This window comes from Trachemys scripta, chromosome 8, assembly GCF_013100865.1.
Source record: "Trachemys scripta elegans isolate TJP31775 chromosome 8, CAS_Tse_1.0, whole genome shotgun sequence".
Lineage (NCBI taxonomy): Eukaryota > Metazoa > Chordata > Testudines > Emydidae > Trachemys > Trachemys scripta.
In genome coordinates, this window is record NC_048305.1 from 36,636,108 (window position 1) to 36,702,950 (window position 66,843).

General features: G+C 48.1%; 4 protein-coding genes across 8 annotated transcripts; 2 read left to right on the plus strand and 2 right to left on the minus strand.

Moving 5' to 3' along the window:
• Window positions 1-7,986: 7,986 nt before the first annotated feature.
• LOC117881790 (toll-like receptor 2) lies at window positions 7,987-11,991 on the minus strand. The gene is made up of 2 exons (XM_034779488.1): window positions 11,794-11,991; window positions 7,987-10,233 (listed from the first exon to the last, which is right to left on the minus strand). The coding sequence occupies exon 2, from the start codon at window positions 10,221-10,223 to the stop codon at window positions 8,874-8,876; it is 1,350 nt and encodes a 449-aa protein (XP_034635379.1). The 5' UTR covers window positions 10,224-10,233; window positions 11,794-11,991; the 3' UTR covers window positions 7,987-8,873.
• A 7,019-nt stretch (window positions 11,992-19,010) lies between these two features.
• TMCO6 (transmembrane and coiled-coil domains 6) lies at window positions 19,011-32,999 on the plus strand. 5 transcript variants are annotated; one of them, XM_034778239.1, is made up of 12 exons: window positions 19,011-19,182; window positions 20,867-20,991; window positions 21,294-21,403; window positions 22,741-22,924; window positions 24,872-24,976; window positions 25,816-25,901; window positions 26,802-26,918; window positions 28,136-28,247; window positions 28,368-28,548; window positions 30,627-30,721; window positions 32,077-32,244; window positions 32,722-32,999. In XM_034778239.1, the coding sequence occupies exons 1-12, from the start codon at window positions 19,098-19,100 to the stop codon at window positions 32,890-32,892; spliced, it is 1,539 nt and encodes a 512-aa protein (XP_034634130.1). In that variant the 5' UTR covers window positions 19,011-19,097; the 3' UTR covers window positions 32,893-32,999. The 5 variants fall into 5 exon arrangements, with proteins under 5 accessions (XP_034634130.1, XP_034634129.1, XP_034634132.1 ...); XM_034778238.1 differs by having other exon boundaries at window positions 19,015-19,270; XM_034778240.1 differs by lacking the exon at window positions 19,011-19,182 and adding an exon at window positions 19,307-19,717.
• Window positions 33,000-33,374: 375 nt separating this feature from the next.
• On the minus strand, window positions 33,375-39,980 carry NDUFA2 (NADH:ubiquinone oxidoreductase subunit A2). Its single transcript, XM_034778243.1, has 3 exons — window positions 39,823-39,980; window positions 35,928-36,034; window positions 33,375-33,577 (listed from the first exon to the last, which is right to left on the minus strand). The coding sequence occupies exons 1-3, from the start codon at window positions 39,927-39,929 to the stop codon at window positions 33,486-33,488; spliced, it is 306 nt and encodes a 101-aa protein (XP_034634134.1). The 5' UTR covers window positions 39,930-39,980; the 3' UTR covers window positions 33,375-33,485.
• Window positions 39,981-40,078: 98 nt separating this feature from the next.
• IK (IK cytokine) lies at window positions 40,079-56,905 on the plus strand. Its single transcript, XM_034778237.1, has 20 exons — window positions 40,079-40,215; window positions 41,640-41,706; window positions 42,233-42,325; window positions 42,793-42,852; window positions 43,925-44,092; window positions 44,177-44,291; window positions 45,263-45,333; window positions 45,443-45,489; window positions 45,812-45,975; window positions 46,141-46,249; window positions 47,000-47,039; window positions 47,595-47,820; window positions 48,692-48,710; window positions 49,435-49,513; window positions 49,920-50,000; window positions 50,324-50,381; window positions 51,150-51,238; window positions 51,507-51,615; window positions 52,026-52,060; window positions 56,537-56,905. The coding sequence occupies exons 1-20, from the start codon at window positions 40,200-40,202 to the stop codon at window positions 56,562-56,564; spliced, it is 1,674 nt and encodes a 557-aa protein (XP_034634128.1). The 5' UTR covers window positions 40,079-40,199; the 3' UTR covers window positions 56,565-56,905.
• Window positions 56,906-66,843: the final 9,938 nt, after the last annotated feature.

Sequence of the window (66,843 nt, forward strand, 5' to 3'; positions counted from 1 at the left end):
TTACAGGAGGGTTTATTAAAGGGGATACTCTATATCCTAGTCATGAGGAGAGGATAGAAGTAGATAAAGTACAGGAAGAAACTGAAGAGTAACAGTCAAATGAAAAGGAGTCCCATTCAATTACATCACAGGAAGGCAGACAACTAAATACTGATAAATTTTATAAGTGCTTGTTTACAAATGCAAGGCATCTAAATACTAAACTGGGTGAATTTTAGTGCCTGATATTAAATGAGGATATTGATATAATAGGCATGACAGAAACTTGGTGGTATGATGATAACCAATGGGACACCATAAAACTTACTGGAAAAATAGAGTAGTCATGCTGCTGGGGGAATGGCACTGTATGTGGAAGAAAGCATAAAGTCAAATAAAGTAAAAATCTTAAATGAATCAAACTGTACCACAGCATCTCTATGGATAGAAATTCCAAGCTTCAATAATAAGAATATAGTAGTAGGGATATACTACCGATCACCTGACCAGGATGGTGATAGTGACTGTGAAATGCTCAGGGAGATTAGAGAGGCTACAAAAACAGAATACCCAATAATAATGGGGGATTTCAACTATCCCCATATTGACCTGGTAGATGTCACCTCAGGATGGGATGCAGAGATAACATTTCTAGACACCATTAATGACTGCTTCTTGGAGCAGCTAGTCCTGGAACCCACAAAGGGAGAGACAATTCTTAATTTAATCCTACATGGAGCACAGGATCTGGTCCAAGAACTGCTTGGTGTTAGAGACTATAATGTAATTAAATTTAACATCTTTGTAGGGAGGGAAATACCAAAGAAACCCATGACAGTACCTTTTAACTTCAAAAAGGAGAACTACACAAAAATGAGGAAACTAATTAAATGGAAATTAAAAGGAACAGTCACAAGAGTGAAATGCCTTAAAAGCTGCATGGAAATTATTTAAAAACACCATAATAGAGGCTCAGACTAAATATATCCCCTGCCACCTAAATAAACAGTAAGAGGGCCACAAAGATCCATCATGGCTAAAGAGCAGAGTAAAAGAGACAGTTAGACAAAAAGGCATCCTTTAAAAACTGGATGTCAAACCCTACCGAGAAAAATAGAAAGGAACATAAACGCTGGCAAGTCACATGTGAAACTATAATTAGGCAGGCCAAAAAACAAAACAAAAACAAAAAGGATGTGACAAGCAACTAGCAAAAGACACAAAAACTAACAGCAAATTTTTAAAGTACATTAGAAACAGAAAGTCTGCCCAACAATCAGTGGGGCTAATTAAGGTGCTAAAGGATCACTCAAAGAAGACATAGCTATGCAGAGAAGCTAAATGAATTCTCTGCATTGGTCTTCACTGCAGAGGATATGAGGGAGAGTTCCCATACCTAAGCCATTCTTTTTAGATGACAAATCTGAGGAACTGTCCCAGATTGAGGTATCTATAGAGGAGGTTTTGGAATAAATTGATAAATTAAACAATAAGAAGTACTAGGAGTAGATGGTCCCAAGAAGGAATTGAAATATATAATTGGAGAACTATTACAAGTAGTATATAGCCTATTGCTTAAATCAGCCTCTGTACCAGATGATTGAAGGATAGCTAACACTCATAACACCCATTTTTAAAAAAGGCTACAGAGGCAATCCTGGCAATTACAGGCCGGTAAGCCTAACTTCAGTACCAGGCAAACTGATTGAATGAATAATTCAATTATTGATATGGATTTATATCAATTAATTACTGATTAATAATGAACAGAATCATACGACACATAGATGAACACAATATGTTGGGGAAGAGTCAATACAGCTTTTGTAAAGGGAAATCATGCCTCACCAATCTATTAGATTTATTTAAGGGGGTCAACAAACATAGACATGGGTGATCCAGCTGATATTGTGTATTTGGATTTTCAGAAAGCCTTGTCAAGGTCCCACACCAAAGTAAGGAGTCATGGGATAAGAGGGAAGGTCGTCTCATGGATCAGTAACTGGTTAAAAGACAGGAAACAAAGGATAGGAATAAATTGTCAGTTTTCACAATGGAGAGTGATAAGTAGTGGGGTTCCCACAAGGATTTGTACGGGGACCAATTCTGTTCAACATATTCATAAATGATCTGGAAACAGGGGTAAACTGTGAGGTGGCAAAGTTTGAAAATGATACAAAATTACTCAACACAGCTGAGTCCAAAACTGACTGTGAAGAGTTACAAAGGGATCTCACAAAACAAAGTGACTGGGTAAAAAAATGGCAGATGAAATTCAATGTTACTAAGTGCAAAGTAATGCACACTAGAAAAAATAATCCCAACTATACATACAAAACAATGGGGTCTAAACTAGCTGTCATCACTCAAGAAACGAGGAGGGATAGCTCAGTGGTTTGAGCATTGGCCTACTAAAACCAGGGTTGTGAGCTCAAACCTTGAGGGGGCCATTTAGGGATCTGGGGCAAAAATCTGTCTGGGGATTGATCCTGCTTTGAGAAGGGGATTAGACTAGATGACTTCCTTCGGTCCCTTCCAACCCTGGCATTCTATGAATCTTGGAGTCATTGTAGCTAGTTCTTGAAAACATCTGCTTAATGTGCAGTGGTAGTCAAAAAAGCTAACAGGAACCATTAGGAAAGTGATAGATAATAAGACAGAAAATATCATAATGTCACTATATAAATCCATGGTATGCCCACACTTTGAATACTGTGTGCAGTTCTAGTCACCCCATCTCAAAAAAGATATATTAAATTGGAAAAAGTACAGAGAAGGGCAACAAAAATGCTTAGGGGTATAGAGCAGCTTCCATATGAGGAGAGATTAAAAAGAATGGGACTGTTCATCTTAGAAAAGAGATAACTGGGGGGGAAGATATAGTAGAGGTCTATAAAATCATGATTGGTGGAGAATGTGAATGAGGAAATGTTATTTACTCCTTCTCATAACACAAGAACCAGGAGTCACCCAATGAAATTAATAGGCAGCAAGTTTAAAACAAACATAAGGAAATACGTCTTCGCACAGTTAACCGGTGGAACTGGTTGACAGGGGAAGTTGTAACAATCAAAGTATAACTGAGTTAAAAAAACAAGTAGATAAGTTCCTGGAGGATAGGCCAATCAATGGCTATTAGCCAGGATGGTCAGGGATGCAACCCCAATGTTCTGGGTGTCCTTAAACCTCTGACTGCCAGAAGTTGGCACTCAGTGACATAGGATGGATCACTCAATAAATTGCCCTGTTCTGTTGATTCCCCCTGAAGCATGTGGCACCGGCCACTGTTGGAAGCAGGGCCAGCTCTAGGCACCAGCAAAGCAAGCAGGTGCTTGGGACGGCAAATTTGCAGGGGCGCAAGAATCCAGCATGGGAGCTGAGAACCAACAGGGAGCCCTGGGAGCTGTAGTTCCTTGGTTAGCTCCCTGCCTATAGAGCCAGCCCTGGAGCAGGGAAAGAACTACATTTCCCACCATTCCCTTGGCCACTAGCAACAGGAAAGCGAGGGGGAAGCAGTGTAGAAAACTGAAACCTCATGCTGCAGCTTGCTGTAAATGGTAGGAACAGAGCCAGCTCTGGTTTTTTTGCTGCCCCCCCACCTCAGCGCTGGGCTCCCCCCGCACCCCTGTGTTGCCCCAGCCCTGGACTCTCCCCTGCTGCCCCAGCTCTGGCCCCCACCTGCACCACCCCTGCTGCCCCAGCCCTGGATTCTCCCCCCACCCGCATCTCCTGCCACCCCAGCCCTGGGCTCTTCTCCCCCCCCCCCGCACCCACACCTCCTGCCGCCCCAGCCCTGGGCTCTCCCCCAAAGAAAGAATTGGGTGGACTAAATGGACATTGCACCTCTCTATCTGAAGCCTAGCAAGGCAGGTACGTGGATCCCACTAGAATTTAAAATGAAAAGTAAGGGAGGGGAGGCTCTACTAGACTGGGCAGCTTTAGATACAGTACCAGGCACATAGGAGGATTTACACTTCTGAGCCATGGAAGCAGAAATTGACTTTTCTTTTCCAGATATAGCGAATATTCAGAAAGGGAATCCAGCACCTGCCTTCCAGATTTGAACACCCTCAAAATCAGGAGTGCTCAAGCTCAATTTGGGCAGCTGTTACTTCATTTCTCCCAAATCAAATATACTGATCCACTGTAACTTGCTATAGGAAAAAGTAGAATAAATTGAGCAAAAAATGCTTCCCAGTGGTTATTAGGACTGGAATTGCTATTTTCAGCAGCCATTGCTTTTTTATTATTATTATTATTTTTAAGTTTTAGTTTTATTTGTTTAAAAGGAAGACAGTGATATTGCATTGGCAAATTCCGCATAGAAACAAAGAATGGAACAAAAGAATAATAAAGGCACCTCAACTTTTCCTCATTTATGTAGGACAGTCTTATAATATGCATCCAGATAGCCTTCAGTCACACAAGCTGAAAATTGTTCCACTTTACTGCAGTTCTGTAACCATATGGGAACCAATCCTGTCTGTGTTCTGTGCACATCCAAAATTCCTGCTGAATGACCCGCCCTGGGAGTGAGTTACCAGTGATCCAGGGCTGGGGCGGCAGGAGGGTGCAGTGGGCGGGGGGGAGAGGGGGGCAGCCAAAATTTTTTTTTGTTTGGGGCAGCAAAAAACCTAGAGCCGGCCCTGGTCGGAAGACAGGCTACTGGGCTGTCTGACGCAGTACTGCCATTCTTATGTTGCTGAAATGTATCCCAATGATTGTGAGGCTTTTAGCAGAGAATGCTGCAGCAACTCAGACACTGGAGCCTGTCAAGCCAGTTAAAGCAGTCACTAGTGATGTTATTACAATCCGTTTTCTATGGCAGCAGTAAGAGGCAAACAACCTCAATCCAGCACTCATTTATTATTAATGCTAGGTTTGGCATGTGACCTTCATGTACAATGGGGCTATGGGAAAAAGGGACTATGTAAAACTGGCACCTTCCCACTCCACGGATCTGCTCCCTGGGCATCTCAGGCCCAGCCACTCAAGTCTCACTGTTATTTACCCTCTAAGAGCCACAGCAGCTTTGGGAGAGAGAGCAGAAGTCTATCCGTCTCGTGCATTATCAGTGACACTGCTAGCTCCATTTCAGCTGCAAACTCTTCCCTCCCAGGGGCACTGTAAGAAGCAGAGGAACAGGGGGGCTTTTGGAGTCAGTGCAGCTGGATTCCATTCTTCCACATGCAGAGAGCAGCCATCCACTTTCAGTCTGGACTGCTTTTATTTTAGGTTAATCAATAACAAGGAAGTACAAAGTAAAGTCCCACGAGAGAGCCCTCCACCCCCCGGGTGTGTCCCTGTCCCCCTCTAGGACACACTGCCCTGAGCTGTATGTGCCAGCCCAGATCCTCCACGGTACCAGATGCCTAGCTTCATCAATTTCTATGGGAGTTAGTCACCTAAACACTAATGGCTGCCTGTCTCTGTAGACAGCAGAGGCCTTGGAGGCAGTACACGAAAAGAAAGGCATAATAGTCAATGAAATAACCCGTGCACTGAGAGTTGGAAAAATAATTGCTTGACTTTTAAAGCGAGTCCATTGAGCCAAATTCTGCTCTCATTACTTGGGTGTAAAATGAGGAGTAAGTCAGTGTACCTGAGAGCAGAATCTACATTCTTTATTATAGCTAACACTAAGGCCTTGTCCCCACACAAGTTGTACCACTTTAACTATACTAACATAGTGAATGTGTATAACTCCTGCGACGGGTTGGATCACAGAAATCCCCTTGGGAACTGCCAACTGATGTGCCAAGACTACTTCTGCCCCTGCTTTCCCTGCCAGCTCGGGACCCCAGCACCCTGTCTTGCTGAGCCAGACATGCCTGTCTGCTCCAACACAGACCCAAGGTCTGAATTACTTGCCCCAAAGCTGCAGACTTAACTGAAAGCAGCTTACAGAAGTGTTCTTGTCTTTAACACTCAGATGCCCAACTCCCAATGGGGTCTAAACCCAAATAAATCCGTTTTATCCTGTATAAAGCTTACACAGGGTAAACTCATAAATTGTTCGCCCTCTATAACACTGATAGAGAGATATGCACAGCTGTTTAGCCCTCCCAGGTATTAATACATACTCTGGGTTAATTAATAAGTAAAAAGTGATTTTATTAAATACAGAAAGTAATATTTAAGTGGTTCCAAGTAGTAACAGATGGAACAAAGTGAATTACCAAGCAAAATAATATAAAACACGCAAGTCTATGTCTAATACAGTAAAAAACTGAATACAGATAAGATCTCACCCTCAAGATGTTTCAATACGTTTCTTTCACAGACTGGATGCCTTCCTAGTCTGGGCACAATCCTTTCCCCTGCTACAGCCCTTGTTCCAGCTCAGGTTGTAGCTAGGGGATTCCTCATGATGGCTGCTCCATTTTCTCTGTTCCACTCACTTATATATCTTTTGCATAAGGTGGGAATCCTTTGTCCCCCCCCCCCCCCCCCCCCCAATGGAAAAGCACCAGTCTAAAGATGGATTCCAGTTCAGGTGACATGATCACATGTCACTGTAAGATTTCATTACCCACTTGCCAGCACACATGTGTACAGGAAGACTTACAGGTAAAACAGAGCCATCTGCAGTCAATTGTCCTGGTTAATGGGAGTCATCAAGATTCCAATCCACCATTAATGGGCCACACTTTGCATAATTACAATAGGCTCTCAGAGTTATATTTCATATTTTTGTTTCAGATACAAGAGTGGTACATTTATACAAATAGGATGATCACACTCAGTAGATTATAAGCTTTGTAATCAGGGCTGGCTCTAGGTTTTTTGCTGCCCCAAGCAAAAAAAAATTTGGCTGCCACCCCACCCCACCCCACCCCTGGGCTCTCACCCCCACCCCACCCGCACCCCCCTGCCACCCTAGCCCTGGGCTCCCCCCCACCAGTGCTGACTCCGCCCACTCCCCCCTCGCCTCCAGCCGGTTCAGCACTGGCAGGGTCGGGATAAGCAGTGGGGCTCCCAGGCTGCGCCTCAGCCCAGGGTCCCTCCAGCCAGGGCTCCCGCCTCCAGGACCGGCCGGGACCCGGGAGGGCAGAGCTGGGAAACCACCCTGGCAGGGGGCTGAGGAGCCAGGGCAGGGTAGCCCCAGAGAGAGCGGAGCCCCGGAGAGTGGGACGCGAGCCCGCACAGCAGTGCACCGGCCTCTTTGGCCCCGCTGCTGCTTCTGGCCGCCCTGCCGCAGTCCCTGGGCGGCTCGGGCCACTTCGCCCAGCCCCAGCTGCGGTGCTGGGGGAGTGGCCACCCTGCGGCATCTGCAGGCAGCTCCGTGTGCCCCGAGGGGTGGCATGTGACGAAGTGGGAATGTTCTTGATGTGTTATTTGAATGCTAAGTGGGGAGTGTTGACCTGGGAAGGTTGCAGGGGAGTTTTGCTTGGGCTGCCTGCATTGGGGAAGGGAGCATACCTGAGCATGTAACCTGAGAACCCAGGAGGGGGGTTGGAGGCCAGGTGACACCTCTGCCTGGGAAACTGGACAAAGGACACAAAGGCTGGGGGAGGAGCCAGGAAAAGGCCAGAAAGGAGGGGGCCGAAGGGTGTGTTGAGATGGACCTAACTAAAGGGGGAGGGAGCTGTTGTCGGTACCGGCAAGACCTGTTTTGGACTGTGTTTCTGTTGTCTAAATAAACCCTCTGTTCAACTGGTTAGCTGAGTGTCATGGTGAATCTCAGGAAGCCGGGGGTGCAGGGCCTGTTCTCCCCCACACTCAGTGACACGGCCCCCAGCCTAAGTGTCCCCAGCTAGGAGCCTGCCCGGCCCAGCCACAAGGTGCGGGCACTGCTCCCCCGCGGCGCAAACCGCAGCAGCCCCAGGGCGACGCGCTGCTGCTGCCAGGGCCAGCTTTAGGCTTTTGCCGCCCGAAGCAAAAAAAGGAAAAAAAAAAAAAGACGGCCAGAATGCCGCCCTTGAAAATGTGCCGCCCCAAGCACGTGCTTGGTTTGCTGGTGCCTAGAGCCGGCCCTGTTTGTAATGATACCTTACAAGAGACCTTTTGCATGAAGCACATTCCAGTTACATTAGCATATTTTCATAAAATCATATAGAGTGCAACGTCACAACCCCCACAGTGGATGCAGTGATACTGGTATAAAGGTACTTATGCTGGTCCAGTTTGGGTTGGGGAATAAGCTACATCAGTATAAGCACATTTATACCCACTACAACTGTGTCCACACTAGAAGCAGTACCAGTATGACTATATTGGTAAAAAAACAAACAAACAAACCCCCCCCCCTCCAAGTAATCTAGTAACTTCTATCTGGACACAGTCTATGTGTAGAGCTGGCCCAAGTGAATAGGGCAGAAGGGAGTACATTCTCCTCCTGAGAACACTGGAGGCAGCTGGGAGACAGAGGAATTCAACTAACTTGTGGACGTTACAAGCTAGAGAGTCTGCTTGAATAAAGAATTCGGTCTCCTCTTTCTGGCTTGTTCACTCTGCTCCAGGATATGCGAGACAGCATGAATGGGGAGCCCCATAACATCAGTGGGGAACAGTTACTTTTCTGATCACACCTGTGCTTTAAAGCGATGCCAAAAACCTGTTTGGTACCTCAGATGTCTGCAACCATCCAGCATACGATCCCCACAGAGCAGGGGGAGGGCAGGGGCAGGGGCAGTGCTCAGGGGTTCCCTCCTGAAGGAACGGCCTGCACTTGATGTCTCTGTCAATTTATTCCTGGGGAGCTGGCTAGATGTCTGCTCTTCCTAGCCCATTAGGCTGGGTGGCAGCCCCAGGATAGGCTGCCCCCTCAGGCAGCGGTGCTTTAGTGCAACTTGGTCATCAAGATCATATGCATTTGCAGGCAGTGATGTTCTACAGCCCCTGTCCTGCCTTGTGAAGGACAGAGCCTTTGTGGTCAAAGCCTAGCTGCTGGCTTAGCCAGACCGTGTTTTATGTCTGGCAAAGCAAATGATCCCAGCCAAACAGCTCAGTACAAGAAGTACAGTGACAGGAATTATCACAATGGCTTTGTTGCACTGCAGCACTGAAGCAGGCACATTCTTCACCAGGGTGCCCTGGTAATGAGATGGGGATTCACATGTGTAGTCCTGAGGCCAGTCGGGCATCAAAGACTCCATGCTCGCCAAGGCCTGGATCTCACTGGCACCCGCACATGAACAGTTGTAGAGATTCCGACCTGCCCTTAGGCTCTGCAGGTGTCTCAGAGACTGCAGCTCATCCCTTGGGAGGTATGAGATCAGGTTTCCATCTAGACTGAGGACTTCTAAAGCAGGATAGTTTTTGGCTGAGGGGACAGCATGCAGCCTGTTATTGGACAGGTGGAGTTTCTTCAGGAAGGGGAGTGCAAGGTCTAGAGCATGAAGCTTATTGGAACTCACATCTAATACTTCAACATTGGGGGGCAGAGGCAGGGCGATGTGATCTAAGCCTGTGGTGGACAAGTTGAGGATGCGGAGGGATGGCTGCCACTGACATGAGGAGGAGGGGATAGCCAGGAGGTCATTCTGACTCAGGTCTAAGTGGACGAGCTTCTCCAGCTGGTGCAGCATTTCACACATGGTGTAGAAGGAGCTCAGATTGTTGCGATGGAGTTTTAATACTTGGAGTTGTGGGAAAGCCCCCTGGCAAAACGAAGGCCTCATGCTCTGGTCCTGGAGGTGGTTTTCTGACACATCCAGATAGCGTAAGGTTCTGAAAACCTTGCCAATGCTGCATGGAATGTAGGTGACCTGAGACTGTGTCACAGTCAGATTCTGCAAGGTCTCCAGCCACCTACTCAGGTGGGCAAAGTCTTTGTCTCTCTCAGCCAGGGAGGCAGAGGTCACATTATGAAAGCGTAATGAGGAGACAGGTAGATTCAACCTGTCCATCTGGAACCAGCTGGCATTTCCAAGGAAAGTGCAGCTTTCAAACTCGATATCTGTAATATGCATGTTGTAAGTGAACTTCATGACGGCTGCCAAGAGAACTTCCGGCACTAGGAGATCTCCAAAGACAATCTTGGTCACCTGCAGCGTCTGCAGAATGTCGAGCACCTGTTGATTTACTGTTCTTGATGCAAAACCTACATATTTCTCCAAGTTTCCTCCTCGAAGCTCAAAGACAAAGGCAGGTAAGCACTGAAAGAGGTTTCCCCCATTTTCCAGATCCAAAAGAGAGCAGGTGCAGTGACTTTGGGACTTATTGAAGGAGCAGTCACCTACTACCTCAGAGAGTTTCAATCCTATGAGCAGGATTACCACAAACAGCTGAGTGATGTGCATGATGAATAGCCTAGAAAACAGAAGAGCAAGAGTAAAGCCCAGGCCTTTGCTGTTACAGAGCTGGGGCTGCAAGCAGCAACATTCAGTGAAGCCAATGGGAGGCAAGGGGTGGTCCCCAGAGCCTTTGCTCCATGCAATACAAGCACCAGAACAAGGCTAGGATTATTCACAGCACATTGTTCCTGAGTCCAGTACGGGATACCAATAGAAGGGCACGTGGGCATTCCCCCTGCACAGCAACCTCTGGGGAGAATGAGGGTGGAAGAGAGCTAGATGAGAGCGAGTCCAGACTTCGGTGAGAGCTACTGCCTTGGACTCAGGGATTGAGCTGCTGCTTGCTGGCACTGCTGGAAAGCCTCAGTGCTGGGTATGTTTTAGCCAGTTCCTTCTACCAGTAATGGAGTGCTTGTTTAGTGAGTGCTGTTAGCTCAGGCTCATCTCCAAGGCACTGGGAGGAAGGTGGGTGGCCTCTATTACTAGTCACACAACCTGTCAGTGATGTGACACCACGTGAAACCCTGGTCCCATTCAAATCCAGGGCAAAACATCCATTGGCTACAATGGAGCTTCCAGCATCAGTCTCATCTGGAAGCCAACAGAGCTAAATTGAGGATCTGGCCCCCAAAGTTTTAGGAGATGTCACAGCCAAGTCCAGAGATGGGTCTGAACCACAAAGTTCAGGCCTGAACTCAGCTTCAGATTTGCCCAAAGGCCAGAGGAGATACTCAGCTCCATGGTGTCTCTAGTTACATTGTATCTTCACAAGGATTCTTACCAAGATCTGGTTTAAGGGCCAGCAGTGATTCCTCATTCTCCTCGCCCCAGTGAACGTGTAGCAGCCAGTGGAGGAGAGTCGGTATTTCACCCCAGACAAAGCCTGTTTCTCTTCACAGGCAGAGCTGTTCCTCACCCTGCCAGCAGCCCCATTTGGATGGGAATCTGCCCATCTCCCACCCCTCAACAGTCCCCTCCAGCAAAGAGAGCTGCTTCGTCCCACCCAGTCATGAAGGACTTCTCAACACTCGAGTGCCAATTTGAATCCTGTGCACCGGAGGAGGCTGCGACATCCTAGGCTGGGGAAACTCCTCCTATAAGTGCCCTGGCAAACCCATGGGCACAGCAGGAGGAGATGTTAGAAATGGCAAATCACACAAGAGAAAGTATGGTCTAGTGGTCAGAGCCCAGGACTGGGGATCAGTGACTCCCTTCTTTTATTCAAAGCTCTGACAGTGGCTCACTGTGCACCCATGGGAAGGTTAGTTCACCTCTCAATACCTCAGTTTCCCTATCTCAAACTGGAGTTCTAACAATTACCAACCTCACGGGGAATGGTAAGGGATCATTCGGTAATATCCATACAACACTGGGAATGTGTAAACTGTAGGGTCTGGTTATTCTATGTGACTGAGTGACCCTGATCAGGACTGTCTATGGGCAGTCTGAAAAGTGCCAGCAGTTAAAGAGTTAAAAGCTGGTAAAAAATGCTTTGTTTGTTTTGCAGAGGTGTATTTCTCAGGTGTCCCTGCATGACTGGGGGAGTGATCACATTTCATCAGCATTACAGACTCACCTGCAATATTTTCCTGCCAAGGAAGCAGCTCGATTCCTTTAGCTTTTGGGGCGTCCTTGATTAAGATGTCAGTGGTTTTCTCTTGTCAGCAGCTTTACTCTCCTGCATGGGATCCTCCTTCACTCAAAACTCTTCACTCACTGTACTCACTGTCAGACAGAGTTTCCCAGTTGCTACTTCCTTTTGCACAAATCTATTCTGTTTGTTTCCCGAAACAGAAATGCTGTTGGGAAATACTAATGGGTGTAAGGCATTTCATAATCCTACCCAAATCCTCCACACCCAGAATGCTGTCTTGACCAGAAAGGGGGAGAACTGGGTTTCCTGTGCTCCGCTGCCCAGAAAGCTAAGGAAATCTTGCTTTGATTTCCTTATAGCATGCTTCTGCTCTGAAAAGTACCTCTGTCCAAACGGCATTGCAGGGTTCTAGGTTTGTCTGACTCCAGATCCAGTCTGCTCCAGTTGCATGTAAATAGGTAGGTTTTCTAAGTGCTAGCCCTGCAAACTCTACCAAGGGGAACAGGGAGACAAGTGGGGCTCATATATGCATCGACAACTAACCATGAGCCATCCGCGGTGAATTATAGGGGCCACCAAAACTGCAGCTTGACCTAAATTACCTCGACTGGGTAAGGGTTTCCTGGTGATGATGTACTCAAGAGCATAGGCGCCGACTCCATGGGTGCACCAGGGCTGGAGCACCCACGGGGAAAAATTAGTGGATGCTCCGCACCCACCGGCAGCCAAGCTCCCCCCCCCCCCCCCCCTTCCCCCCCCCCCCCCCCGAGTGCGCTGAGTCCCTGCTCCTCCCCTTCCCTCCGAGCGCTTCCAGCCCCCCCGCCACCTAAGCAATTAATCGCCATTAATCGCACTGTTAGCAGAGTTTAAACTAGGGCTATCAAGCGATTAAAATTTTTTATCGCGATTAATTGCACAATTAAAAAAATTAATCATCATTAATCGCACTCTTAAACAATAATAGAATACCATTCATTTAAATATTTGTGGATGTTTTCTACATTTTCAAATATATTGATTTCAATTACAAAACAGAATACGAAGTGTACAGTGCTCACTTTATATTTATTTTTGATTACAAGTATTTGCACTGTAAAAAAAACAAAGGAAATAGTATTTTCCAATTCACCTAATACAAGTACTGTAATGCAATCTCTTTATCATGAAAGTTGAACTTACAATGTAGAATTATGTAAAAAAAAACCTGCATTCAAAAATAAAACCATGTAAAATTTTAGAGCCTGCAAGTCCACTCAGTCCTACTTCTTGTTCAGCCAATCACTCAGACAAACAAGTTTGTTTACATTTGCAGGAGATAATGTTGCCCGCTTCTTGTTTACAATGTCACCTGAAACTGAGAACAGGTGTTCTCATGGCACTGTTGTAGCCAGCGTCAAAAGATATTTACATGCCAGATGCGCTAAAGATTCAGATGTCCCTTGATGCTTCAACCACCATTCCAGAGGACATTCATCCATGCTGATGATAGGTTCTGCTCGATAACAATCCAAACTAGTGTGGAATGATGCATTTTTATTTTCATTATCTGAGTCAGATGCCACCAGCAGAAGGTTGATTTTCTTTTTTGGTGGTTTGGGTTCTATAGCTTCCACATCGGAGTGTTGCTCTTTTAAGACTTTTGAAAGCATGCTCCACACGTCATCCCTCTCAGATTTTGGAAGGCACTTCAGATTCTTAAACCTTGGGTCCAGTGCTGTATCTATCCTTAGAAATCTCACATTGATACCTTCTTGGACTCAGCAGCAGTACAGCATATTCAGCAGGGGTAGCCTCTCTCTGCCATAAGTGGAGGTACAAATCCCAGACTGATGTAATTGAATGACTCTCATAAGTGTATACTACAATCATGATGGGAACATTTACTGGCAAATGCTAGAAATAACATGAAATAGCCATAGCACCATAAACGTAGAGCAAACAGCTAGAGCCCTTCCCTCATGATCACCAGCGGTGTTGGTGAATTTACTTGAGAAAAGAGTTTCAAGGCATGAATCAAATCCCTCAGTAATACAGCCCCATAGTCACTATCTGGACTAGAAACTCTTGGAAGGAGTGGCACAAATAACACCTGGCTAACAGGCAGTGCCACATACTGTGCAGTTCACCAAAGGAGCCCAGGGAAAAAAGCAGAAAGAGGAGTGCAGCACAATTCCCTAATGTGTTCTCTGGTGAAGCCTCCTGATCTACATTCCCAGGGCTCCCCTGACCAACACAGTCAGGACCCACCATGTCCAGGGGTCCTGTCCCCTGACAACCCCTTCTGTGTTTCAAGGGAAACAAGGACAATTATATCGAAATACAGAGCAAAGGATAGTTTAAAGGGCCTCTCCATCTGTTGTCTCTTGATTCCCCTTAATACCTATAAAGCAACTACATTCATAACTTTTTGCTTAAACAACCCTTTCAGCTGACAGGGGGCTGCAGACGGGAGTTTGACAGAGGGAGGCTTACGATGGTTAGGAAGACCCGCAACACCTGTGCCAGCACTGCTACTGTCTCCTCCGCCTGTGCCTGTAGCCAGACAGAGGGCCTAAGCATGGATGCCTCTACCCAGATCCTGGTGTGGTTTTGCAAAGACTGTAACTTGCAATTTCCACTTACTGATATCCAGGCTGGGGGGACCATCCAATGTGAGAGGTGCCTGCTGGTGGAATCTCTCAGGCAGCAGGTGGGAGAGCTACAGGAGGAGGTGGCTAGGTTGAGGAGCATCCGTATCCATGAGCAATTCCTCGACAGTGTCCATGTGGAGACAACTGAGGTAGCTGTCCCAGTACACAGGACTGCTGATACACCACTGGTGGAGGAGGAGATGGCTCAGGGTGGACACTGGCAGCTGGTTACTTCCGGCAGCAGGCAGTGCTCCACCCTTGCTCCGAACCCTCCTGCCGTGGTTATAGGTAACTGTTATGCTCTTCTTGACACAGGAAAGAAGGAATCACTCCCTACAGTAAAGGAGGAGAAGCCTCGTACCCCTAAGGCTGGAAAGTCTGCTGCCACCACTGCGAATAGGAAACGTAGGGTAGTGGTGGTCGGAGACTCTCTGCTGAGGGGGACGGAGGCGCCCATCTGTCGCCCTGACATTTCATCTCGGGAGGTATGCTGCCTGCCGGGGGCCCGTATCCGAGACGTTACGGAGGCATTGTCGAGGATTATCCGGCCCTCTGACTACTACCCCATGCTACTCATCCATGTGGGCACAAATGATACTGCGCGGTGTGACACTGAGCGGATCAAGAGTGACTACAGGGCTCTGGGAGTACGGGTGAAGGAGTTTGGAGCGCAGGTGGTATTCTCTTCAATTCTTCCTGTCAAAGGTAGGGGCCCGGGCAGAGACAGATGCATCATGGAGGTGAATGCCTGGCTGCGAAGATGGTGTCGCCAGGAGGGCTTTGGCTTCCTAGACCATGGGATGCTATTCGAGGAAGGACTGCTAGGCAGAGATGGCGTTCACCTTTCGAGGAGAGGAAAGACCCTATTCGGACACAGACTGGCTAACCTAGTGAGGAGGGCTTTAAACTAGGTTCGACGGGGACAGGTGAGCAAAGCCCACAGGTAAGTGGGGAACATGGAGACCGGGGAGATGGGTCGGAAACGAGAGGGAGTGTGGGCTATATTGGCAGAGAGAAAGGAGAGTCAGGACTAAACTGGGAGGAAAGATCAAACCAGTATCTTAGATGCCTATATACAAATGCGAGAAGTATGGGGAATAAACAGGAAGAACTGGAAGTGCTAATAAATAAATACAACTATGACATTGTTGGCATCACTGAAACTTGGTGGGATAATACACATGATTGGAATGTTGGTGTGGATGGGTACAGCTTGCTCAGGAAGGATAGACAGGGGAAAAAGGGAGGAGGTGTTGCCTTATATATTAAAAATGTACACACTTGGACTGAGGTAGAGATGGACATAGGAGACGGAAGTGTTGAGAGTCTCTGGGTTAGGCTTAAAGGGGCAAAAAACAAGGGAGATGTCATGCTAGGAGTCTACTACAGGCCACCTAACCAGGTGGAAGAGGTGGATGAGGCTTTTTTCAAGCAACTAACAAAATCATCCAAAGCCCAAGATTTGGTGGTAATGGGGGACTTCAACTATCCGGATATATGTTGGGAAAATAACACAGCGGGGCACAGACTATCCAACAAATTCTTGGACTGCATTGGAGACCACTTTTTATTTCAGAAGGTTGAAAAAGCTACTAGGGGGGAAGCTGTTCTAGACTTGATTTTAACAAATAGGGAGGAACTCGTTGAGAATGTGAAAGTAGAAGGCAGCCTGGGTGAAAGTGATCATGAAATCATAGAGTTTGCAATTCTAAGGAAGGGTAGAAGGGAGAACAGCAAAATAGAGACAATGGATTTCAGGAAGGCAGATTTTGGGAAGCTCAGAGAGCTGATAGGTAAGGTCCCATGGGAATCAAGACTGAGGGGAAAAACAACTGAGGAGAGTTGGCAGTTTTTCAAAGGGACACTATTAAGGGCCCAAAAGCAAGCAATTCCGCTGGTTAGGAAAGATAGAAAATGTGGCAAAAGACCACCTTGGCTTAACCACGAGATCTTGCACGATCTAAAAAATAAAAAGGAGTCATATAAAAAATGGAAACTAGGACAGATTACAAAGGATGAATATAGGCAAACAACACAGGAATGCAGGGGCAAGATTAGAAAGGCAAAAGCACAAAATGAGCTCAAACTAGCTACGGGAATAAAAGGAAACAAGAAGACTTTTTATCAATACATTAGAAGCAAGAGGAAGACCAAAGACAGGGTAGGCCCACTGCTTAGTGAAGAGGGAGAAACAGTAACAGGAAACTTGGAAATGGCAGAGATGCTTAATGACTTCTTTGTTTCGGTCTTCACCGAGAAGTCTGAAGGAATGCCTAACATAGTGAATGCTAATGGGAAGGGGGTAGGTTTAGCGGATAAAATAAAAAAAGAACAAGTTAAAAATCACTTAGAAAAGTTAGATGCCTGCAAGTCACCCGGGCCTGATGAAATGCATCCTAGAATACTCAAGGAGCTAATAGAGGAGGTATCTGAGCCTCTAGTTATTATCTTTGGAAAGTCATGGGAGACGGGAGAGATTCCAGAAGACTGGAAAAGGGCAAATATAGTGCCCATCTATAAAAAGGGAAATAAAAACGACCCAGGTAACTACAGACCAGTTAGTTTAACTTCTGTGCCAGGGAAGATAATGGAGCAAGTAATTAAGGAAATCATCTGCAAACACTTGGAAGGTGGTAAGGTGATAGGGAACAGCCAGCATGGATTTGTGAAGAACAAATCATGTCAAACCAATCTGATAGCTTTCTTTGATAGGATAACGAGCCTTGTGGATAAGGGTGAAGCGGTGGATGTGGTATACCTAGACTTTAGTAAGGCATTTGATACGGTCTCGCATGATATTCTTATCGATAAACTAGGCAAATACAAATTAGATGGGGCTACTATAAGGTGGGTGCATAACTGGCTGGATAACCGTACTCAGAGAGTTGTTATTAATGGTTCCCAATCCTGCTGGAAAGGCGTAACGAGTGGGGTTCCGCAGGGGTCTGTTTTGGGACCGGCTCTGTTCAATATCTTCATCAACGACTTAGATATTGGCATAGAAAGTACGCTTATTAAGTTTGCGGATGATACCAAACTGGGAGGGATTGCAACTACTTTGGAGGACAGGGTCATAATTCAAAATGATCTGGACAAATTGGAGAAATGGGCTGAGGTAAACAGGATGAAGTTTAACAAAGACAAATGCAAAGTGCTCCACTTAGGAAGGAAAAATCAATTTCACACATACAGAATGGGAAGAGACTGTCTAGGAAGGAGTACGGCAGAAAGGGATCTAGGGGTTATAGTGGACCACAAGCTAAATATGAGTCAACAGTGTGATGCTGTTGCAAAAAAAGCAAACATGATTCTGGGATGCATTAACAGGTGTGTTGTGAGCAAGACACGAGAAGTCATTCTTCCGCTCTACTCTGCTCTGGTTAGGCCTCAGCTGGAGTATTGTGTCCAGTTCTGGGCGCCGCATTTTAAAAAAGATGTGGAGAAATTGGAAAGGGTCCAGAGAAGAGCAACAAGAATGATTAAAGGTCTTGAGAACATGACCTATGAAGGAAGGCTGAAAGAACTGGGTTTGTTTAGTTTGGAAAAGAGAAGACTGAGAGGGGACATGATAGCAGTTTTCAGGTATCTAAAAGGGTGTCATAAGGAGGAGGGAGAGAACTTGTTCACCTTAGCCTCTAAGGATAGAACCAGAAACAATGGGTTTAAACTGCAGCAAGGGAGGTCTAGGTTGGACATTAGGAAAAAGTTCCTAACTGTCAGGGTGGTTAAACACTGGAACAAATTGCCTAGGGAGGTTGTGGAATCTCCGTCTCTGGAGATATTTAAGAGTAGGTTAGATAAATGTCTATCAGGGATGGTCTAGACAGTATTTGGTCCTGCCATGCGGGCAGGGGACTGGACTCGATGACCTCTCGAGGTCCCTTCCAGCCCTATAATCTATGAATCTATGAATCTATGAATCCTGCTCATCCAGGTAGTTTATCCACAGTAAAAATCCTCCGTCTAGCTCACAGGTCAGATCTTTAGCATGATTATTGCTAGAGAGAATGTATCTGACCAGTTGCTTCTTAGTGGCTCTTTGTTGCACAGGAGACGTGGGGATGTTTGGATCCAGGTACAGGACGTCTCTTGAAATACCGTTGTTCCCAACTGATACACCCCAGGGACAAACCCAAGGCCCCCAACCCCTCAGGATCCCCCCTTACTGTTACCCAACCCCAACACTAACACACCTGGGACCCCCAACTCCCTGGAGACTCGTCACTGACACACAGGACCCCAAAACATCCCGGGGAACCCCCATACTGACATTTGGGGTCCCCCAATTTCTGGGGACTACCCTCACTGATACCTGGGACCTCCAGGGAACCCCCTCACTGAAACATGCAAGCCTCCCCCAGGCCCCTGGGACCCCCTCACAGTCTCCTCGGAACCCCCCTCACTGACACGCCAGGAACCCCCAGTTACCCCCTCACTGACTCCTTCCCGACTCTTCCGGGCCCCCCCAGCACCCGCGCCCCAATCTCCACAGAACCCGGGACCCTAGGCCTGCTGCGGACGCTCAGACCGGGGCCTCCCGTAGACGCAGCGCCGTGGCGGCTCGGGCCCGGCTCCCGGAAGTGCGCGGTTCCCTGCCGCCATCTTCCCCGCTGGAGCCGGCGGCGGCTCCTACCCGCCGCCTCGGCCGCGATCGGGATGTGGAGCCGGAGGAGCTGCCGGTACCGGCCCGATGCCAGCGGCCTGGAGGAGCTGCGGGCCCGCCGGCGGGAGCAGGAGTCAGGTCCGGGCCCGACAGAGCCGCCGGGCCGAGGCCTTGGGAACCGGCCTGGGCCCTGCAGGAGCCAGTCTTGGGGGGAGCGGTTCTGGAGGTCCGGGCAGCTGGCTCGGTTTGGGGCAGTTGGCTCTGGATCCTTGTGTCTGGGGGGTCTTGGGAGGGGGATCTGGGCTGAGAGGAGTTGCTCCAGTTCTGGGAAGGGGGTTCAGATCCCTGGACTGAGCTCACTGCCAAGGACTGAGACACAGAGACACTCTTGGATCTAAGAACGAGGAGTACTTGTGGCACCTTAGAGACTAACAAATTTATTTGAGCAAGTCTCTAAGGTGCCACAAGTACTCCTCCTTCTTTTTGCTGATACAGACTAACACGGCTACCACTCTGAAACCTGTCACTCTTGGGTCTACTGCTCTGATCCGCAAGCTTGGGTCTGGAACAAAGCTCTTGAGCCCTGCAAAGGGGCCAAATCTGGTGTGATCTGAGCCATGCTCCTGGGAAGTGGGGATGGGATGGGCCTTTGGGGAAGAGGTGTCCGTTCAGGGTAAGATCTAGTCTATTTGTTTCAATAATTGAGTCTGGAGTGGGGTCTTGTCCTCTTACTCTTCTCCCTTATTTCCCCCCCCTGCCCCCTTAGGAATCATAGGTGGTTTGTTACTGGATTCTAGACCGTCTTGATATTGCAGCTGGTGGAGTCATTGATTCTCATTGGCTTGTTCGGGGAATAGGGTGACCAGACAGCAAGTGTGAAAAATCAGGACAGGGGCTGGGGGGTAATAGGCGCCTATATAAGACAAAGCCCCAAATATCAGGACTGTCCCTATAAAATCGGGACATCTGGTCACCCTATCGGGGAATAGTGCAACAAAGCCCGCTTTTATGCTAGGTTTTGATTTGTCCATAGAATGGAAGCTGTCATGGCTCCACTTCCTACATTATCACACTACTCCCTCTCTCCCTGTCTCTGGTGGGGGCAGCAACTCCTTCTCTTCGCAGTCCCAAAAGATTCAGTTCTTGTGCCTCTCCTGCTTCCTTGTCTACCTTCTCTATCTCAACTTTGACACTGATGATACTCAGCTATATTTCCTCATAGAGCTTTATTGAATTCTCTCATGACTTGATCAGGTAAACTGGTGGCTTCATCTCAGCATCTTTCACCTGGATGTCTCAAAGTCAGAAGATGCCTCTGCTGCATCTTCAAACACACCTCCATCTCCTCTGTTTTCCTTTTTGGTTCAGATCTTCCCCAAACTTTTTTTTCCCCACTTATGCCTAGTGGCCTTTTACTACCCCATAACACTCTCCATGTATTTCACTGCCTCAGCTCCACCTCTGCTTCAACTCGTCATCCAGGCCATCGTCACCTCTTGCTTTGACTTGCAGCTCCCAAATCTATGGCCAACGTAAGACCTACCTCTCCAAACTCCATTGTGCGCAGATTATTTATTTATTTATTTGTAATAAATCTGTGTAAAATCACCTATGCCATTGTCTAGATGTTTTTCCCATAAATTCCCATCATTTATGGGAAAAACATCTAGACACAGCATAGGTGATTTTACAGTCACAGAAAGAGACAAACAGCAGTTTCTCCTCACCCCAAAAAAGAGCAGTGTTTTGGGTGGGATGAAAACTTGTCTTGAGCTGGAAAGCTGTTGTTGTTGTCAGTAATCAGAGGTTGGTTTGTTTGCAGCTCTGAGGAAGGCCCGGAGGCAGCAGCAGTTGGTCAGTAAGAGACTTCTGCGGGAAGACAGCCTGGTGAATGGAGATGGGCAGGCTGGAGTGGAGATAGCAGTAGAACCTCTGTCTGAGCAGGAGGTGAAGGGTTTATACCATTTGTCCCTGGTTCTAGGTATTCACTGCAATGTCTTTCACTGGCCCTAGCCTTTGTTAATAATACTAATAATGATATTACGTTTATACAGCTGGTTGGATTCCAAAGTGTTTTACAAACTGCTAGATAAGCTTTAGTTGTAGCACCTAGGTGCCAGGGTTAGTATCAATCCCTTTGGAAAAGTGCCATGGCATCTTGAATGACCATAAGTGATCATGCCTTTAGGCTTGTGATTTTTACCCTGGAGCTGTGCTTGACATCCACTCAGCTGTTTGTTTTTCACCAGATTTTGCAGCTGCTGAGGAATGTCCAGAGGGGAACAGAGGAGAGGAAGAAATTGTTGAGTCGCCTTCGACAGGGACTGCAGCACAAAGAGACGCAGCAGAAATTTGTCAGGTTAGCCAGTCTGTGCTTCCATGCTATGCCCAGCCCCAGGCATGGCTAGTCTGTGTTCATAAAGGCTCCAGCTAGCAGTGGGCCTCTCCGGTAGTGGCCATTGCAAGGACATGGCTGTGGATCCACTTAGGGCTTGTCTTCACTTACATTTTATAGCACTCTAACTTGCTGGCTCAGGGGGGTGAAAAATCACCCCCCTGAGCGCAGCAAGTCTGAGCGCTTTAAAGTGCTAGTGTAGACAGGCTCCGAGTGCTGGGAGCTAATCCTCTCGTGGAGGTGGATTACCAGGAGTGGTGGGAGAGCTCTCTCCCAGCGCTCGCACGCGACCACACTCGCACTTCAAAGCGCTGCCCAGGGAGCGTTCCCACGGCAGCGCTTTGAAGTTTCCAGTGTAGACATACCCTTAGATGGGGATGGGCCCACATATCCTCTGTAGCAGGGATCGGTGTGGCTATTTCTGTGATGTGGGTAATTTTGCTATGGTTGGGAGTGTGGCTCAGGTATCTGCATTAGAAAATGTCTCCATCCCTTTCTTTTCTGTGACCACTTCCTTTTCCCACTGAGAGAAGAGCTCATGTTATGTGGGCCAGTGCCCTTGACAGCCTGGCCTGAATGCCTTTGTGCTCTGCTGGGTTGCGGATGAGGCTGAGCTGGGAAAGTCCCATTGGAACAGAGAGGGTTTTGGGGGAAAGCTGGATGTAGCTGCTCTAGACTGACAAAAGGAGGCTTGAGAGCTTGCAGGACTTGACTCTACCTGATTTTGATCAGGGAAATATATTGCAAAGGATTCCTACAAGGCTCTTCACTGTGCTCGAGAGAGCTGTGTGCTGTACTCTCCTGTCTGCGTGGTTTGCTTGAGACTTCATTCTGCTCATGTTCTTATAGGGAGAGCTGTCCGGCTTTGCAGTTCCCTTGTGGCTGGTCAGGGACAGCTTTGTTAGGCTCTCTGCCATGCCACATAGTGGTGGCAAAGTGACTTCAGAAGGCAGCAAATTTGGCTGCTCAAAGACAGGAAAGGTGTGGGGGGGGGGAGGAAAAAGAGGAAATATTGTAAAAGAAGTGGGACAAAGTCAATATCCAAACACTGGGCCAAATCCAGCCCTGTGTAACTGCAGCGAAGTCAGAGCTGTGAGAGCAGGAATTAACCTGGCCCTTTCAAGTCAAGTGGTCTGAGGAATGGCTGGGCCAGCCCATGAACTGGGCAGGTTTTTTAGTGCCTGGTTCCTGAGAGACAACTTGCCCTCCCAACCCTGGGACGTCAGGGTGGGAGGAGTGTGTGTGTGTTTTGGGGAAGGGGGGGCAGCAGAAAGAAACAATGTCCCATTTTGCTTTTACAGGTTGGAGGGCAGCATGCGGGTCCTAATCGGGCTCTTCACCAGCAGCTTGGCCAACGTACAGATGGAGGCAGCTCGCTGTCTGCACGAACTCTCACACTCCTGTGACCCTGCTGTGGCTGAGGCGTGTTTGCCAGCAACCTCCTATCTCCTGACCTATCTCTCAGGACACAGTGTAGAATTCACAGTAAGATGCAGGCCTGTGTTTCTTCATTGTTCTTGCATCTGCTGGGCTTTCATTAGTGGTTGGACTTCTGAGATTGAGTGGCCAAAATATAGCCCATTGGCCAGATGCCGCCCACAAAGGTCTCCAATAGAGCCCTGCAGTTGCCCTCCTCTTCAGACAGAGCTACATCTTGTGGAGACTACAGGTGCCCCTTAATGCTCCCGTCAATGGCCTGGCTTCCTGGCTGAAGGTAGAACAGTGACCCTGTAGGCTTTGTGGGATGCATCTCTACAAAGGATAAAAGAGAACTGCTTGACACAATGTATTCAGACTTTCAAAAGGCTTTTGACAAAGCCCTTCATAAGAGGCTACTAAAGAAGCTAAATAATCAGGGGTAAAAGGCAAAGCATTGTCGTGGATCAAAAATGGGCTAAATGACAGGAAATGAAGAGTAGGAATAAATGATCAGTTTTCATGATGGCAAAGATTGACAGCCGAGTGCCTCATGGTTCCATGTTAGGTCTGATGTGGTTTAATATATTTATTAATGCACTGGAAAGGGGGGTGAACAGTGATGTTGCAAAATTTGCAGGTGACACAAAGCTATTGAGGTTAGTCAAGTCCCGATAAAACTGTGTGGGACTTAACCAAGCTAGGTGATTGGCAACACAAGGCAGGTGAAGAGCAGTGCGGATAAAGGCAAAGTAATGCATTTTGGAGGGGAAAATGTATACTACTCACACATCTCACAGGGGTCTAAATTAACCAGCAGCTCAGGAAAGGGACAGACAGTGCAATGAAGACAGCTAGTGAATGTGTAGCTGCAGTGCAAAAAGCAAGCAGGATGTTACAATGTAGAAGGAGTGGGATAGAGAATAATCCAGAAAATAATCTGTCGTTATAGAAATGAATGGTACAGCCTTAGCTGGAGACTGTATGCAGAACTGACCCCTCATTTCAAAAAGTATGTAGCAGAATAAGAGGAGCTCAGAGAAGGGCGATGAGAATGCTTATGTGCTGGAAAAACTCGCCTGTGAAGAGAGATTGGAATGACTGTGATTGTTACTTTAGACAGGAGACAAATAAGAGGGAACAAGATAAAAATCTATAAAAGAATGAATGGTTTAAAGAAGGGAGATTGGGGACTTTGTTCTCCCTGTCTCATAACACAAGAACAAGGGGACACTTAGTGAAACTGAATTAAAGGTGGCAAATTCCAAACTGAGAAAGGAAATACTTCTTCATTCAGTGTGTAATCAGACTGTGCAACTCACTGCCACAGGATGTCATTGTGACCAGAAAACCAATAAGATTCAAAGAGGGTTTGGACAGTCATATGGCTAACAAGAATGTCCAAAGTTAATGCAAACAAAGTCTTGGAAGGGATAAAAAACCCACTAACTCTTCAGTCTCTAACTATTGTGGGTTGAAGTGAGACCTTCATATGGGACAGATTGTCCCACATCTACCTCCCTATTTGCCCCTTCCTCTGAATCATCAAGTCTGAAGCATCTGGCACTGGGTACTGTCAGTGATAGGAGGTTGGATTAAATGGACCTTGAGTCTGACCCATCTGGCAATCCCTGTGTTCCTATATTGCAGAGGAGGTTAGCTACACCTTGCTCCAGCAAGTATGTCCTTTGGGTTCTTGTTGTTGCTAGTATGACCCTCAGATGGACTAAATATGTGTGCCTATGTCTAGCTAGCCAAGAGCCTCCTGCACAAGCAGGGAAAGCTGTGCTAGGTAAAGCGACTCAGTTAGCATTAGATTCTCTGGCTCTGCTAGTCCTGGAAATCACATCTCTCTTGCCATTAGTGCAGCATCCATGCATCTCAAGGTGCTGTTTGTTGCTCTCTAGTGGCAATAGCTCCCTAATGCCAGTAGGGGGCACTCTCATCTGGTTGGACTGGCAGGGCACTTATGGCACATAGGGAGCGTAACTGTGGTCCCCTACATCTGTGTTTTAGGAGCTGTGTTTGTACACGCTGGGGAACTTGGCAGTGGAGAGTGACGCAGTGAGGAAGCAGCTTTTACCTCAAGGCATTATTCCAGCCCTAGCATCCTGTATCCAGGTGAGTGACCCAGCTAGCCTATCTCTGGCTCTTCCTACGAGCCTTGCCAAGCAGGAGGGGGTATTTCCTTGCATTCTTGAACTAGTGGCTTAGTGTAGTCACTAAGAGCTTGTATGAATGGCACAGCATCGCTTCCTGTCACAGGGCAGGCCGTGTGCAGAGGGCACTCTGCAGAGAGCTGAGCCCAGTTGCGGGTGCAGCTGGGCATACACCGTGTGCACTGCCCTATACAATTTTAATTTCCTGAGGTAACATTCTGATGGTGGCTGACATGGTTTTTGTGCTCTTCCTGGCTAGATCGCTCTGTCTCTTAATCACAAGCAATCACAGGCATGTCTGCCTTGTGAGCTTTCTGGGGGTCCTGGAGACTCAGAGGAATGGCTTGGCCATCACATGTACATATTTCAAACTAGCTCCCTCTGCATGGAGCTGCCGCGAGACCAAGTTCAGCCTCTCTGCTTTACATTGAGTTATTTTGTAGGCACCATCCTTCCCCCTTTCACTGCTGACTCCTGCTGGGTTTGTTCTAAAAAAACAACGAGGACTCCTCCTTGTTTTTGTGGATACAGACTAACATGGCTACCCCTCTGATACTTGGAAAAAGAAGAACAGGAGTACTTGTGGCACCTTAGAGACTAACAAATTTATTAGAGCATAAGCTTTCCGAAGAAGTGGGCTGTAGTCCACGAAAGCTTATGCTCTAATAAATTTGTTAGTCTCTAAGGTGCCACAAGTACTCCTGTTCTTCTTTTTGTGGATACAGACTAACACGGCTGCTACTCTGAAATCTGATTCTTGGGTTTGTTCTAGTGGCTCAGCCTTGTGCTCTTTGATTTCAGTCCCCTCATGTGGCAGTGCTGGAAGGCCTGGGCTACGTCCTGTCGCAGCTCCTGCAGGCCAGGGAAGCTCCCACCAAGATTATACCGTAAGCATCACTTCCTCACCTTCCATCTGGACAGGCCACGTGGCTGAGCACGGCATTTGCATGCCAGGGTCAGTTAGCATCCTCCTGGCACATGTTATCTCTGTGACGTTAATATGTCGGAGCAGAACCCTGGCAAGGACACTGAGGTTTTGTACAGATTAGGACACTTTTCCCTGACCCCTCAGCTAATCAGCTTTCAGTAACCGTAAGGGGCTGCATGAAACCAAGGGGGCCAACAGAGAAATACGCTGGACGCTTCTTCCTATTGATCTTAGGGCTGCTGAAAGGAATTGGCTTGACAGCCCTGGAGACTGAGGCCATCTACCCATGTATTCTAGCATGGGCAGCATCAGTGCAAGCCACCCCCACAACAACCTGCTGAGGTTCCTCTGCATTGGCCGGGAAGGACTGTGTCTAGGGATGAGGCGAGTTGAGGCTCCAAGGCCTCTCTGCAGAGCCTGCTAATGAGGGGGTTGATTAGTACCAGCTGTGAGGTTGTGGATTCTAGATGCTTGACCCCCGCCCCCCACAGGAACTGGACTGACACCCCCGACTCCTTTCATGTTATTAGAGTTCTGGCCTCGTTGACAAACAGGAATATCCTGGTACATATTTACCAACAGATCTCACATCTCCCCTCACCTGATGGAACCTGCCCAGTTCTCTGAGCATTGCCTTGGTGGGCACGTTTTCTGGGTCTGTCCTCCGTTGGTGGAGTCTCTCCCCTTTGGGGCTTTGGAAGCGCACTGAGGGTGTTAAACCCGAACAGCTCTGGGGAGAGCGGTACAGATACCCTCAGACAGCCCAGGCTTTTGCCCCACATATGGCAGTGTTGCTTGTACTCCTGCTTAATCCCTCTTTAAAATCCATGTTTCTCTTAACTCTCCTTTCTGGCCCCAGCTTGGTTCTGGACTCGGTTCTCCCCCAGCACATGCTTCAATTGGTTAGCTCCAACCTGGAGCTGGGAATGGGAGTCGCCGTGGAGTTTGCTTGGTGTCTTCATTACATTGTGTGTAGGTAAATGCATTTAGTACTTACTGTATAGCTCCCCAAAGCTGCCTGGGGCTTTCCAGACCCATGGAAGAAGGCAGGATCCCGACCCCCGGTGTTTGGGAACAGAAAGAGCTGCTCCTAGTATCCTTAGCCAGTTGCTTTAGGTCAGAGGCTACCTCACTCTGTGTAACCCTCTCTCAGTCCTTTGGGGAGACCTCGGAGGGAGAGCTGAGTGTCATGGGGGGTTGTCCCTTGTGTGTGCATGGCTCTATCCACTGTGGTTGGGACCCATCAGTTCTCATCCCCATTATTGGCCTCAGTTTGTGAGATTGCTGAGGACAGGTTGGCAGTGACCCTGGGAGGGTTTCACCCAGTGTGGGGTGTGGGTCACCTGCCAGCATTCTCTGGGTATATCTCACTTAATCATTTCCCTGCCATTGTGGAGGCCTTGGGCACTGGTGCACCTTAGTCCCTCCTGTTCTCTGCCTGTGGCACATAATAGTCGAGTCTCATGGGGACTAATTTCGGCTGCTGGGTTCAGTGTGGGGATGGCCTGTGGTATTCAGGGTTAGACTAGATGGTCTGGTGGTCCCTGCTGGCCTTGTACTCTATGGCACACCCAGTCTCATGTTATTGTCATTGAACTAGAGACTGTTCCTATCCCAGTGATTCTGCAGCTCTATGAAGCGGTCCTCTCCTTTGAGCTTCCTATCCTCCACCTGTCTGCCCTCATAGCCCAGGCCCACCAGGTGCATGTAATCTTGGAGCTGTTGCTTTTGTAATCTATTGCCTGGGGTTGGTCTGAGATGAGGCTCTTGCCCCGTCCTCCTCCTGGCTTTCCTCGCTGCAATCCGTGATCTTGGGTTGCACTGTCACATGACAGCTTGCCACACTTGGCGAATTCTGTCTTGCAAAGGGAAGCGCAGTGTGAAGCGTGGATACCCCCAGACAGCTATAACCCTCTGTTTCCACATGCTTTTCCCTTTCTGAAACATTCCCCTTTTAGGCTGAAATGTTCCACAGTTAGCTGCTGCCCTCAGGGGACCTGCTCTATAGAATCAGAGCAAAACCCCTTCTGTCAATTTCAACTTGAGAGAGGGTGAAACAACGCGACCCCCAGTCTTTTAGCTGAGGCTCCAGCCAAACCAGCTGGTGCATGGACATGAGCAGGCTGAGTGGTGGCTGGTTTTGGGTTCGCACCTTAAATTCACTGTTCCTGTAATGTTCCTTTCCCTTCATAGCCATGTGAACAACACGCTGTTAATCTCCCAGGGGATCGTGTCAACCCTGGTGCTGCTCTTGCTAGAACTGGCTTCCGTGATGTCAAAAGCAGCTACTGAGGGCCTGGAGTTGGTAAGTAGAGGCTGTAGAGAGCCTTGGCTAGTCAGCAGTGCCATGCTCCAGACCCCTGCTGTCTGAAGCATTACTGTGCATGAGGGGGAATGCCCCATGCTGCTGTTCTTACCGTTTCAGCTTATCTGTCCCGTGCTGCGGTGTCTCAGCAACCTGCTTGCGGAGGATGAGACAGAGGGCTGCAAAGTGCAGATCCAGGATGAGCGCCTCTTGGTGGCTTTGTTTCTCTTCATGCAGTACTTCCTCCAGCAGCACCCGTTCCTAGTGCAGGAGTGTCTCTGGCTTCTCAACAACCTCACAGGTGATTTTCCCATGCACCCTGGCTGGGCATAGCACCTAATGGGAATTCTCCTAGAACTTGCTACAGGAATAGAGTGACTAACATAGCTAATGGCTGGGGTTTCTGGGACTTGCCTCAAATCAAAGTCAGGGAGACTCACATTTTTAGTAGATCACCTCTGAGAAGGGACAGAGCTCCAAAGAGACCTTGAAACAGAACCTGTGGTGCTGCTACAGCTCATCATTGGGCTAGGACTAGACTCATGCAGGAAGGGCATGCCAGAGTTTTAATTTGGGAGACACAAGATAACACACCCATAGGCAGAACAGAAAACACAGGTGTTAATCTTAGTACCCACTTCATCATCCCAGTGCTCCCATGTTCTCGAGTTCCTCTTCTTGGCCACTCAGAAGTTCATCCATCTCCGACATGTTCTGGGTGGTATGCTTGATATGAGACAGCATGGTGCTCCCTTTCAGTGTAGAGTGAGGATTCCATTGCAGCTGCTAAAATTTCTTACTGTCTCTAATCTTCCATGCCCAGCTGTGCTGATATTGATACTTTCACATCATCCCCCATCCTAGTGTAATGAGCACACACACAGACACACACATCAGACACATAGATGAACATGATAATAACATGGTTTTTGTAAAGGAAAATCATGCCTCACCACTCTATGAGAATTCTTTGAGGAAGTCAACAAGCATGTGAAAAAGGGTGATCCAGGTGGACTTTGAGAAAGCTTTGACAAGGTCCCACACCATGGACTCTTGGGTGAAGTAAGCAGTCATGGGATAAAAGGGAAGATCCTCTCACGGATCAGTAACTGGTTAAAAGATAGGAAACAAAGAGTAGGAAGAAATGGTCAGTTTTCACAGTGGAAAGAGAGAAACTGCAGGCTCCACCAAGGATTTGTACTGGGACCAGTTCTATTCAACATATTCATAAATGATCTAGAAATGGGGGTAAACAGTGAGGTGGCAAAGTTTGAAAATGATACAAAATTACTCAAGATAGCTAAGTCCAAATCTGACTGTGAGGAGTTACAAAGGGATCTTACAAAATGAGGTGACTGGGGGGAAAAATGGCAGATGAAATTCAGTATTGATATGTGCAAAGTAATGCACACTGGAAAAAATAATCCCAACTACACATACAAAATGAGGGGTCTAAATTAGCTGGTTAACCACTCAAGAAAGATCTTGGAGTCATCATGGATAGTTCTCTGAAAACATCAGCTCAGTGTGCAGCAGCAGTCAAAAATTCTAACAATAGGGAATCATTAGGAAGGGGATAGATAAGACGACAGAAAATACCATGCCATTATATAAATTCATGTACACACACCCCTTGAATATTGTGTGCAGTTCTGGTTGCCCCAGAATTGGAAACTGTACAGAGAATGGCAACAGAAATGATTAGGGGTATAGAACAGTTTCCACATGAGGAGCTTAGAAAAGAGATGAGTAAGGAGACTACGATAGAAGTCTATAAAATCATGACTGATGTGGAGAAAGTTAATAGGGCAATTTATTTATGCCTTTATAACACACAAGAATTGGGGATCACCCAATTAAATGAATAGGCAGCAGGTTTAAAACAAACATAAGGAAGCACTTCTTCACACAACACACAGGCAGTCTGTGGAACTCATTGCTAGGGGATGTTGTGAAGGCCAAAAGTATAACGGGGCTCAAAAAGGAATTAGATAGATTCATGAAGGATAGGTCCATCAATGGCTATTAGCCAGGATTGTCAGGGATGCAACCCCATGCTCTGGGTGTCCCTAAACCTCTGACTGCCAGAAGCTGGGACCAGATGACAGGGGATGGAGCACTCAATAATTTCCTGTTCTGTTCATTCGTTCTGAAACACCGGGCATTGGCCACTGTTGGAAGACAGGATACTGGGCTAACTGGATCATTGGTCTGACCCCAGATGGCCATTCTTATGTAGAGTCTCTCCTTATATATAGCAGCAAACCCTCCACTTCTCTACCTCAGTCAGTGCGTGCTCCTGCGTGCCTCGTCTGGAAGGCCCTTTCTCAGTAATCTTGTTTGGGTTTCCTTAATACCTTTGTCTCCTGATCTTCCAAGCTGATGAGCCCATCTTCTGCTCTGCTGTGCTCACAATGGACCTGCTCCCAGCCCTCCTGCAGCTCTTGTCCTGTTCCCGGATGGTGACCCTGCTGGTAGGGAATCTCTCACTATATGGGTTATTGTGTTATTTAGAGCAGTCAGTTTTCTGGGCCTCTGGTGACAGGTAAAAGCCACTGGAAGGGATTGTGCTCCTGTGGTTGGCCCCTGTATGTGGGAGGTACATATGTATATCAGAGGTTTTATCACCCCATGATGAAGGTGAGATAAGTACCCACGCCTCACCTGGTTAATTTACCTTGGTCCTATTTGTTTCTTTTTAAAGACAGTCCCCTCCCCCATTCCTTATTAGACTCTGTATTCATGCCTGCTTATGGAGGCTCTGACTGCATCCTGCCCTGAGAGGGTTTGGAGCCCATTGAAATGCTCATCCCCATCCCAACTTGTGTGTCATCATGGGAGGAGTTGGCAGAATATGAGGGGAGCTGCCTGCCCAGGTTCTAGTCTCCTAATATGCCAGTGGACAACAAGCCATGCCAGTAGACAGTCTAGTGCCTTCTTGCTCTGAAGGGGACTGGTGTAGCTGAGAGCAGCCACTGAACTTCCTCCAGTAGGAAAGCTAGTGTAAACCAACTGAAAGATGCTTCAAAATCCAAGCAGTGAAAGAGGAATGCACCCTAATGCAGTGCAGATAAAAGGAGCAGCCAGGATCTAGTGCTGCCAGTACTCGGGCTTGGAGGCAGCCAGTTCAAAAGTAGTACATGTGAAGGGATTTTTAAGAAAGCACTTTCAAAGCATCTTGAATGCCAACAGGAGCTGCTGCATACTCTGCCTTTCCAGCAGTCTCAGTGAGGGAAAGGCCTGGATCAACCTGTGCTTAAACAGAGAAAACCTGAACTAGTAGCTAGCTATTGCCCTGCGCTAGTGTGTTCTGCTGGCAGGAGACTGCCATGGCTCCCCACCAAGCCTGCAGGGAGCTAACCCTCAGGCCTTTGTGCAACCCAGCCTGGCAGGCAGCTCCAGCACAGAGGGATTGTGGGCACAGGAATGCCTGCAGGTGTACCAAGCCCCATGCTAAGCACAAGTAGACTCCACATGGCCTCAGCAGGGTTGTCACCTGCTCAGAAAGCTCATCTCGCCCTGCCCTAGAGCCATGCAGACAACAGCAGGGGAGTGGGGTTCTAGCATGCCAATCTCCACCTTTGAAGGTTTGCTGTACTGCAGGGCCGTCTCCTTCGAGGGGTGACAGCATTTCCTGCTTCTTTCCATGTCCTCCCAGGAGGTGGTTACCCAGACTGCACCATCCTGTGGCAGGGAGACATACAGGACTGTGACAGCTGGTTGGTTCTAGTCAATATAAAACTTGTGACCAACCTCAGTAACGTCATTTCCGTGGGTGTCAGTTACTGAGCCATGCAGGTTGGGATACTCATGCCAGCTCCCTCTCTAGGCTCTGACTGTGCTGTGTAACATTGCCGAGAAAGGCCCTGCCTACTGCTACCAGCTGCACCAGAAGGCTGTGCTGCCCTCGCTGCTCAGCACCCTTGCTCTTTCCGATGCCCAGGTGGTGGGCCAGAGTCTAGAGCTGCTACATCTCCTCTTCCTGCACCTGCCAGAGGTAGGGCTCAGCTAAGGCCTCCAGTTTCCCTGCATTGTGCAATGGCTGGGGAACTACGGTGGTAAACTAACAGCTACCACCTAACCTGAGCAGGGGAATTAAGAGGCTATGCTGTGGAAAGGTGCCAGGGGGAACCCTGCTCCCTCAAGGTCTCTCTGTATCTAAAGAGCAGAGAGAGCACAGTCCATGGGAACTTTGCTGTGCCTCAACCCACAGCTGCAGGGACTGATCACCTCAGGGTTCTAAAATGGGGATAAGCTGAAACCGTTAAGTCAACTATTAGTCTGAGCATTTCACGTAGGTCCTGGGGCAGGAGGTGCATTAGAAATTAATCCTTCAGCCCCTTTCCCAAGAATCAGGCATGATGGGTTCTATGATAGAGACCATGGAGAACTAGATCCACTCATCCCATGTGGACTGCTCAGCTGCCTTCATTAGGCTGGGCCTAGCTCTAATCTGCTGTCTGTCCTGGAACAGGCTGCTGACGACTTTCTCAGCCAAGCAGGACTGCAGGCCCTAGAACAGCACCAGGACAACCCCCAACTCCAGGAGCGAGTGAGGGCACTCAGTGAGACATACCTCCAGCCAGCTGCAGCCTCTCTGATCTCCTGTGCCGGTGCCTCAGCTGCTGTACTGCCCTCCTCCTAGACCACGCTGCATCCACTCCTACTTCCCTTCCCATTTGCACTAATTCTATCCCATGGACTTTGTACATTGAGAAGTTATTTTGGAATTTAATAAACTTTTACATTGTGCCCTCTGCTGTCATAGTGTGAAGCCAAGCCCTAATAGGACAGTGCCAGCTGATTTTACTGCCCCCCAGCTGTCTGGAAAGTCTATGGGATGGTTCCCTAGAGAATGGCAGCCATAACAAGCCCATAGACTGCCAGAGGTTAGCTCACCCTTCTCCATAAAGGTACCCTCCCTCCAGCATAGCAAGCTGCTCACATGACTGCTCAGATAGGGAACAGAGATAGGTCTCAACTGAGTAGAAGGGAAGTGGCTAAATCCTGGACAAGAGGTGAATGTACCTCAGTGGATTTGCTCCCTCTTCAGTGCCCCCCACCCTATGTGGGAGGATGAGGAGCTACCTCCCAGCTTAGCATCTCTTTTAGAACAGACTCTCAAAGCACTTTGTCAGACATGCTTTTATATGCGATTAATAAGTTACAATTACAGCTTCTCCATTAAACCCATTCAGGCAAGGCCTCCAGCACATGCAGGTTCAGTTCTCTTTGTCTTCATGTTTTGCTGTGAACAATGTTCTCCAGGGCCTTGGCCACTTGATCCACATTGAGATTATTCAGTGGCACGCAACTCTCTCTGCCGAACTCTGGGTGGGGGGGAGAGAGAGAAAATTAGATGAAGAGGACACCTTGTTCCCTTCCCCCAGGAGAGGCAGTGCTGAATTTATTCCCTAGTGCCTTGGCCAATCTCATAAGTGTAGGTTTTGACAAGCTGATCAACTGACCCCTTATTATTTGACCATGGTCAAATATTCTAACAGGAATACCTGATGTAGGTGAAGGCTGACTTTTGTGACTGCATGATGGAGCCATTCCTTCATTTTTTAAACTTAATTTCATTGTGTTTTGCATTTATCTGAGTTAAAATAACTCAGTTAAGTACATTGTTTTTTGTAGTTAGGCATAAGTGGCTAAGGCAAAGCCTATTGCAGACCATAGTCTTACTCTTTTGTTACTGTTTAACAAATCAGGGCTCTAAAATATTTGACCAGTTATTTTTAGACCGGTCAGATACCCAACTCGAGTGTTCTATAGCACGGGGCTTCCTCTCTTTCCTTTAGATTATCCCATAACCTCTCTGTAAAGAGCCTTCCCCAGACTCGGCTTAAGTGTTCCCCTTTCTGTTTCTTAGTTATAACCCTCCTCTTCCTCCTTGGTGTTCATACTCAAACATTTGCAGATTTTTTCCCCCTCTCTTCTAGTTTTTGCTCATCTGAACTCTGCATGTTTAGCCCACTTTCCTTGTAAGTCAGCCCCACCCCCACAAATGGCTATACACATTGTCTCACTGACTAGCCCCCAGAAGCAAGGAAGAGACAGCCTACTATCCCAAGGTGTGAGGGACACTTGTATTGAAGGCAGAGCAGACTTGTGTTTTCATTTTTAGCTGCAGCCTGTTCATCTCAGAGTCCTGACTAAGGCTTGGGGAAAAGCTGTTTGAAAAGATTGGTAACTGCACTGACTGCCATTTGGCACTGCAGCTCTTCTTCTCGGTTCTCAAGGAGCCTCCATCATAACAGAGTTCTGCACACTAACTAAATGTTGCAAATCAGAAAAGCAACATTTCCTGTGGTAGTCTTCAGAATCCCCCCATTCTCATGGTTTAGTAAGAGAATAAGTCTGCTTCTGATTCCACCACTAATTATTTTTTTTAAAATTCCAACCAGAGTTCATGGCTAATCCTCAGTGGGTCAGTTTTAGCTTGAAAGTAGTTGTGAGCCTCACTAGCTTTTTACAAATATAGCTACAAAGGGGACAGCTACACAGCAAAATCCAAAACCCTGTGGCAGCTAGTCTCAAAGCCTGGCTCATCTGATTCAAGTTTGCACCACAGGGCTAAAAATAGCAGCAAGGAAGTTCTTACTCAGGCTGGAGACTGGGCTTGGAGACTCTCCCCGCTTTGCTGGGTTTTGGAGTTCAGGTTCCTGCCCATAGCGTGAGCCCAAGGCAAGAATTTTCTGTTGCAAGCATTCAGCCTGCAGTCAAGCATGTTTGTGTCTGCGTAACAACTCTGTGCATTTAAAGCGATAGACCACTCTTCCAGTTTAGCTACACGGGGAGAAGTCTGTCTATTGTGAGTGTGCAGCACATTTTACTCATTTAAACACTTTTTTTTTTTAAAAGGAAAAATCTGTTCATTTCACAGGCTACCATTACATTTAAGGCTTCACAGAGACTTCTGCATCAGACAAAGCATTCTAGTGTTAAGAGGGTCACACAATTTTTTATTTACTCATTTTTTTAAAACTTACTTTCTGATAGAGCCCTGTTTAGACAGTATGTCCTGAATGCTTTTTAGAACATTCCTTTAAGAAGTGGAAAGTTTTTCCTGTTTGCTTGGTGTTTATAAGGGTCTGTCTAGCTAGGGATAATTACTATAGACTAGAGAAACAATGAAACAGATTATACAAACAAGTAAAACTGGGGGAAAAAATAGAAACCTAGCAAAAAATATCCAGCTTTGTTACAGGAATTTTAGATGGGGTAACAGTAGGTACAAAGTTTTAAGCGGACTTCTAATTTTCAAATTGACTATCCCTTTAAAGAATCACACCACAAAGTTCACTTAGCCCCACTGTGCAGATGCATAGACACACACACACCATTCAGAATCACTGTTTAAGCAGCTGAACTGGTAGGGCAGAGCACCACTGCAAGTACCCCGATTTCTGAATTTCCTAACGAGTTCAGACTCAGACATTAGGCAGTTTTTAGCCTTTATTTTGTACAGTGCCTTTTTTTTTTTTGCCCTTTCCCAAACCAAGCAGGCCCTAGCCTCATCTCTCCACATATGGAAACTCCTCCTTGATGTGTAATTTGCACTTCTCTTTCCTGGATTGTGAGCAGTTTATTGCTGAATTTCTAGTTTGATACAGACCCTAGTGTTCTTGTCAAACTCGGAGCTAATGACATTGACTAGGGCTCCTCCCCACTCACCGTATCGAGCCCAGAGCTTAGGCTGCACATCAGAGCACTCCCGAATCAGGATGGGGAAATCCGGGTTTGCCTTCTTCAGAGTCACATAGTGCTGTTCAATGAAGTCTCTGTCAAAAACAGAGCTAATTAAAGTACAATTACGTCAAACTAAAGAGAAATAAGTAGTTCTCTACTGGGGTCTCAGAAGTGTTATATGCACCTGGCCCTTCCAAAGTATCCACAACCTCTGGAAGCAGGCAGTAGAGAGGACCACAGTCTACGGAAGGGTACAGTAATGAACATCTTGTCTATACACCAATTTCACCCCAGCTCTGCTCCCTCTTGCACAGCTCAGCAGTCCTGTGGATCTCACCAGGGCTACGTGAAGCGTAGGACAAGCGTTACAGAGAAACAGGACATGTCAAAAAACAACAGTAATACTAGTAGTGTTCTTACACAGGATCCCCATTCTACTTTATGCTTGAATCAAGCCACAAACAGTATTGCCCTTTGAGCTCAGCCTGAGTGAACAGTCCCCTATCATAACAGTGCCTGGAGAATTCTCTCTGGCATATACAGTGGGACTCAAGCAGGAAGGTGTGGAAATTGCTCAGAGAAGCAATTTGTACCTACCTCCCTCTTGCAGCGTGGAAGCTGTGAAAGGGGAGACTCAAAACAACACAGCCTTTCGCTGAGATTTAAACATTTACCAACACATCAGTCCATGCGGTCCAGGAGCATCTTTTAACCACTGACCCATATTACTATCAGAGCACCTACAGGACACTGTGTCCACCCAGGGTACCTAGACAGGCCTCTCACCTACATTCACACCAAGACCCATCTCCATAACATCACCCTCCCTGTCCTAAGTGAGCATGCCATTATTATTGCAGTTATTAGGAGTCTTGGAGGTTTATAGGCTTTAGGCACATTAATAACAGAAAAAAAAAATCTAGTTACTCTCACTTAGCTGAGCTAGTGAGAGTCAATAAACAGCTCCCTAGATATAATCCCTACCCCAAGGACAAGCCTAGAAAAATAGGCCTTACAATACACACAGGAGTCAATAAGTCTAGGGAGTGAGAGCTCAACCCCCGGCCCCTGATCTATGCATGCATCACCCCCACAATTCATAGGGGTGCTGTCCAAATTGCACACAGCCCAGAACCATCTCTCCAGTAAAATCCAATCAAGTGATGCTTTGCAGTAGCAAGTAATCACTATTAGTTTATTTGAGATAGGACATCCACTCTGGCTCACTCAGCCAGCCTTTGGGAAAGCTGAACAACTGTACTATTACAAGTCAAATGTAAAATCTCAACTTGTGTCATCCCCACAGTGACTATACTGCAACTCACCAGCAATGCCCTCGGAGGTTGTTCCATAACTGCCTGCTTTGGGGTACCTGCGTCTCACTCTGCAATCTCCAGTACTAACCACTCCAGAAGAGAGATTGTGGAGTGGCCAGAACACTCACTTGGTCTGATATAGTCATATTTAGGGTCCTGTCTTTGATTATTGGCAGGGAGAAGTGATTTACCACCATGGGGAGTTTCTGTGCAATGCCGAGACTGAGGCAGACTGAAGGTCAAGAGGAAACCTGTAGATTACAAATACTGCCCAATCAGTCTTTGCCGCCCTCACCATCTCAATTACCTTCCCTGTCAGGGTATCGGTGTGGGGTGACCATACGTCCAGTTTTGGATGGGACAGTCCCTTTTTTAAGCCCTGTTCCGGCCGTCCCAACTTTTCTGGCAAAAGTGGACATTTGTCCCATTTGCTCTTGCCAGCTGATCAAGTTGGAAAGAGCAGAAGGGACAAATGCAAATTTTGTCAAAGCGGAGAGCCGAGGAGGGTGAGCAGGGATGCCAGGCCCGCAGAGTGGGAGAGGCAGGGCTCAGGTGAGAGGCAGACAGGGCTCGAGCAAGCATTTCAGGCCAGCCTCATGCGGGGAAGAGGGGCAGGGCTTGGGCCAACCCCATGCAAGAAGGCAGAAGCCCTCGGGCTAGCCCCATGCAGCGTCCCGTTTTCCCTTTGGGAAATATGGTCATGTAGGCAGAACCCAACTGCAGCTGATCAGGGACGATCAGGTCCCGGTTTTCAGGGTGGCTCCAGACATCTCACTGGACGTGTGGCTGCCCATTGTCTCCCTGCTGCCATGTGCTCCCCTGTCTGTCTCGATCCGCCTGGTGTCTCCTGGTTTATGACTATAAGATCCGTGGGGCAGGGACCCATCTCTTTGAGGGGGCAGTGCAGCACCAGGCACACTGGGGTCCTGCTCCCTGCCAGTGTAGTGTGAAAAACTGCTATCAGTCTTAATTTGCTACCAGTAGCAGTTACTGATATTAAATTGCTGTCTGACAATCTGCTACTGGAACAGGGATAGCAAATTCTAACCAGTAGCAGTTACTGATAAGTAAGGTTGTCCTTACTTTCTGACTTGTCCCAATTTGCTAAAACTTGACAGTGATGTTGGATGGAAGGATAAAGTCTTCGGCTTCCAAACGACCCTGCCTGGTGTACATATGTATTAATTACCCCTTGATTAAAGGAGGTCATTTAAACATCATTTGTTTTGCAGCTTCATTTACTGTGCTAGCAAAACATAGCAAGTGCAATACTAGAAACACAGGTTCAGAGGAGTAGCCGTGTTGTTGTTTTTGCTGATACAGACAGAGGAGTCCTTGTGGCTCCTTAGAGACTAACAAATTTATTTGAGCATAAGCTTTCATGGGCTATAACCGACTTCATCAGATGCATGGATTGAAAAATACAGTAGGCAGATATAAATATACAGCACATGAAAAGATGGGAGTTGCCTTACCAAGTAGGGGGTCTGTACTAACGAGGCCAATTCAATCAGGGTGGATGTGGCCTATTCCCAACAGTTGACAAGAAGGTGCGAGTATCAACAGAGGGAAAATTACTTTTTGTAGTAACCCAGCCACCCCAGTCTTTATTGAGGCCTAATTTGATGGTGGCAAGTTTGCAAATTAATTCCAACTCTACAGTTTCTCATTTAAGTCTATTTTTGAAGGGTTTTTTTTGTTGTTGTTGGGGAATAGCCACTTTTAAGTCTGTTATTGAGCGTCCAGGGAGACTGAAACACAGATGTCGTTGCTAAAACTACTAGCAATTACTTACTTATACATATTTTCAATGAGTATTATTAAAATATAAATTAAATAGCTCAATGACCTGCATCTACACAATAACAAAGGTAAATGATGAAGCACTAAGAGTAATTCAGGGAATCCCAGCAGCAGATAAGACAAATTTGTGAATTGCTATGAGATTTTATGAAATCAGATACACTGATAAGGGATTCTTGTTTCTGGGGGATATATGTAAAATATTTCGCTAAATCAAATCTCCTGCAGCACCTCAATAGGTTAGGAGCTGCTGTGGCTGGACATTGGGATGCCTGTGCCTTTAAGAACCTAGCCCTGGGAAGCCTATGCTGAGATGTACTGTCCTGTGGGAGGGGAAATGAAAAAGGCTCTCTGCCCCCCTCCCCATTTTTGTAAACACTATTGTCTCAGTCCAGTAACTGTTACCCCCTCTGCCCTGCTCCCCCCGCATTTTGCCCTTCAGCCCTTATCTTACCCCTGCGTCTAACTGCTTGAACCTCCCGACCAGTCAATTTTCACCCTCTGCTCACCCGTCCTCCAATTTGCCCCTGTAAAAAGCACTCCGCAGAATCTGAGGCCAAGTAAGGGCAGGGTGAAGGGCAATGGCTTCAGCAGACGTTACTAAGCATACTCAGCAAATTAAGACAAAGAGCCGTTTTTCACACTATACCGACGCGAGGACGATGGTGACGGTAACTAGGAGATCCCCAGTGTCCCATCGGGAGGGAGGCGCTGCTGCCCGTCCAAGGATCTCGGCCCCCACCCCCCCGAGGTGCCCGCACCTGGTGCCCTGGCTGCCCGGCGAGCGCTGACACAGGTGGATCCGAAGCTCCTTGAGGCTCCGGCCCAGACCGCTCCCGATACTCCGCACAGCCGCTGCCGCCGCCATCTTCCCAGTGTACTACCCCCTTCCTAGCCAATCCCATAGCCGGCAGGAAGGGGAGGCCCGAAGCATAATACGGGACTCAGCCAATCAAAACACGCTTCGAACCTCATCAGTCAATCCGTAGGCGGCTGTCCGGGCAGACTGAGGGGCGGGGCTTCAGTTCCGTTCCGCTCTGCTCCCTGCGCGGGGCATTGTGGATAGATCGCGCGCAGGGCATTGTGGGAAGTAGAGGGTCTCGGTTGGTTCTGTGGTGGCGTCGGTTGTGCGGGGAAGATGCCGGAGCGAGACAGTGAGTGTTGGGCCCGAGAGCCGGGGGAGGGGTACTGTCAGGCTCCGCCCTCCCCTCTTGGGGCTGCCCCCGCCGGTCTGTGGAGTGCAGGGTCCCCTCCCTGCCCCAGCGCGGCCCCGGAGCTCTTGCCCCGGCAGGGAAGTCACTCAGAGGTTGTTCAAAACTAGCTACTCGTGGTGCTGCCGGGCCGGCGGTGGAGCCGCCTGTGAGCGCCCACCTGGGGCGAGCGTGTGTGTGTTGAGGGGTCAATGTCCGGATGCTACAGGGTGTTTGCATTGGGCAGGCACTAAAACAGCTCTTCCCCACTTCCCGTAGTGCTCGCAGGGCCCAGCGATGAGGTATTCCCCAGGATTAAACATTATTCTTAAAAATGGGATCGACCTATCTACAGTGCTTAGGGCTGTGAAAAATTTTGCATCCTGAGCACAACCATTAGGTGGATCTAACCCCTAGTGTAGCCACAATGTCAATGGAGATACCCCTTCCATCCATGTAGGAAGCGTCTACCCTACAGCGGCACAGCTGCAGCGTCGTACAGTGCTGCTGTAGCGGCTTTATTATAGACATACTCTCACAGTTAAGGAGAGGATAGACAATGGCAAATGCTTCTCCTGCGTTTATTTCCTGTTGAGGCTAGCTGGAGGATCACAGACTCTTCACTCCAAAATAGGGCTGGCTTTCCTTTGGTGTTTTTTTAGGTGCTGGGTAAAAGTCAATATCCTGGGTATTTTCCCCATAACCCAAGAATTTTACTCCTTCAGTGGGCCTTTGGGACTTTGTTGTTTAACATAACTTCTCTCCATTGCCTTGTGAGAGATGATGCTATTTATCAATGAGGGATGCTCCTTTTGTAGTTCTGAATTCTCTAATGTAACCATCTGTGAGACCGCTAACGACAAATAACATTCCTGTATAAAAAGTGCCTTCCCACCTCAAAGTGACTGAGAGTGATTCCAGAGCATTAGTATTCCGACTCCTCTTAAACTGATGCCACGTTATAAGGATCAAAGGGTCATAACGGAGCACTGTTCAGTAACTGACTAGGCTAAGGTTTCAGAGGGGTAGCTGTTAGTCTGTATCAGCAAAAACAACAAGGAGTCCTTATGGCACCCTAGAGATTAACATATTTATTTGGGCATAAGCTTTCCTGGGCTGTAACCCACTTCATCAGATGACTAGGCTAAAAATGTCAGTTGTGTATTGATGTGCTCTGTGAAGGGAGCAGCTGTCACACAGGTATGTGGCATAAGCTTATTTTATTGGGAGGGGTGCGTGTGTGAAATCTAATTTTCTGTTCGCTGCTCACTGAAATCTGATTTTGAGTCGTCTGTCGTCTAAGATGCAGGGGCTGGTATAGGTTTGGGCTTGGCAGCACAGTGTACAGATTGATAGGCTCTAACCAGCTCTCTCTTTCCTTCTCCAAGGTGAACCGTTCTCCAACCCTCTGGCCCCAGATGGCCATGAGGTGGATGATTCCCACTCCTTCAATCAGTGAGTATAAAAGCTTTTGCTCTCTGTTTCCTTCAAATGGAAAGGTAGTGGACACAATATGGTGTACTGTGGGGAGGAAGGATTTGGATACTGTTTCTGTGCTGCAGTCAATCTCTTGGCACCAGTTAATAGATCTCAAGGCCAGAAAGGGACCATTATGCTCATCTAGTGTGATGTGCTGCATAGTGCAGATAATAGATTTCTCCAGTTTGCCCAAGCCCAATCACTTGTAGCTGAACTAGGGCATATCTTTTAGAAAGACATCTAATCTTGATTTAAAACTCCAAGTGATGGAGAACATACCATATCACTGGGTAAGTTATCCTCACTGTTTAAAAATGTGCATCTTATTTCCAGTTTGAACATTGTGAAATTCAGGTGAATAGGGGCAATCCAGTGCAGGCTGCAATGTCACAATGTGGCCAAGCACATGCAGGGAAAAATAAAGACAAAACTGCTCTCAGCAGGAGTGTGTGATGGTCTCATTATTATTGTTACAACGAAACATGATTCTTCCGCCTCCTAGGTCCAAGCTGACCAATGAAGACTTCCGAAAGCTTCTTATGACCCCGCGGGCTGCGCCAACATCCGCGCCCCCCTCCAAATCTCGCCATCATGAGTAAGTAGATTTCATTAATCTTTCACTGCTCTTTGACCGAATGTGAACTCATCTGTCTCAATCAGTTATTATACATCTTACTCTCTCTTCCCTGCACTCCAGTACTGACTGACAAACTTGCTCTGTATGTTGTATATGCATTGGGGGGAACTAGTAAAATCAAGAACATCATGAATGAGAGCATGGATGCAATAGACTTGTTAAAACATGCATGGGAACCCCAACGTTTGTCTTTGGTTCTCATGTTGAGCCCTTTCACTTTCTCCCTGCCTGTTGGTACAACTGAGTTAGGTGTCCTGTCGGGCAGAAATCTAACTACCCTGCTGCACATATACCTAGCTTTGGACATCTAAGTGTTAGACCTCTCAAGCCCAGGTCCCTGTGTGACTGTCGCCTCTAGTCCCTCCAGTTCCTGTTTTGTGGGTGTCTGCTGTTTGTGATGACTGTGGTTTTTCCGTTCTCTCCAGGATGCCCCGGGAGTACAATGAAGACGAAGATCCAGCTGCTCGCAGGAGGAAGAAGAAGAGGTAAATGGGGAATGTGCTGTAGCAGAAGCCATCTTCACCTGTCAGCCAGCTGCTGCCCTTTGTTTAGAATGCAGAAAGGGACCCTAAGTGACCTGGAATATCAGTGGGCTCTGGACTAATGGCAAAGGAACCAAATGATGTTAGAAGCACTCTGATAGGGAGGTTGTCACTTTTCACAACCAACAAAGTGATTGCACCAGGGGAGCAGTAGGATGGTGCCACAGATTGCTTAGCTTGCCCCTAGGAGGATGTTAGGGGAGAGCACCTGACATGGCTGCCCTCTGTGGGTGTGAGTTAGGACAATATGGGGGTATTCGCCCCATTCAGCATTTTCTTTCAAGTATTGAACTCATTATGGTGCATTTACACCATTTGACTGTGCAGAGTGGGTTCTTCACTGTTAAAGCTACTCTGTTCCTCAGCAATATCTTGATATTATAATGTTATTTTGTTTACCATTTTCCATACAAACTGTGCCCCCAAATGCTGTAGAGGTAAAAATATGAAGAGTGGTAAGTAAGGAAGAAAAGTTGTTTTGTCTTCCACTGAGATGTGAGGACATAGGACTGTTGGAGGTGAGAATTACAGGAAGACTGTCCTGGACAAGTGTTGCTGCTGAGGAGAAAACTATTGCACCTACAGTGAAGAGATTCTGGAAAGGGACAGATGAGGCTAGTGCCAGATGAGCAGAAGGAGTGAGAAGGGCAGTAGAGAGAGACAAGGTCTAAGAGAGTCTGCAGCAAGTCCATTAAGGGTTTTTTAAATCAAACATCTTCAAATGTATGGGGAGCCCCTGGAGGTGTCTGAGGATGGGGCTAATGGCTGAAGGAAGGCAGCAGTATTTTCTACATGCTGGAGTCTGGAGAGTTGAGACTTTAGGGGACCATGGAGAAGGGAGCTGTGCCAGCTGAGGCAGAGCAGCTAAAAGCATGGCTGAGAATTGAAGCGGAGGTGGAGTGGAGGCAGTGGCCTACGCAGGGCAGTGCTGTGGGAATGGGAACAGACTGGTGGTGTTGCCTGGTCAGTATTTTAATCCAGTAGCTCAAACGTTTCTCCCTTTCTCTGCCCCCAGCTATTATGCAAAGCTGCGGCAGCAGGAGATTGAACGAGAGAGGGAGCTGGCTGAGAAATACAGGGATCGAGCCAAGGAGAGAAGAGACGGAGTCAACAAAGACTACGAGGAAACGGAGCTTATTAGCACGACTGCCAACTACAGGGCAGTGGGACCCACTGCAGAAGCGTAAGTTAGCCTGTGTCCAGGCATTGTCAGGGAGCTCCAGCCCACAGCAGAGCTTGTGTAACATGCTCCCTTCTCATTGCACAGGGATAAGTCAGCGGCTGAGAAGAGGCGACAGCTGATCCAGGAATCCAAGTTCTTGGGTGGTGACATGGAGCACACTCACTTGGTGAAGGGTCTGGATTTTGCACTGCTGCAGAAGGTGAGTGCAGATAATACATCAATAGGGTTTTCCTTCTGAGTAGCAGTGTACTTTTCTGTGAGCTAAGCCATTGACTTCCACCCAGAGCCATCCCTTGGGTACGGCGAATTGGGGCAAACGCCCTGTGCCCCTTGCTTTGGGGGGCCCCACGGGAGGGGAGGCAGGCAAGTGGGATGAGGAGGCGAATGGGGGTGAGGGGCAGGAGGGCGTGGGGGGGGAGAGAGGAGGAGCCCCCCTATCAGAACCCCAGCATCTCTTGCCTGCTGGTGGGCTCTGCCAATCAGCACCTCCCTCGCCCTCCCAGGGCCTACCACCTGCCGCGGATCAACTGTTTCGCGGCATCAGGAGGTGCTGCGGGAGAGGAGTGAGGGGACAGCGTGCTTGGGGGAGGAGGCAGAACTGGGCGAGGAAGAAGTTGGGCAGGAAGGGGTGAGAACAGGAAGAGGCGGGGTGGGGGTGGAGCCTTGGGGGAAGGGGTGGAGTGGGGGCAGGGCCTGGTCGGAGCCGGGGGTGAGCACCCCCCCGGGAGATAGGCGCTGAGTTTCTAATGTCCTGGACCCCACCCCTCCCTAGGGATGGCCCTGCCTCCACCCCTCAGTGCAGTAAACAAATATTATCCCCAGTTTACATGGAGAAACCAAGTCACAAATTACTCAAGTCTACATAATGATGCAGTGGCTGAACCAGGACTAGAACCCAGGAATTCTCTCTTGCGATCCCTTGCTCCAGTCTAGCTAGTGGAGCACACAGGGAAATAGCATGGTCAAGTTCTACTCTGCACCCGTTGAGCCAGTTTCTTGGTTGGAGTTGTCCTGCGCGAGGCTGAGACAGAGCACTGGCGGTTCCACTGAAGGTGTTGGAGCCCAGGGAAAAGGGCTGGATGCCTCTCTTCTGGTTACAGTGAGCAGCTGTAGCAGGGGTAGCATTTTGACAGCGTTTTCCCTTTCCGTCTATCTTGTCGTTCTGATCAGGTGCGTGCTGAGATTGCCAGCAAAGAGAAGGAAGAGGAGGAGCTGATGGAGAAACCCCAGAAGGAAACCAAGTGAGTGCGAGAAGGCTGAGCCCTCCTTTGAGCACAGTGCAGCCAGCTCCGCAGGGGCTGGAGCAGGAATGGAAATGGCCATTCTTCTAATACTTTGTTTTCTTTTCAGAAAAGATGAAGATCCTGAAAATAAAATAGAATTCAAGACTCGTTTGGGTATGAATGTGTCCATGTGGCCACTTGGGTGTGTTACGCTGGTTGTGCATAGAATAGGAAGGGGCTTTGTGCATGGCTGAGGATCATGCCCTGGGTTTGGTGGAGAGGAAACCTAGCAAATTGGTTGGGGAGTTGTGGAGGACTCCGTGGATTGGTGAGGAGCTGGCAGATCGGTTGGGGCTCTCAGGAGAGAGGCTGTGAGTCAGATTCTGGAGCCTCTGAGCGCAGGGATAGTTTAGCTCTGGCAGTCAATAGATGTTTGGGTATTTTGGTTTCCTCTTCTCCTGAGCCACTTTGTTTTACGCTTCCCTCTCTTCCCCAGGTCGGAACATCTACCGCATACTGTTCAAGACAAAGGCATATGAGCGGAATGAGCTGTACCTGCCGGGGCGGATGGCCTACGTAGTCGATCTGGATGACGAGTATGCAGACACAGATATCCCAACCACCCTGATCCGGAGCAAAGCTGACTGCCCCACCATGGAGGTAACTGCCTAGGCCGTCCTGGTCTTCTTACTGCACTGTCGGATAGCACTGGTTCTAGCTCAGCAGAAGCATAGCTGCTCAGAGTCCTGCCTCACGGAGGGGCTGCAATTCTCAGGGGTTCTTTTTCTGGAGAATCATTCCTTCTCTCGGCGCTTTCTCTTCTAGGCACAGACCACACTGACCACAAACGACATTGTCATCAGCAAGCTGACTCAGATCCTCTCCTACCTGAGGCAGGGGACCCGTAACAAGAAGCTCAAGAAGAAGGACAAAGGTAGCCCTGAGGGGAGGAAACATCAAGGAGACAGTGTCTGACAGAAGCAGGAAGGGGCCATAGGAACTGGCTGCACAGATAGAGCCAGTGTGGGGAATATGCAGGGCACAGACCGGGTGGGTAATGGAGGGGGCTGAGATGGTCAGCAGAGCCCCTTCTCTGGTGGGATGCAATGTCGTAGCTAGAAAAGTTATTGGCTGGGCTTTGGTCAGCCACAAACTGGGGCTTGATCTTAGTGAAATTACAAAGGAGTGAAGGGAGCTGTGTGTATCTGAGCAGGGCTGGATTTCCATCGCCTTATGGGATGGAATCAGGAGGTGGGGCTCCTGTGGCCCATGATGGGATGGATTTGGGGGGACAGGGTTTTTAGGAATGAAGTGATGGATCCTGGTAGATCTTGGCTAATCTAAAAGTGCAGGCTCTAAATGGGGGTTGCACTGTGCCTTTCTTGGTTTCATCTCCTTTCAGGCTGAAGAGAAACTGGTTATTTCCCATCCCCAGCCATGCAGGAGGGGGAGGGAAAGCTGTCTGGAGGCAGCTCTGCCTGCAAAGGACAGTATATATAGCCAGGGGCCTGCTGGAGGCTAGTATGGGAAGCTCTGGGAGCATCTTGGAGCCCTGCTCAGAAGCTCTGTGGTGATTGCACAGGCCCCTCTTGTGTGCATTTCAGTTGGTTGGGCAGGGCACGGGACACAGAGAAAGCAGGACAAAAGTGTGCTGACTTAACTGACTGCTGCCTTCTGCCTGCAGGAAAGCTGGATGAGAAGAAACCCCCTGAGGCTGATATGAAGTAAGTAACCTCCTCTGGGATGAGGGACTGACCTCTGGGCTTTCTCTTGATTGCTCACACTAGGGGATTTGGGAATCAGGAAGTTGCCTGGTGCTTCTGGAGGTAGCTGTTGGGTTCGTTTGGGGAATTAGGGGGAGCCTAGGGGCTCTGTTTGGCCCATTACTTCTTTACACTGGGCTTTAGAATGGAGATTCCCTCCCCTCTCTCCCCCCCCCCCCCCAATTTCCTTTAGGGAGAGAGATGAAGAGGCCCAGACAAGGAAGAGGAGATGTTTTTGGTTGAAACTTGAAATGGCCGGAGCGTCTGCACCTCCCTGGGGCACAAAGGGAGGCCAGTGCAGATAGCAGGAACTGCAGAGCAGAAAGCTCTTGTTTTCAGTGGAGAAAAATGTGTGCTAGATGAGCATAGGGATGCAGCTGCCTGGGACTTCTCCAATGCTGTAGTCTTCTCTGGATTCATGCTGCTTGTTACTGATTAGCCTCCAGCTCTGAGGGGCTGATCTGTTGGCCTTTTCCGCAACACCAGTGGTAATTGTAATGTCCATTTCACCTGCAGTATCTTTGAAGATATTGGTGACTATGTGCCATCCGCGGCGAAGGTGCCACGGGAGAAGGAGCGAGAGAGGTACCGGGAGAGGGAGCGAGACCGGGAGAGAGAGCGAGACCGGGAGAGGGAGCGAGAGAGAGAGAGAGAGCGGGAACGGGAGCGAGAGAGAGAGCGGGAACGGGAAGAGGAGAAGAAGAGACACAGCTATTTTGAGAAACCCAAAGCTGATGACGAGGTGAGTTAAAGAAGGTCCCCTCAAATGGGCTGGGGTTATCACGAAGCACAGGGGATTTTATACTGCGCCTCTCTGTTCCAAAATGGGGATATGGCATAGGAGAATCATAGCAACACCTGCATCTTCTGCTGGCTCCTCATGCTGCAATGAGAATACACCCTCCCAGGAGAAGAGGGAGCCCTGGGTATCCTGCTCTCCATCTCCCCATGCCGCGCGCGAACAGATCCAGCATCTTGTCCAGAATCTGTTCTGTGATGGAGACTTCCTGAGGGAGGGGTGGGGGATGCTAGCTCCAGGTCAGTAGTAAGGCTCTTTCAGAGTTATAGTAGTGTGTGGGTTGTATTCTGACCTGTGATGCACTGTGGGAAATCCATACTGACTGCACTCTGGTCAGCCCCGGTGGATCTGAGTTCAGAATCAGACCCTGCAGTTTTGAATTGCCCCAGCACCTAGGAGGAGGTTGCCTGCTCTTCGGGGCAGGAATGTGGCTGGGTCATCTACTGCCCTACAAGCTCACAGTGGGATCGGAGTGCTAATTGGAGAGGGATGTTACTACTGCTGCACCTGTAGCTTTTTGCCCTTCGGTGTGTGACCATCCTCCGATGTCTCCAGAGTGATCTCTGAGGTGGGCAGAGTCTTGCTGATCAGCTGATTGGTGGGAAGGCTGGGCACCTCTATCCTCCTGCAATTGCCTTGGAAAACCGGACCGGAAGGAGCTTTTTACTCTCACACACTGAAGGCTCAAACCAGCATTCCTTGTGCTGCTTGGAGGCAGGATTGGGCGCTCAGACCCGGGGTTCAGGAGCACTGTCATTTTCAGTTGTTTTCTGGCCCACCATAGTAACATTCTCTTCTTTTCTTCCCTTTTCAGCCCCTGGATATTGACAAAGGTGAGTTGCTGTGTTTGTGTGGCATGAGGCAGATGGGACTGAATCCAGCCTGCAGCAGAGACCTCCTAATCCTACTGGCTGCATGGCAAGCAGAGCTCCTGGCACTGCCAGTCCAGGCCAATAGGGTTCTGCTTTAGCTCCTGAAGCCTCTAATGTTGCTGTAAAATAGTGGGGCCCATCTGGCTCCGGGGGATTGGAAATGGGATAAAGCGCCATTCACCCTAGGGCACTGGTGTGCATTCATTTGGGGCTGCCAGTGTCTGAAATTCATTCCCACTGGGTCATGGCTGGCCAGGTGGGTCTCAGTTTAGCCCCTGGTTGAACAGGGGCCCCATCCCGCTGGCACTAGTTGGCAGGTCTCAACAGGAAGGCCAGGGACTCGATAGGCCCTTCCTGGACTGACCTTTACCCTACAGGCTGTTTACTCTGGGTCAGGTTTCTTTCCTCCTTTGTGGGTCTCCTCATCCCCATTAGTCCCCAGGCCCTGTCCCTGGTGGATGATCTTTGGGTCATGCACTTTATTCCATTAGCTACCAGAAGGGGGCAGTGCCTCTCCCAGATGCTGTTGAGAAGCGGCTTTGATCATGGTGGCTATGTGGGGGTTATGTCTTGCTCTCATATGAGAGGTCTCCTGCCAGCCCTGTGTATGTTGCAGACGGGGAGCTGTACCCCAGCTTGGTGTCCTGGTTAGAGTGGAGTCTAACAGCTTTTCTCTTGCCCCCAGGGCCAGGCTCAGCCAAGGAGCTGATTAAATCCATCAATGAGAAGTTCGCTGGAGCAGCTGGCTGGGAGGGAGCAGAATCATATCCTTTATGCTCAGACATCAACTTCTCTTGCTGGCAGCCTGCTGGTGTGTCTGGGCATCTGTGCTGCAGGAGGGCTCCTCTCCCCCCGGCATGTCCCTCCTTCCGCAGGGGGTCTCTCTCACACACACACTTTGCTGTTGGGAGAGGAGAGCTGGGTGGGAAAAGCCACCTGAATACTGTGTCCCTTGTGGTATGTTGGGTCCAAATCCTGAGCCATCGCCTGGTGCATCCCACCAGAGAAGGGGCTCCGCTGACCATCTCAACCTCCTCCATTGCCCACCCGGTCTGTGCCTTGCCCTGCATAGTCCCCACGCTAGCTCCACCTGTGCAGCCAGTTCCTATGCCCTTTCCCTGCTTCTGTCAGACACTGTCTCCTTGCTGGATTTTCTTTAACACGTGACACATTAAAGAAGCCTGAAGATAAGAAGCAGTTGGGCGATTTCTTTGGGATGTCGAACAGCTACGCTGAGTGCTACCCCGCCACGTAAGGGCTCTCCGCTCACTGGGGGCAGGGGGTCACTGTGCAGCTGCTTCCCAGGCAGCTGGGGGGTTTGGTCAGAGCTGAGGAGCCCAGAGAGGCACTTGCCTGGCCCTGCTTGGAGAGCGCCCTGCAGGCTGGCTGTGAGCGCTCAGCTTGCTGGAGGGAGCAGATGCTGTCATCTGGCCCAGGGAGCTGCCCAGCTAAAGTCAGATGAACATAGAGTTCTGCATTGCCAGAACAGAGAGTACTTGAGTACCTTTGGTTGAACTGTGTGTGCTGCAGGGTCTCAGCCAGTGCCCCAGCTGACTCTCCCCCTCCCCTTTCAGCATGGACGACATGGCTGTAGACAGTGATGAAGAGGTGGACTACAGCAAAATGGATCAGGTATTCCCAGCACGCTTTTAAAGCCAGCTCATGAGGCTGGTGTAAAAGAGAGGCTCAAAGGAGCCTTGGGACAGAATCTGTGCAGGGTGGGTCTGGACACGGACTTCTGGCTCCACAAAATAACTGTGTTTCTCAGATAGATGAAAGTGCTTGTTCTCTTTGCCCTGCAGCTGGATCTTTCTGGCCTGTTTCCTATGGGGGAGAGGAGGGTGAAAATTACCTGCCATCTGGTGCTCAATGAATGACTGGGGGAGGGATTCTAGTTGGATTGTGGCTGCTTGGTTCCCTGGCTTTTCACTCCTCTTAGCTTTGCTCACTGGCCAAGACTGGAGCCAGGTCCTTGCATCCTGTCTGCCTTCAGGACTTCCTGTTTCAAAGTAGGTGGGTGAGCAGGGACTAGCCAGCAAGCAAAGATAAATTAGAGAATCCATCTAAAGACTTGCCTTTCTGCTGCCTCTGAGAGCTGGGGAGAGGAAAACCCCATGGATGCAGTGACTGGCATCTCGTACCAGCTCTCTCTAGTTCTGGGCACGCTCATGGAAGCATCTCCCATGTGGAGCTATGACCTTCTCAGAGATGGTATCCAGGAGCTCCCAGAACTATATGTCCCCGCCAAGGGGGGGGAGATCAGACTGCTCTCTGCTTGAGCCTGGCTTGGTTTGGAATAAGATCCCCAAGCCTGTTCGTCTGCCCTGGGCCTGCGATCTGCATGGGGAGGATCAGCCAGCTTCCTTTGATGAGCACCTAAGCCCCTTTCTCCTGCTGCAGGGTAACAAGAAGGGGCCTCTGGGCCGTTGGGACTTTGACACGCAGGAGGAGTACAGCGAGTACATGAACAACAAAGAGGCTCTGCCCAAGTAAGTCTGGTGCTCCCCCAGAAGTTGGGTGAGGAGGAAGGGACCCCACCAGGGTGGAGAGAGCAGAGTGGGTGATGGGGCACAGCTGCTGCCTAGGTCCCTTGGGGAGGATGGTCCCTTGGCAGTACCCCTCAGGAGATTCCTACCTGGCCCAGTGGAGATGAAACCCTAATCTGGCCCAGTAATACAGGCAGCCTGGCTGGTCTGCAGCCACCTGCTGAGTTGTCCTCCACACCTGAGCCCCCCTCTGTTCACCTCTTCACCCCAGAGCGGCTTTCCAGTATGGAATCAAGATGTCAGAGGGCCGTAAAACACGCCGTTTCAAGGAGACCAATGACAAGGCCGAGCTGGACCGGCAGTGGAAGAAGATCAGTGCGGTGAGAGTGTGGGGCAGGACAGAGCTGTTTCTCTGCTGGGGGTGCTGTTTGTCTAGGACTTGAACAGTTAGCACCCAGAGGAAGGATCCCTTGGGTTCTGGGGTTGGTTGAGCTGTCTCCGGTGTTGTCCAGGAGTGGGGACCTGACTTCATTCCTCTAGCCTCACCCACTCCCTCTTCCCACCAGTACAAATTGGTTTGGTTGAACAGAATTGTCCCTGAGCGGATCTTGTAGCTCGGAAGCCCTAGCTCTTGCTCCACCCTTACCAGGCCAAAGAAACTGCAAACCAGCTCCCTCCCCTATGGAGCCTTCACCTTTTACTGTGGGTAGGGAGAGCCCCCTGCCATAGGTCTCTGGGCAGCTTGTGTTGCTCTCATGTTGCAACATGGGTCTTTGTGCTTTCTCTGCAGATCATTGAGAAAAGGAAGAAGTTGGAGGCTGACGGGTGAGTGGAATCTCCTCTTCATTAATGTGACTTCGCTGCTGGAGAGTGCTGCAGCGCCCGCACTGGGGCCTTGCCAGCCTTTGTCCCCAGCACAGGGGACAGCAGGACTGGATGGAGGAGGGGCTGAGGCTCTGCGATCCCCACAGTCTTCATCTCTGAGAGACTAACAACCAGGGAGCCAGCTATTTTATTACGGTGTCCCACAGGCCTCTCCCCAGTGCTAGGCTCTGTGTACTGAAGAAACCCATTCCAATTGATAGCATTAAACTCTCCAACCCTTCCCAGCCCAATTCTCCCTTGCAGCTCACTCCCCCTCCACGAGGACTTTCCCAGACGGCTTACCCCCCACAGCCCACAGGAGAAAGCTGCCATCATGGACACGTCCTCTGGGACGTGGGTCAAGACCCCATCTTTCAATTGTTACTCTCCTGGGCTGGGCTGTCTCCTCCACCCCCAGAGGTATGTTCTTCTTAAATGCCCTGAGCACAAGCATGCTGAGCTGGCCTAGGAATCTGAGAGGCTCTGAGCTAGCAGGATCAGAAATGGAGGAGAGGTTATCTCCCCAGATCCTTCTATGGCATCATCGTATCTCTAATGCCTGACCCAGCCTGGCGTGAAGGGCTCTCTTAGGGGCTGTACTGCTAAGTCCCTCCACTCTTCATATAGCCTTGGGGAGCTCCAAAGAGAAACTGTGTTTGGGCTCAAGTTTGCCCCAGGGTTAAACTGAAGGACAGCTTGGGCTCACAGTTCTGATGTGGGCTTATGAAAGCCAGAGCACCCTTCAGTACACTGCTATTCCCTGCATTGCAAGCTCCGGTCCTCCAGCTTGTATTTGCCTTTGAGAACCAAGCAAGACACACACTGTCTCTTCAGTAGTGCTGCCTTGCTTTGGAAGGCAGGATGCCTGCCAAATTAAAAAACACAGTAAAAGAGCTAAAAAAAGAGCCACCGTGGCTTAACAACCATGTAAAAGCAGTGAGAGATAAAAAGGCATCTTTTAAACAGTGGAAGTCGGATCCTAGTGAGGTAAATAGAAAGGAGCATAAACACTGCCAAATTAAGTATAAAAATTTAATAAGAAATGCCAAAAAGGAGTTTGAAGAACAGCTAATCAAAAACTCAAAAGGTAATAACAAAATGTTTTTTAAGTAATCAGAAGCAGGAAGCCTGCTAAACAACCAGTGGGGCCCCTGGACGATCGAGATACAAAAGGAGCACTTAAAGACGATAAAGTCATTGCGGAAAAACTAAATGAATTCTTTGCTTCAGTCTTCACGGCTGAGGATGTTGGGGAGATTGCCAAACCCGAGCTGTCCTTTGTAGGTGACAAATCTGAGGAATTGTCACAGATTGAAGTGTCACTAGGGGAGGTTTTGGAATTAATTGATAAATTTAACAGTAACAAGTCACCAGGACCAGATGGCATTTACCCAGAGCCGGTGCAAGGATATTTTGCGCCCTAAGCAAAACTTCCACCTTGCACCCCCCACCCCGATGTCCAGCCCCCACCTTCCTACGGCCAAGTTCCCCACAGGGGCCCAAATGTTCAGAAAGTGCAGGGGGCATGGGGGAGGGGGGGCTGCAAAGAGGGGGGGTCATATGGGGGCTCTTCCAGGGGGTGAAGGTGGCAGAGAGGGGGGTGCATGGAATTGTTGCAGGGGGTGGAGGTGGCCAAGAGGTGGTGGGGGTGCAGTGGCAGGGAAGAGATTGCACAGAGGCAAAAGGGACTCATTGCAGGGGGTGCAGTGGCAGGGAAGGAGTGGCACAAGGGAGAAGTGGGCAGGAGGGGGTTGTTGCAAGGGGCTGGCAGGCGGGAGTGTGTCTGTGCCCAGGGTGGTTGCAGGGGGTGAAGGTGGCACGGAGGGGTTTGCACAGGGGAGGAGTAGCAGATGGGAGGTGGGGAGGCGGGGGGTCCCGAGGTTGATGCAGGGGTGAAGGTGACCATGGCTGGCTAGCGGGGGGACGGGGGCGGGTGTTGCTGAGTGGAGGTTGCCCAGAGGCAAAAGTGGCAGGACAGGGTGGGTTGTTGGGGCGGGGGGTGCACAGGGGAGAAGGTAGCTGGTCGGTGGGTGTTGGAGGGGGTGGCGCTGGCTGGGAGAGGGGTGCCCAGGTTGCTCCCACATACACCATTCCCCAGGCCAGGGACTGGACCTGCCCACCCCCCAGCACTCCACGGGCCCATGCGGCTCCCTGCAGCCAGGCTAGGTACCTTGCAGGCGGAGTAGACACCCAGTTTCTCCGCCCAAAGAACAGAGCGCAGCTGCGCCTTCTTCCCCACGCCGCGGGACCTCCCCCACTCACAGAGCTCTCATTGGCGGCACAGGCAGCCAGCCCCCCCGTGCCCGAGCCTGCTGCCGCTGCCACTGAGAGCCCCGGGGGGGTGCGGGGAGCCCAGTTCGGCCCACAGTGTGGGGAAGAAGGCGCAGCTGCTAGCTCTAGACCCTCCCCTTCCCTGCTTAGCCGCCGGCTGCTCCCCCGGGGGGAGGGACTGGCCGTGCCGCAGGCAGCCCTTCTGGTGCCGGGAGGCTGAGAGCAGCGGCAGCCTTGTGCTCCGCTGTTTAAAAAAAATGTTTGGGGCACAACTTTTTGGCGCCCCCAACCACTTGGTGCCTTAGGCGGCCGCCTAGTCCACCTAGTGGTTGCACCGGCCCTGCATTTACCCAAGAGTTCTGAAAGAACTCAAATGTGAAATTGCGGAACTATTAACTATGGTTTGTAACCTGTCCTTTAAATCAACTTCTGTATCCAGTGACTGAAAGATAGCTAATGTAACGTCAATATTTAAAAAGGGCTGTAAAGATGATCCCGGCAATTACAGACCAGTAAGTCTAACGTCAGTACCACGCAAATTAGTTGAAACAAAAGAATAAAATTGTCAGACGCATAGAAGAACATAACTTGTTGGGCAAAAGTCAACATGGTTTCTGTAAAGGGAAATCATGTCTTACTAATCTATTAAGAGTTCTTTGAAGGGGGTCAACAAACATGTGGACAAGGGGGATCCAGTGGACATAGTGTACTTAGATTTCCAGAAAGCCTTTGACAAGATCCCTCACCAAAGGCTCTTACGTAAATTAAGTTGTCATGGGATAAGAGGGAAGATCTTTTCATGGATTGAGAACTGGTTAAAACACAGGGAACAAAGGGTAGGAATAAATGGTAAATTTTCAGAATGGAGAGGGGTAACTAGTGGTGTTCCCCAAGGGTTAGTGCTAGGACCAATCCTATTCAACTAATTCATAAATGATCTGGAGAAAGGGGTAAACAGTGAGGTGGCAAAGTTTGCAGATGATACTAAACTGCTCAAGATAGTTAAGACCAAAGCAGACTGTGAAGAACTTCAAAATGATCTCACAAAACTAAGTGATTGGGCAACAAAATGGCAAATGAAATTTAATGTGGATAAATGTAAAGTAATGCACATTGGAAAAAATAACTCCAACTATACATACAATATGATGGGAGCTAATTTAGCTACAACTAATCAGGAAAGAGATCTTGGAGTCATCGTGGATAGTTCTCTGAAGATGTCCCCACGCAGTGTGCAGTGGTAATCAAAAAAGCAAACAGGATGTTAAGAATCATTAAAAAAGGGATAGAGAATAAGACGGAGAATATCTTATTGCCGTTATATAAATCCATGGTATGCCCACATCTTGAATACTGGGTACAGGTGTGGTCTCCTCATCTCAAAAAAGATATTCTGGCATTAGAAAAAGTTTTAGAAAAGGGCAACTGAAATGATTCGGGGTTTGGAACGGGTGCCATATGAGGAGAGATTAAAGAGGCTAGGACTTTTCACCTTGGAAAAGAGGAGACTAAGGCGGGATATGATAGAGGTATACAAAATCATGAGTGGTGTGGAGAAAGTGAATAAGAAAAAGTTATTTACTTGTTCCCATAATATAAGAACTAGGGGCCACCAAATTAAATTAGTGGGCAGCAGATTTAAAACAAATAAAAGGAAGTAGTTCTTCACACAGTGCACGGTCAGTCTGTGGAACTCCTTTCCTGAGGAGGTTGTGAAGGCTAGGACTATAACAGGGTTTAAAAGAGAACTAGATAAATTCATGGAGGTTAAGTCCATTAATGGCTATTAGCTAGGGTGGGTAAGGAATGGTGTCCCTAGCCTCTGTTTGTCAGAAGGTGGAGATGGATGGCAGGAGAGAGATCACTTGATCATTACTCGTTAGGTTCACTCCCTCTGGGGCACCTGGCATTGACCACTGTCAGTAGACAGGATACTGGGATGGATGGACCTTTGGTCTGACGACCCAGTATGGCCATTCTTCTGGAAGTAGGTGCTTGGGCGGTAGGGGGAGCTCTCCGAGACTGGTGCACCTTATGGGAATACATGGGTAGTGTTCATTCTCCATAAGGAAACAGGTTGAGGGGAAGCCTCAGATTAGAGTCCCAGGGCTGCACTGACATGCTGATTGATGTCTGACAGCTGGTTTCATGTTTCTCTGGTTTCAGGGTGGAGGTGAAGAGACCGAAGTACTGACATCCCAGCCAAGTTCCTGTCTCTCATCCTTGGAGCCCTTGGGGCTTTGATTTCTGGACACTTCGTTTCTATTCAAATTCTGCAGCTCTGATTCCTGGCGCAGGCTCTGGCACAAAGCTGCTTTGCTCTCTGCTCTCACGAAAGAACAGGGCTTGAGGCATGGGGCGGTACATATGCACTTTGGGGGAGAGCTCTCCTCTGTCTAGAGGAGCCTGGGGCTCCTGGACTGCAGGTGGCTGTGCATCTAGACTGTGCCCCTTCTTCCAGAGTCTCTGCTGCTGTGTCATGTGATTTGTAATCCTTGTCGATGCAATAAAATTGCGCTAACTCTGTGTGTGTCACTTTGGCCTTGGCCTGTTGGGTTGCAGCTGGAATGAATAGAATGTGTGTGTGTGTGTGGGGGGGGGCTGCCTGTGGGATGTTTGAAAGGTTTCTGCTTCCCTTTTCTCTCTCCTGTGGACAATCACTGTACATCACCCCTTTCAAACAGAAGGAGGCAGAGTATGGCTGGAGGGGCTCATCCCCTGCTGGGGGCTGGCTCTCAAGGCAAATGCTGCTTTCACTACGGTGGCCAAAGGGTCAATGCAGCGGTGGTGGTATTTAATCTTAGCCTGGCTGGGCCACTTACAGCAGGGGTAGGCAACCTGTGGCACGTGTGCCAAAGGCAGCACTGGAGCTGATTTTCAGTGGCACTCACTGCCCAGGTCCTGGCCACTGGTCTGGGGAGTTCTGCATTTTAATTTAATTTTAAATGAAGCTTCTTAAACATTTTTAAAACCTTATTTATTTTACATACAATAGTTTAGTTATATATTATAGACTTATAGAAAGAGATCTTCTAAAATGTTAATGTATTACTGGCATGTGAAACCTTAAATTAGAGTGAATAAATGAATTCTTGGCACACCACTTCTGAAAGGTTGCTGACCCGTGGCCTACAGTTACATTCTGAACAGTCAGTTGAACATTTTTCATGGTGCCCATCATTAGGACAGAGAAAATCCCAGTGCCCTCTGTGTTCAATGGAAGGGAAATGCTGCCCTTACTGGGTCATGAAAAGCAGCTGAGCTTCTTGCCAGGGAAGAGAAGGGTCTTAAAAGTTCAGGGACTCCCTGGGAAAGAGTTAGAAAACATGAACTACCCCCACCAAAAATGGGATAGACCCCATTTTTGGTGGGGGTAGTTCATGTTTTCTAACTCTTTCCCTTTCCATGGGGTTGTTCTCAGCCTTCTGCTACTATTTTCAGTGGGGTCACTGCATACTGGGCTGCTGTGCTGTTGGTTGTCACTAGCAAGGTGTAGATCCAAATGAAGACTAAATTTTGGTGCTCCTAGTGCCATGCCCTAGATCCCAGCCAGGGGGGTTGTTAGTGCTGTTAGGTTCACCGGCTCTCCGTTTCCTCCAGCTGTGGACTTAGCAGACTTTTGCACCCTTGAAAATTGCTGAATCTTCCACTGAAGGAGAGAGGCTCTGTGGGCACAGGGCCTCCACCCCATAGTTTGTACCTGGAAGAGATCAGGCTGCACCTGAGTTCTCTGGTGCTCACTTGATTTATCTGCTCCCATCCCTCTCCAGTGCTTTCCTTAATCTCAGGCCAGTCCTGAGTCAGTGCAAACCACCCTAAATCTTCCCACCAGGAGGCAGAGGAGGGGCTGGGGGGAGTTTGGGTCCTGGGCTATAGCTGGATTGTGGGTGCTTGCTCTACCCCACTCCCTTTCCTAGGGCTGAAGAGGGTTTGGGCTCCAGTCACTGAGAGTTTGGTCTTTGGCAAAGGCCCTTGGTGCCCCTTATTTAATCATCAGTCTTCACTCTCCTCTGGGGGGGAAAAGTTGCACCCCTTGCCAGGTCCCCACCCTCCCATACAAATGGCCAGATGTGTCCATGGACTTGAAGCCCCAGACAGGCCGGGATGTCCGAAACTGAGTGAGTGAAGAAGTGCTGGTCTAGGAGCACTAGGAGGGGAACTGAAGCACAGAGCACACATGGCAAAAACTAGCATCTGTCTCCAAAGCTTCAGCTTTTGGTGACTTGCCTAGCATCACCTGGGAATCAGGGCCAGAACACAGCCCTGTAGGGTAGCAGAACACTGCTTGAAAGGCAGAGCCAACCATTCTAGCTCCACTTACCTCATTTAATGAGACTAAATTAATTTGTGTGGCTCCCAGGGCCTTGTAAAAATGGGTATGTGGGATCAGGTCTGTTTTACAGACATACTGCTCAACCACACACATACATTGGGCACATGCCTTCAGAGGGCCTGTGTAGCAATATAGCTAAGACTTGCTTCTTTCTTATGACAAACCTGGGTTCTGTTTCTAAATCTACTACAAAAGAACATCCCAGCCTTTCAAAAGCTCATTAAGCTAAGGAGGGGGAGAGTGAAGCTTGTCCATCTTCTGGGATAGCGCTAGAGTCTCATCTGCCATAACTAGAGTACTGATGTGTTAAGAAATGTTAATGCTAAGAAGCCTGGACAGCCAAGGCTTTTTACAGGGTTACAAGGCCAGAGTATGCCCAGGAACTCATCCCTGAGAGTTCTGGAATCTGAAGTGAAGGAGGCGGTAGATGAGAGCCAGTCTGGGAAGGATTGGAACCTGGAAGGAATAGAACTGAAGCACTGAGATATCAAGGCACAAAAATTTGTCTTCCAAATTTCAACATTCAGTGATTTGCCCAATGTCCTGGGGGAACCCACTGATGTGACTTCTTATGATTTCATTGAGTCTGGTTGTATTTGTTGTTTTTGTGAGCCCCAGCTCCTGGAGTCAAGTGATTATATGAGACTCTCAGCTTTCTTTTAGCCCTTAAGATGAGGAAAGAGCATGAAAATTAGACCCCCAAAGAGTCAATAAAGAAAAGGGAAATAAGAATCCAATATGATTTTTAATAGCTCATGATTTTTAAGGTACTATTGTGATTTTTAGGGCTTGACTCCTGATGTGTGATCACTTGTGGAGGGCAACAGGGGGGCAGAGCTAGGGCTAAAGTACTGGCATGTAGGGCTCATGCCCCTGCCTTTGCCACAGGCCCAGCCTTCCTTGTGCTGCCTCCACCTTAGAGGGCAATCCCCTGTGTGCAGCTGGGGCCCAGCCCTGGGCTGGCAGGGGGAATTCGCTGTGTGTGCAAGGGTAAGAGTCTGGGTGGCATCCACAAGGCTCAAACCCCTGGAGAAGTGTGGATTCCAGAGCAGAGCTGTCAATAGAACTGCTGGGCTGGGGCCAACCCAAGACCCCAGATACCAAAGAGCTATAGGAGACCCCTGGGGGAGTAGGGCCATGCAAATGACCAAGCCTCACTCCACCTTCTGGGCACCTGTAACACTCTGTACCTCCAAGTACGATGCTGGAACCCCCATATTCACCACTGTAATTATGTTTTGTACAAAGTATGCCATGTGAGGTATCATATCAGGGGTCTCAAACTCAATTTACCTTAGGGCCAGTGCAAGTCCTCAAATCCTCCCCCCAGGCCAATAATGTTACTGAAGATGGTGTTCAGAAAAGAAAATGTTTATATTGTATTTTTTATTTCAAATTTCTTAGAAATAATAAAATTGTCAAACAACTTTATACAATTCTTCGCCTGTCAGAGTTTTTAGTGTTTGCCAGACACCTGGCAACGCTTCAGTTCTGTCAGTTTGTTGATGTTTGGCCTCAGTGACTGAGCAGTTGAAACATTCAGGATTGCAGTAAGGTGTGCATCAGATTATTGTGTTCGGTATTTAGACTTGTTATATTCATTATAGAAAAAAGTGATGCTGCCTCCATGGCTGACTCTGACCAGCAACTAGTGATGGTATCTCTGTCCCTCTCCTCCAGCCAATGGGAGCTGTGGGGACTGGCCGTGTGTCTGCATGCGTCTCTCCTCCGCAGGCTGCAGTGGGGAGGTTCTCAGGCCGGGACTTTGACAGCCCTGATTTTAACAGTCTTGATCTGTTGAACATTAATGTGCTGCTGGAGTGTATGTGCTCTCATTGTATGTGAAGTATTGCTAGATGTGTTACTGAAATATGTTGTGAGGTTGGGCACACCCACAACCAACCTTTCAGTTACAACAAGGGAGTGGCCACCAATAGCCAGACAGCATTAATGGCTCACCAACGCCATTCCATTATCCCAGACACTTCTCTGAGAAGGTATGTACACCGTGGGGACAGACTAACCCACATCACAACAAAGATCTTTTGAGAGAGACAATGACATCATCCTTTCCCTTCCCCCTTTCTTAAGGTAACTCTGTCTGACCTTTATGCCTACCAGTATAATCACTTATAAATCAATCTTTCTGTAGTTAAACTTATTTTAATGTTTTATCCTTACCAGTGAATTTGTCTAAAGTGCTTGAGAAATCTGCTCAGGTTACAAAGGCTGGTGCATGTCCACTTTCCTATGAAGAAGTGGCAAACTAAGAAATTAATTTTACACTGCTCAGGCTTCTGACCAGTGCAAGACGGAACAATTCTGGGGTGCAGGGCTGGAGCTGGAGGGAACTGGCTGGAGCCTTCTATTGATGGTTCATGAGTGGCTAGGAAATCATTCATGTAACTCAGTTGGGTGGGTCCTTGCCTGTGGATGTCTGGTTAAGTGCAATGCCTATCAGGTTTGTAGCTTGACATCAGCATCACAATGTTAGGGATACCCCAAGCTGGTGGGTTTTGGAGAGCTCAGCAGTCCCACAGTCCAGGCTGCACCCCGGGCACCCCATCACAGCACCCAAACCCCCAGCTTCCCTGAGAGTGTCTCTGATGCGGCCACGTGTCAGTGATGGGTCGCTCTATAGCCCCAGGAAGGCCGGGCAACGCACAGTGACCCCACGGTGTCAAGATCAGTGCCACAAGGTCCACTCTGCTGGCTGGGGACAGAGGGGCCCAGTGAGAGGTGTGGGGGGGGCAACTTTAATCATGATTCCAGGGGCTACTTAGGCACCTGAAAACGCTAGGGTTGCTTTTTTTCCCTGCAGATAACTTAGAAATTAAATGACAGGAGCACTGTATCTAATTCCTATATAAAGAAAAGGGGGGGGGGGGAAATTAACAAAAATCAGTTATAACCATATTTTAAATGTACATGTAAATTTAGAGCAATAGGAACATAACACAGCAAGATATTCCCAATCCCACACACTGAGGTATCAGTTTTGGAGCTTTAACACAGATATCAGAAACAAGTTTGATACTTTGTACACTCTCTTTAGTAGAGATAAATGAATAAAAATAAAAGCTGTTTACCCCTGCAATTGTTGTTTTTTAAATGTCTTATATTCCAATTTGTGAAGAGGTGAATGAGACAGTTAATTTCTTTACAGGTAAATAAATTATTGAAAACAAAACACTCCAGATAGGAGCTAACACAATAGATAACGCCGTCTTCTCATCTTGGCAAAATGGTCAATGGCCTTGTTGATATCTAGGTGTTCTGAAGCTTCACGTTCGCAGGCTAAAATTACCAAGTCATCTAAGCGCTTGTCTCCCACTGTGGATCCTAAGTAGTTCTTTACTCTCTGAGCACAGAGAAATACCTCTCCTTTTGATGTTGCAGATACTAGAAGGCTCAACACAATATCTACAATAGACAGCAAAGACTGGAAAGCCCTTGGTAAGTCCTTGAGAACATCCAGAATTCAGAAATTGAAGTCCATTTTTTGGTGCAATGTTAAGGTGACCAGATGTCCCGATTTTATAGGGACGGTCCCGATATTTGGGGCTTTTTCTTACATGGGTGCCTATTACCCCCCACCCTCTGTCCCGATTTTTCACACTTGCTGTCTGGTCACCCTATGCAATGTGCTTCTCAGCAACTTCGACTTCTGCATCCAGACTGTCAAAAATCGGTGCCTGTTGATCCATAGTGATCTGCAATTATTTTCAGTTTCTCATATGCAAGAAAATTTTCACTCTTTGGGTCACACACAGTTAGTACAGAAAGCAAACTGGAGTTGAAGGTGCATCGTCTATCGAGCTCTGCAAGAATACTGTCCAAAACAGGATAGTAAAAATCAGATTTTATAGATTCATGAGTGCTCTTGGGAACATCATGTGGAGATGACTGACCCAGTGTACTAAAAACAAAAAACAAGGCCAGCTTGGAAGTTATTTTTTTTAGGTCTTATTGCCGTTTTTGTACTGCTGTGCTCAGCAGTTGCGACTGCCTGACCCGGAATAGCAATTTCAAATTCCTTGGCAATGATTTCAGCTTCATCACATAGCTCCTTCCATTAGCTTTCAGATGTTCTCATTTCTTGAAGAGCAGCAACATTGATTGCTACTAATTCATGGGATTAGATAAATTCAGGTTTTCATTTTGTAATTCTGAAATATTATTCAAGATTTTGAATATTCTTCTCGAAACCAAGAGCCTCAACAGACAGGAATAGCACTTTAGCCTTGCCATCAAACCCTCGCCAGTGCTAGCCGCTGGGCCATCAGCTCTCTGAACTGAAATGGCTCCCATGTTTCCATCTTGCATGCAGTTTTTGGAGGGAGTCAAACCAGCACGAGCGAGTTTCACATAATCTACCTAGCTCAAGCACCTTCTGGCCTAGCTCCTGCTGTGCCTTAACAAACAGTTCATGGTGCCTGCAACTACTGCTAAAGAAGATGTACAGGTCCTGAGCAAACGCAAAGACTTCCTGACATTGGGTGATGCTGGAACATGTGCCTGCAATGACAAGATTAAGCCTGTGAGCATGACAGTGCACATAAATGGCATATGTAATCCTTTCCTGAGTGCGAGCTTGTACATCTGTTAAATGCCCACTCAGCAGAGAAGCTGCATCAGAGCACTGGGCAACGATGTAATTAATATCAAGCTTCAAATGCTGTAGCTCTTCAATAATCCTTTTTGAAACAAATTCAGCATTTAGATTTTCCATGTGGAAGCAACCCACAGATCTTTCCTGAAGGATTCCTTTTCAATGGCAGCGTAAAAGGAGACACAGCTGTTCTTTTCTTGATGCATCTTTAGTTTCATCAACATGGACAGAAAAATACTTGGCTTGTCTGACCTCTTCAGCAGCGCTTTCTCTCAGGACTGCTGCAGCAGAATGTATCAAGTCGTTCTGGTACTGGTGAGAGGTATCGTGTCCATAGCTGCTTCTTAGTTGATTCAAAAGGCTGGGGCTGAGCAGAAGCAACCAGCTCAAGCATTCCAATGAAATTTTCTTTATTGCTAGAGTTGTGTGTTTCATCATGCCCCCAAAAAGCAATACCCTGTTTTGCACAGAGCATGGAGACCTGTAAGAGTGTTTCAATATGCTGGCAATTTTCAGCTATGACAGCCTGATGACTGGAAACAAATTGATCTGCGACACTTTTCAAACTGCTGATCCTAATTGTCAAGTAGTTTTACCACAAAATGAAAGCTGCTTGATGCCTGGAACTGAGTGAATGTTGTTTTAACAAACTATGAAAATCTTTCCGTTTCTTAAAGCTACACTCAATAATCTTCTGTTGTTGAATTGTTCTCCTGGTCCAACTGTGGTTTGAGAAGCAAAGTGACAGCATGGAAAGCAAAAAACAGACTCCTCTACAATGGAGGGGTACAAAGAAAACCAACCACAGTTGAAACGTCAACCATTTGTAGAAGGGTATCCATCTTAGGCTGTACTGGTTGTTCCTCTTTGTGCAGCAGGATATCTATGGCCATAGAAAGGTTGTTTTTCCTGTCATGAACAGGTAAACTAGAGTGACCAGACAGCAAATGTGAAAAATCGGGACAGGGGGTGGGGAGTAATAGGAGCCTATATAAGAAAAAGACCCAAAAATCGGGACTGTCTCTATAAAAATCGGGACATCTCGTCACCCTAAGGTAAAATCTGTTTAACAAAACATTCTGCCCCCACTGGTGATGTCAGAGCACTTAGGCCATCCTTAAATGTGTAATTGGTGGCCACTGATATACAGTAACTCCTCACTTAGTCGTCCCGGTTAACGTTGTTTCATTGCTGATAAATTAGGGAACATGCTCGTTCAAAGTTGTGCAATGCTGCCTTATAACGTCGTTTGGCAGCCGCCTGCTTTGTCCACTGCTTGCAAGAAGAGCAGCCCGTTGCAGCTAGCTGGTGGAGGCTTGTAACCAGGGTGGACCGGCAGCCCCCCCATCAGCTCCCCGCTCCCCTAAGTTCCTTGTGCTGCAGCCGCCCAGCAGGCTATAAATCGGCAGTTCAGCTGTCCCTTATCCCACTGCCATGTGCTGCTCCTGCCCTCTGCCTTGGAGCTGCTCCCAGAGACTCCTGCTTGCTGGAGGAAGGGAGGGGGCTAATGTCAGGGTGTCCCCCTCCCCCCTGCTCCTCCACCCCGCTTACCCCTTCTCCATATAGAGCAGGGAGGGGACATGGAGGGAGAGAGACAGAGAGCACTTGGGGCAGCAGCTGCTGTCTCAACTTCCTGATCCACTTAAAAAGACAATGCACTTAAGAGTGGGTCAGCTTACTTAAAGGAGCAGTGTGCATCTCTCTCTCCCCCACACACAAGGTGTGTGTCTGTCTCTGTCTGCTATGCTGTCTCCCCTCCCTCCTGTTCATGCTGCCTTGATGACAGGCTACAGTAACAACAATGTGTTAACCCTTGCGGGCTCAGCCAAGTGCTAGTTCATCATTTCGCAGCAAGGCATTCCCTAGAAATATCCCTCCCTCTTCTACCCTCTAACTTCACCACTTCAACCAAGCTTCACAATCATCATAGCTGTGAACAGTATTAAATTGTGTTTAAAACGTATACTGTCTGTATATCTATACAATATATAGCTTTTTTGTCTGGTGAAAAAAATTTCCCTGGAACCTAACTCACCCCCCACATTTACATTAATTCTTATAGGGAAATTGGATTCGCTTAACATCGTTTCGCTTAAAGTCGCATTTTTCAGGAACATAACTACAACGTCAAGCGAGGAGTTACTGTACTGGCACAAGGATCATTATCCAGTCTGTTTTTCTGTGTTGACTGCAAGACAATGTTACTTGAGGAAGCATTTACACAGTTCATTTTCAAGGATGGTTCTTTATTGTCACAATTTTCGTTGTCGGGGCCTTTCTTTTTAAAAATGATACAATATTTTGCTGCTGTGCTGGTACAAGTATCATTGTACTCTGGAAAAAATCAACTTTTATGCATAAAACAAAATATAATAAGAATAGTGTCAATGTTATTTTATTACTTTATTTGTATTATATTAAATATTTTTCAAAGGCAATGCCTGCAATGCCTTTCAATATGGCAGTGAATACTTTTGCAATTAATGAAGCAAAAAATATGAAGCAAAAATAAAAACAGGTTGGTTTTTTGTTTTACTTTTTTCTCCCCTCTTTCCCCCCCCCCCCCCCAATTATATGGAAGGTTTGGAAATTATTGCTACTTCCATTCTGATTTGGTTTATAGTAGTGCAAGTGAACCAGATGTTAGAGAGAGTGTTATTGGTGAAGACAAATCATTCTGCAAAATGAAACTGATACCAAAGAAAAAAATGGTCAGTGAAATGAAAAGCTGTATAAAGCATGACAATCGTCTGCTCAACACACTAGTTAATCCAGAAAGAGAAGAGAAGAGACATTTGTGTATATGAGCAGAATTCAACAAGGAACTCTGCATGGAGGTATGCTTCAGGGATCAGTCTATCACACACTGAAGCAATAACTCTGACTCTCTCTCTAACACTTTGTGTTACTGCCATTTCTCTATTTAGGCGATTGTTTTTCACTCCACTAAAAACGTATTTAATTTTAATATACATGATTACTTTTTTCTTGTATTAAGAATGGGAATTTATTTTTCTAATTATTTTGGAAATTATGCTTATCGATCACAATCACGTATGTAACTCACTAACATCTGACTCCATTACTATTAGTATCAGATTTGGAACTGCATTTATTTTCATACGAATACATAATTAAAATCATATAACTAAAAATACAATTTGAAAATAAGTGACCTTCATCTGCACAGTGTCGAAAGTTGTATGTTTAGCTAATTATCAGAGGGGTAGCTGTGTTAGTCTGAATCTGTAAAAAGCAACAGAGGGTCCTGTGGCACCTTTAAGACTAACAGAAGTATTGGGAGCATAAGCTTTCGTGGGTAAGAACCTCACTTCTTCAGATGCAAGTAATGGAAATCTCCATACTGATTTATACCTGCGTCTGGAGATTTCCATTACTTGCATCTGAAGAAGTGAGGTTCTTACCCATGAAAGCTTATGCTCCCAATACTTCTGTTAGTCTTAAAGGTGCCACAGGACCCTCTGTTGCTTTTTACAGATTCAGACTAACACAGCTACCCCTCTGATA

Coding starts and splice junctions, on each gene's coding strand:
- LOC117881790 (XM_034779488.1), bottom strand. CDS start 10,223: ATGCACATCACTCAGCTGTTTGTGGTAATCCTGCTCATAGGATTGAAA.
- IK (XM_034778237.1), top strand. Junction 49,514..49,919: donor GGCTGGGAGGGAGCAGAATC/ATATCCTTTATG, acceptor AACACGTGACAC/ATTAAAGAAGCCTGAAGATA. Junction 51,616..52,025: donor AGTGGAAGAAGATCAGTGCG/GTGAGAGTGTGG, acceptor CTTTCTCTGCAG/ATCATTGAGAAAAGGAAGAA.
- TMCO6 (XM_034778238.1), top strand. CDS start 19,132: ATGCCAGCGGCCTGGAGGAGCTGCGGGCCCGCCGGCGGGAGCAGGAGT. Junction 22,925..24,871: donor GACACAGTGTAGAATTCACA/GTAAGATGCAGG, acceptor TCTGTGTTTTAG/GAGCTGTGTTTGTACACGCT. Junction 28,248..28,367: donor CTACTGAGGGCCTGGAGTTG/GTAAGTAGAGGC, acceptor TTACCGTTTCAG/CTTATCTGTCCCGTGCTGCG.
- NDUFA2 (XM_034778243.1), bottom strand. CDS start 39,929: ATGGCGGCGGCAGCGGCTGTGCGGAGTATCGGGAGCGGTCTGGGCCGG. Junction 36,035..39,822: donor CCGGGCAGCCAGGGCACCAG/GTGCGGGCACCT, acceptor TGTTTTTGACAG/AGACTTCATTGAACAGCACT. Junction 33,578..35,927: donor TAAGCTCTGGGCTCGATACG/GTGAGTGGGGAG, acceptor CCCCCCACCCAG/AGTTCGGCAGAGAGAGTTGC.